Source organism: Sparus aurata, chromosome 9, assembly GCF_900880675.1.
Source record: "Sparus aurata chromosome 9, fSpaAur1.1, whole genome shotgun sequence".
In the NCBI taxonomy this organism is placed as follows: domain Eukaryota; kingdom Metazoa; phylum Chordata; class Actinopteri; order Spariformes; family Sparidae; genus Sparus; species Sparus aurata.
In genome coordinates, this window is record NC_044195.1 from 18526783 (window position 1) to 18598871 (window position 72089).

General features: G+C 39.5%; 2 long non-coding RNA genes across 3 annotated transcripts in view; one reads left to right on the top strand and one right to left on the bottom strand.

Moving 5' to 3' along the window:
* Positions 1-1159: 1159 nt before the first annotated feature.
* LOC115588210 (uncharacterized) lies at positions 1160-27736 on the top strand. Of its 2 annotated transcripts, XR_003985289.1 has the most exons (5): positions 1160-1486; positions 1567-1667; positions 25495-25562; positions 25993-26121; positions 26611-27736. It is a non-coding gene; the product is annotated as an uncharacterized LOC115588210 (long non-coding RNA). The 2 variants fall into 2 exon arrangements; XR_003985288.1 differs by lacking the exon at positions 25993-26121.
* Positions 27737-65229: 37493 nt separating this feature from the next.
* Positions 65230-72089, bottom strand: part of LOC115588211 (uncharacterized) — a 9297-nt gene continuing 2437 nt past the window's right edge. Inside the window, exons 2-3 of the long non-coding RNA XR_003985290.1 lie at positions 67250-67333; positions 65230-66712 (exon numbers count right to left, since the gene is read on the bottom strand). This is a non-coding gene — a long non-coding RNA (uncharacterized LOC115588211). The remainder of the gene's footprint in view (positions 66713-67249; positions 67334-72089) is intronic.

Here is a 72089-nt window from a genome sequence, read left to right on the forward strand (position 1 = left end):
TTTTCCTCCTTCAAACAAAAATGATCAAATCTAATACTGGCAAGATTAGAGAGATAAAGAGAGAAAGCGCTGGCAGAGCTGTTCAACACAGTCCCCTATCTAAACAATATGCTCTAAACTCAATAAAAACAGGGCTTTTTGCTGGTGACACCATTATCCATCTGTTTGGACAAAATTGCTGTATCATGGTATAAATCTGCGATACAAGTGACATATCCTCTAAAATAAAAGGGAACATTAACTGCTCTATCTTCTAGAGGCCATGGGACTAGCTGGCTATAAGCTCAGTCAAGTGTGATGGCAGTTATACTGTGTTTTACTAGACTGCAGACAATTATACTTTGCTCCTCTCCCCTAAGAAGACAAACTGCCATGGCTTCAGCTGAAATGATTTCAAATAGATTTTCCAAAATGTCTGTCGCCAGATTGCTTCCATACATTATTTCACTTAAATGGAGGGAAAAAAAGAGGGAGCAAATCCACAAATCAATCACAACAGCCCACTTTACCAGATGGAAAGACGAGAGCTTTCAGTGGGCGCGTGCGTGTGTGAGTGTGCGTGTGTGTTGAAGACCTGCAGAGAAGGACAGTTATAGGATGTGCTCAGTCCTGTCTCTGCTATGTGTCTCACTCATCTTGAGGGATGACATGGAGTATGTACTTTAAGCGGTGAGCTGGCAGCGCTGTAAAAGTGGAATAATGTATAATGAACTGACCCGCTGACTTCTGGCTAGTTCAACAACTACTTCATTCAACCAATCATGTGTAAATGTCCATTCAAATTAAAGGGGAAATACAATTATATACACGGGAGGCATCACACTGCTACGATAAAAAGTAGGCTGAATACTCAATCTGTATTCAGAGTCGAATACTTCCTTTTAATAATGTTTTTAACATAAGAATATGCATAAGATAGATCCAGGTAGTTACATAAAAGAAGCCTTAAAATTTGATTTTTCCTTTTTTTTTTGGTATGGCATTTAGAAACAGAAACTGCTTTAAACAGCTTTGACATCTAGTTAAACAAGCCTATTCTAAGCTACATTTATTTGTCCACAGAACCTCAGCATCTACATAAATACAAACAATGCTACATTTAGTATCAGCCAATGGGAACGCTGGATTTCAGCCAGTATTACATACAATCAGCCTGGACTTTCTCCGCAATCACGCAAATAGGCGCTAGCGCTAAAGTCTATGACTATGCTGTGGTCATATCTTAATCTTAATTTCAGTGGAGAAGCTAGCTTGCTAACGTGTCTTATATGTAATATCATATACCACAGTGGAATTAAAAAAAAACCCCGACAGCTACACTTTTGACGTGGTTGACGAGAAAATAAGGTTCTACTGGAGGAAAACAACCGTGTTTTTAAATTAGCTAGCAGCAAACTTGCTCGAAATTGTTAATGCTAGCTAGCTATATTAACAGGTAGAGAGGAGATGCTTCAGTGATTTTCACCTAATGGAAACAACTTAAATGGTAATTTGATGTGATATATGTGAAGTTTACTTAAGTTGTACTGACTGTAGGTGAACACATTCTTTATTGTGTCCCTTTAGGAGCACCCATCAATGTATTTACAGCAGCAAGCAGCTACCGCACTGTGCCAGGGACCATCTGCAGATCTGAGCAGGTGCCTCCGTCAAGGGCAGGGGCAGAAGTAAGTAAACACAGGTTTCTAAAAGCAGTAGATTGTGTGTTGCCAAAGTTATCACCATGCTATCTGTGCAAAAGTTCCCTAGCTGAGATTTCACACCAACTATAGCCTGTAGTCCTATAAGCAATGTACATGCATTGATTGTTTAGCAGAAACACGTCAAACATGTGAAAAAAAATACACAGCTCCTCATTCATTGTAAACAGGCCACTGGATTGATGCTGCAGATGTGCCACCAACAACTATTTTGATAATCGCATCATTTTTTGCACAAAACTATTAAACATTTGTGTCCTAAATGTAAGGACTTCACTGTGGGGTCTGGGAAGTTGTGATGAGCATTTTTCACATTTTCTTTTACATTTTATAAACCAAAGGATTAATTGTTTATTGCAACATGAAAAAAATAAGTTGGTTGCAGTGTTACAACACAAGGCGTCATCCAGCAACAATGCCTTTAATCTCCTTTTCCGTACCTAACGCAACACAACAGGACAATTAGCATTTTTTCTTGCAGTGCTGAGATTGGTGTGAATGCTTGCTAAAACTTGCGGGCCAAAAGAGAAGAGGATGTCCCTGATAGGTTCAGTTAGCCTACTTGGTCCAACTCTTCCTGAGAACTGCAACTGTGTATTAAGCGAGTACCCTCAATATAAAAAATGCTCGGTGTTTGCGTCGCTGACTGTGTCTGTATATCGCACTATTTCAGTTGTGTACAAGAGATGAATATAATCATGCATGCTCATTTAATTGTAGCTGCTAATTTTACCAGTCTTAGCAAATAAGAAACTAAAATGCAGACCAGATAAAGTAGATCTGGTTTGTTTATTTCAGATGTTTTGTTTGTGCACTTGTGCGTTCCATTCAGTTCACAATTCAATTCAGATACTTTGTCTGTCCCCTGGGTGGCAATTTGAGGCAAGCTGGGTTGCAAACAAAAGACAGACAAAATAATTCATGCACACAACTAAAAACAATTCAAACCCCCCCCAAAATATAATCATGTAATGATAGAAGTATAATAAAAGTTCAAAGACAAAATAATCAAAACCAGTGGCTGATCCACAGCAGAGTGAGAGTTTTCAATACTACAGACACATGTCAAAAAATCTTAAGTGCATCAATCAATATAGTAAATTGACTTTCCCTTTTACCTTGGCAGTTCACAAGTCTTATGACATATGCATTAAAACCAAATTAACATGTATATTTTTACTTGCAGGCAAGATATGTGTACATATATATAATAATCGAAGCTTTGCAAATGGCCTACAATGTCTGAAAGATTATTGTTAAATGGACATTAGGCCTAATTGTCAATGACTGCAAATTGTGTGTGGAAATCCTGATGCCCTGAGGTCTGCAAGTATTCCACCTTCTTTGCTGTTATCTGCAGAGCCCCAAGATATGAAAAAGTCATTATGAGTAGCTACAACAGAATCTATAGGTACTATAGGCAATGCACTATATATATATTAATATATATATGTATGTATGTATGTATACACGTATATATATGTGTGTGTGTCTGTGTATATATATATGTATATATACATATATATATATACACGTATATATATATATATATATATATATATATATATATATATATATATATATATATATATATATATATATTTTTTTTTTTTTTTCCTGGATTAATATGATAACTTCTTTAAGATGACACCATTTTGTTGGCATCTGTTGTTGAATACATACAGTAATTTTACATGTAAGGAAAAAAATTGCATTTAATATATGATCTTTATAGTTCGTACTTTTTAGAAAAAATTACCTGACCAAAGCATCATGGCATCAACTCCATCAACCTGTGACCTGATCAAAAAAGGGTTGTGTAAGGAAAATTAATGAAACAATTACAAACATTCCCAAAGGACATGTAGCCATTTCAGTTTTTGTGTATGGCTGCCCTCAACAAATCTAAACGAGAAGAAATTATAGATTTTAAATAAACCAGTGTGCACACAGAGGCATGGCAGAATTGCACACACTGAATTGTCTTAAGCCTGACTAGAAACTGTTCAAATTGACATACATCTCAATCTCAATGACATGTAATCTGACACAGGCCGTATCACACATAGGGACGTGCTATGTGCTCAAAACAAGTAACGTTACACTAAATTAAAAGACCTGCACGACCCTGTTTTGTCTTTCAACCCATAAGGAAACAGTCACATACATTAAGAATCTATTGCAATTCAGCAGTATAGTCATGCACATTTATTTCATTTGCTCTGTATAGCTCAAACAGCCATGCGTGACTCAATCTATCTCTGTTTGTGCCTTTAGAGTTGTGTGTGAGATGAATATTTGCAAAAACTGCCACAAATGTGCAAAAAAATTGTGCTGAATTGGAACAACAGATTAAAGAGCTGCTTCGCTGATTTCCATTTTCTAAATGAAAGAATTACAGCCTCTCATGGTTCTTTATCATCATTTTGACTTTCTCTGCATTCCTCCCATTATGTTTCTATTTTAGTGTTATGTCTCATTGAACATGTACAGTAATCTACCTTTGTCTGAACCAATCTGTGTTTGACCTTAGTTACTGCAAAGCTTTTAAAACTGAAATGAACCTTTAAAAGAATTAGGTCAAAACAGCGCAAAGGCAGCGATGTGAAGATTTAAGCCTCAAAAACCATATATATGTAAATTTGCCAAAATTGAAATAATGGAGCAAATGTCGAATGCTTTGTTTAAGGGATATGGCTGTGAGAAATGTGATAATATGCATAAAAAATGTCACCATAATCACCATAACAGTCACCAATAAGTTGCAGGTGACAGTACACAGGGTTTATTTTCTGTGTACATAATTGTTACTCAGAAATAGTAATAAAAGAAAAGAGTGGTCATTTGCCATCATGTAACCCACTCTTTGTAAAACCCTCCTAAACAAGGTCAAGCCAGCAGAATCTGTGCTGGCTTTTGACCTGTAGTATCTCTACAGTTGTCGTCTTACGTAATTATGTCTTTCTTCCCACTGGTGTTTCTGTGCCTCATGCTAGGATCTGATTTTCTTTTGTGACCCTGACACAAATTCAACAGTTAACACAGAAATAAAAGTCCCTAAAGTTAAGAATTAATGATTCAAATTCTCAGCCTAAGATTTCAAAGCTCCAATTTTTTTTGAAAATTGAATATCACTGGTAAGATGTAAAGACTCTATGCCCTGTTCTTTATTCTAAATGCAAAATATATAACTTTCTTCTCTGTTCATATACTGATTAATATTTAGATTCAGTCCAGTGAACAGTGTCACTAAGGATTGGAAAAAGCAAAGCAAAAACATTAGCATAGGCAAACAATTAGCAGTTAAACTCCAACAATTGCCACTTATTAATGATAAGTTAAAAAAGTATGATAACAGGGTGGGGCTTGCTTGTAATCAGCAATAAAATCTGCAGGTGGAATAAATGGAAATTGTCTAAAAACAAGTGTATCATGTATCTCACAATCCAGGTGTTTGTTTCTTGCATTTTCATGTAATGTAATGTAATGATATATTTTGACTTAGAAAATTAAACAAATATACTTGCTAAGATTTTGAGTTTTTGCAGGATATAACAGAATCAAACACATGCAAACACATATATTTCAAGTTTGGTTGTCTACCAGTCATTATTGTTGATTCTTTACTTTAAATAATTTGTTTAGATTTAGTTATCCATGTTCTTAGCCATTGACTTCACTGTGTAGGTCATGTAAATAAAAGATTCCTAGATAAAAGGATGGATCCATGATTTTTTCTTTAAAATCGCGAGAGGTGAGGGTGTTTTATCAACATTTATGTTAATTTCTCAGGGAAAAAGGCATGGTTGATGAAAAATAATCATGGATATTTAGGTAGCTGGTATCTATGAGCGAGTACAATTTGGTGCAGATCCTAGATCTGGTGGTCTTAGATTGTGGTTACGCAGTTATGGGTGGTTTACAATTACAGGGCTTTCAAATCTGATATTGGATTAGACTTGATTGAGTTAAAGGGAACTGTTGGGCCGTGGCGGAGGTATGCACTCTATTGAGTGCTGTTCTAGTTCAGGTTTAGATTGTAGCTGTACGATAGGACTGCCACTCTGAACATATACAGTAGCAGTCAATCCACTCTTTGCAGGTTTTTAGTCTTTAAGTAGAAATTTCTTTAGAAACCACAGAAATGCCAACAGTGATTGTTCCCTTGGTGTTTTAACTTGTGAATGTTCGCCATAAGAAAGTCTTAAGCGTCTGTCCATTATAGAGTGATTATAGAGCATATTTCCTAAAAAATCTCTCTGGGCCCTCTTTGAGTCAGAGGAAAAAACAAAACAAAAACAAAACATCTGTGAGGATCGAGGGTGGCAGAACAGAGCATGAAGATGGCAGTTCAAAACAGCTTTTAACAAAATTTAAATACAGTTTTGCAGTGTTTATTACATCACCAACATTATGACAGCCCCCAGACAACATTCATGAAAGTAATTATCTCAATAAAGCCAAGGTACAAAAACAATCCATGACTCTTCTTTGTGGACATTAGCCTGTTGGCACCGCTGTGCCGTGACTGTGCGCCAGATAGTCTTTTACAGGGATATTCCCTGTTGCCAACCATAATTAATTGCTTTACAGTCTTCGAGGCCATAATGCTCATCAGTTATTAATTAGAAATTCATTTCACTGAATAAATAATGTTCATGATTGATGATGAAACTTGTAATTAGGTTCTTGGAGTAATGCACAGGGGAGAAAGCCTTTACACTTGGAACCAGGCTATTAAATACTGCTCATTTAAGGGACCGCTATACCTCTTGTCATAAACCTTGGCTGGCACATCTGGACTTGGGGAGCGGTAACACAAGTTGTTATACACATAGGTTATGTTAGACTACCTGCTTCAACAACAACTCTTGATCCTTTATGCTGCAGAGCTCTTTTGTTCTTGAAAACGAAAGCATTCATTCCCAAAGCGCCAGGTTGGAGCAGCAATAACCTGCTTAGTTTAAAACAACAAAACAGATTAGGCTATTACTAATCTGTGTCCTTTCAAACATATAGCATGGTTGCTACATTACAAAAATCTCATGGGTCCTTCCAAGCATCATATAGCCTACAGTCTTTTTAAGTGACGAGAGAGAACTGTGAAAACTCAAGCCATCTATGGCTCACTATTGATTTTACACAGAAGACCCAACCATTGTTGATAGCCTTTTTGATATATTTTCTTGCAACCGCCAGTCCCTTTGGAGTTCTGTGGAAAATAAACCAGTCAATATACACCTATTAGGATTTCTTGATCTGAGCCCATAAACCTATGGTGCACAGTGTTTCCGATGCTCATCGCATCATAATAGCACAGAGACCAAAAGCTATTACTTTTGGAGGGTGAACGATTAACAATTTAATGGCCTTCTTTGATATTCTGCTTTGAGGCCAATTAACATGATTGACCAGCAGTAGAGAGGAAGGTGCACCATGATACCCCTCAACATAAAGAAAAAAAAACAGCTGCTGATGATGGTGTAGCCTCATCAAGAAAGAGTACTACTGGTCCCTTTCACCTGTCATCACAGATGGGAGTGAGCAATGGTTACCCCCTCCATTCCTTCTCCCTTTGGCTAACCAGTATCTGCCCTATTAGCAATTTATAATGGAGATCAAGAAGTAGTCAGTGGAGAATGAAGACAACTGTCTGCACCCATTCCTAATTGGCTTTATGTTCTCTTTCTGATAAATGGCTTGCAGCTACTATAGAGTCCCGTGGATTTTATTGCCCTAATAGGACTCCGTAACTGGATTTACTAACAGATAGTGGGTCAAAAAGGACATCGAGAGCAAAAATGTTAATTAATATCAATAATGGCCAATTATTAGTTTGACAGAGGGATCCAAGCTAGCTGTGTGCTCTAATGACTCTGAGCTAACTTGAAGGGAAACACTGGCGAATTAGCATAACTGTGTATGCGCACTCCATGGAGGTGCCCAGCAAACATCTGTTATGTTAGAAATTCAAATAGAATTCCTATTAGTAACCCTCGCTGTGGTTGCATAATCAGTCATTCTTCTCCGGCCATTTTTGAGGCACTAACAATGCCCCTGTGACTGGTGGAACTCCTCCCTTTGGGCTTTCCAATCAAATATGGCCCCATGTGGACGAGGTCCTAACAACAGACGAGGCAGTGTGGACTTGTGAGGGGAGCTTTGTGCTCTGACAGGAGCTCAATCTATCCACCCATGACACATGACTGAAGAAAGGAAAACTATTATTTATTTGAATACAGAAGATACCAGTTAAGGAATTAATGTAGAAATGTAGCTTTTGGACTTGCTGGGGTGCAGCTACTTATTCCCTGGCGCCTTTTGTGTTTTTGACTCACATGCAAAGTGTATTTGGAGGCACTAAATTGTTTGCAAGTTGTATTTATGCCATGGATTCTTGTTCAATTCTGAATGAATATAGCACCAAAGAAGATTTATTAATTTATACTGAGGTCATATGAAGATAGCAGCTTCTTTTGGATATTGAAAACAGAAAATATTCTGCCGTGGAATTGATTTTCTATTTGGAGCCAGTAATGTTATTTCTCTATGCCTTGTGGGAATTACTGCGCACTACTGTATGGATTCTAGCGGGCATCTCACATTTGTTGTTGAACTATCTTAATAATCAATGGCTGCTGTTATGCAGAATAAATGCACTCAAAGTCAAAAATCATCAACATCCAAGATCCATCCTTGATATTTGTATACAGTGACATAAAATCAAAATGAAATCCAGGCGGCTTGGCTGATCTTAACATTCTATACTGACACCGTTAGGCAGGAAAAGATGGGATAACGAGGGCTGGACATTTTTACTGGCCTTTTCTTCAGTTCGAGACCTAAACAATACAATTTAATAGCATTGTTAGGTTTTTGAACATTATTAACACATCTAACTAGCTACATTTTGAATGTTATATTCTAGGAAATCTTACAATGTGCACACTCTTCACTGTATGGTCACTATTCACTGTAATCACACATGAATTACTCAGTTACCCTTCCACTCAATACATATTAATGAACCAAAAACACCTAAAATATTTTGACACTGAGATTTTTTTTCCTAGTGATTTTAGCACAAGACAATTCTTGGTTTACCTACTGTCATTTCTAATTTGTTTACTTCTCATTTATATGCTGTAGCTCAACATATAGTATGTGTCTGACCTTTATTGTCCTTGTCATCTATCCATTTCATGTAAAAATTTAAGCTGCAACAATAAGCTGATTAATCAGTTACGTTTAAACTATTGAATTAATTGCCAGCAATTTTCATAATTGGTTTGAGTATTATTATTATTATTTTTTTTTTAAATCCCAAATTCTGTAATTGTAAATATTTTCTGGTGTCTTTACTCCTCTTGGGGAGGGTGAACATCTTTTGGCATCACCTTGGGCTTTGGGAAACATTCATTGACATTTCTCACTATTTCCACACATTTTCTAGATAGATAATTGACAGATTAATGGCCAATGAAAATAATCATTATTTGCAGCCCTAGTAAAGATACTTTCCGTATACTCTAGGGATATTTCCATCCAACCTTAAATTCCCAGCCTGCCCGATGAGGGTCGGAAACTTGTATCGTGCTCCGTTTAATGTCACCGCATTAATTCTTAAAGTAATATTAGCCCTCACTATCTGCAGAGTAGTGCGAGACTGCTGTCATGACTTACAACTCGGCGTGACCTTCTCTGTTATAATCTGAGCATGTAATTCCCTCTAGTGTAATGTCATGTTTGATCAGAGGAGCTACCAGTGTCCTGATCTCTGCAGTGCACAGCGGGAGGTGTGGCGAGTCAAATGGACAACCAGAGGTTCCCCTTAAGGGCAAAATTGATGCTGTTTGCATATTCTCATCTCAGTGAGGTAATGTTATGAATTTTGGAGCCGTCAGTAGTTTGTTATTTTAAGGTAAATAAGTACCATAATAATGACTGATTCTTTAATTTACACTGACAAGTAGGGGGCCTCCTGAAATCTAAATTTAAGTTAGTGTTTGGAGGAAAAAAATAGCAACTGCCTAGAATCAGCTGCTTTATTTTTCCGCGCAGATTACTTATTAATTCATATGGCTGTAGACTTCTTTGCTTTAACTGTTTTGCCTTCATTGATTTAACTGTTTGAATTAATATCTGCGTCCTGAATTATTATCAGTTTGCTGATAAAAAAAACAACATATGTTTGGTGCACAGTGCTGCATCCAACAGATTTGGGTGCAGTATACATGACTGGGCGACTCCATGGTTGTATATATGAAATAGCTTCAGCTTTACGCTCCTCTCCATTCCAGGGCCTCCGGTGTATAAATTTAGTTGATGGTTTTCGTTTCTCTTTCTTAATTCATTGCAGTTGGATTCCTCTTTGATGCAGTTCTGTTGTCCCCCAAACAATTGAAGTGGAGACAATGGAGGCATAATGATAGATCCGTGTACCCACCATCTGTAAGAGCAGCTGCTCCCTTGCATCTGTACAATATGCTGGAGCGGGGAGCCTCAGTAATCTGCATAATAAGGAGAGGGCTTATCTCAGTCTAGTTAATAATCACAAGCAATCGATGCACTTCATTCCCTCACTCTTGACTGTTGAAAAAAAGCATCATATTTTGGTATGTTCACCGTATCCTCGAGATAGGCAGGGGTCACGGCGTAATGCCAAGCTGTTGATTTTGCCTGGAGCTACAGATTTAGTCTGCACTCTATTTCATCTTTTCATGAATACCATAATTACAGCAGGACGCTCTGAGTTATCATACTGCCTCTCCCCTCCTCTCTCCCTTATAGGGTTTACAGCCTCTGTACCGACACTGGAGCTCATATCAGAATTGGGCGTATGACTCAAAGTCTGTGATAAACACATAGCTTGTGGAGTGTTGATAAGAGTTGCACCTTATGAGCAATACTCTCAGACTGCTGAGAAGATTGGCCCTGTAAAACACTAAAGAAATTCATTGGAAATGTAACCTCCTGTCTGAAATGCCTTCTTAGACACTTCTGCTTCTGTGCAAGGGGCCATAACACTGCTGTAGTAAGTCGTTTTCTACTGGGCATCATATCATAGCTCAAGGCAACATTTATCTGTGAATCCAGGATTGTTTTCGCTAGCCGCAATCTTACTTGTTTTAACTTTAAACTTAATTATCAATCAGTTATCATTTAAATTTCCAGCCATTTGCTGTGTATAGGAAGTGTAGAAATGTTTCACTTACTTTCATCTATATATAAGGACAGTACACATTAATCAACATTTCTTTGTCAATATTAGCCAGCTGGCTCATATTCAAAAGTGGTCCTTTGGTGAAATGCATGCAGAAACAGCTAAACATCAGTAAAATATTACAGTATCATTTGACACCACTTCAACACAAACAGCTGTGCAAGGACAACACACAGCGAAGCAATGCAGACCAAAACCATCTTTTAACACATGCAGACATGCAACTCAGCAGTAAACTGTAGACAAAAATAAAACCATTGATCACTTTGTTGATCTTGATAAAATGTTAAAAGATGCAGTTCCAGGATAGTAAAAAGGTACATAACACATAAGACATGCAACACAGCAATGTAGGCTATAGAATAACATACTGGATTTTTGATAAAATACTAATAAATATTCCACCCATACCCAAGCAGTGGACCAAGGATTTTTTAAAACTTGGAATAATCAATATATGAAGAACTGATTTGGCTTTAAACATTTATGATACTTGATCATACTTTTGCAGAAATTATATTCCTACGGAGGATTTTAAGTCAGTGTCTGGCTTAAATACTTGTTGACAGTCTGGGAGGACACAATCTATCCATTGAATGGCCTTTTTGTGTTTTGGCCCTATATGACATCGAACATTTCGTCATGCAATTTAATAAATGCCTTGGGGGTTTGTGAATCAGTATATTATTATTTTCTTAAACAAACCCTGTATTTATTACACTTGGTAATAGCCGCTACAGGAGACACTAAATTGATTGGATAGAAAGTATACAATAATATTGATCAACAGAGTCTCCCCTTGGTGTTCTCTTGTTAAATATGCTCATTAAATCAAGTCTATTTAATACTCTGCAGTGTGAAAGTAGACTGAGCTTTAATTGTTCATGTTCTTTGTTTAATATACTGTGAGAATAATTCCCATCTTACAATAGACTCAGTGCTGTTTGAGAAAAGCATAATACATATTGTATATTCTAACAGCGGCATTTTAATTTATGGTGAAAGAGATCATTTATAATTCTCTTTTTAATAAATCCTTTTTTAAGAAATTAAATCATACTGTTTTTACTTGCTGATGCTATACAAATGAATGGATTGTCATACAACCAGGAATATATACTGTGTATTAAAAATTGCCAACCACTTCCCATGGTTCCTGAACCTCCTAATTAAGCATGCATGATGTTTCTCTCCCAGCTGCTAGGCTTCTGAAATGCACTTGGCAGGTGTATTGAGCCCCCCAGTGAGGCCCGAGAATGAGAGCGGTATACGTAGAAGTGCAGGTGTGACATGTTAGGAGGAGTCCAGGTGCTTATTGAGTTATCAGAGGCAGCCACTGCACGTTTGATTTATCATCTGGGGTTTCGCATTGCCATATCTGTGCGGCAATATATCAGACAACAAAATAAAATGTTCAGAAAATTACCCGCCGGAGCGCTGTAGTCGTGATAACTTACGTGTAGCACACTGTCGGATGTAGTGCGGCAGCCGCTGACACTTCATGTGAAAAATTGACAATGCTTATTGAATCTGTGTAGTGACAACACATACTAAATCATGAATGCAAAGCCTTTAGCCAAGCCAAAGATTCACCTTGAATTCACCCTTTAAGTGTTATGATTTGTCACTGATTTGTGGTTTATGGTTTGTATGTCTGCACTAGAATCAAACGGTTAAGTTACGGCCATGCTGGTCTCACTGAGAGGGCATTACCAGATAGACCAATTAGAATATCTCATAAACCACATCCATTAGAACTAGTCTTCAGGTACTCATCGTACAATGTGCGCTCTTTGACATCAATGCCATGCTTACCTCTGCATTCCTCAGTGCCTTAAACTCAGAAGCCAGCCAGTCTCCATGAACACATAAAAGGTACCCAGATTTATGGGGAGGTTTTTATCCTAGACTCAGGCACCATCTGATAAACAAGCACTCTTTGCTTGAGGCTAAATAATACTCTTTGAGGTCCTGATTTACAATGCTGTGAAGGACCCATTTGTGGTTCAGCTCTGAGGCACGCACCTCTGTGATTGGTCATCCGTAAGCTCAAAATTTGGGCTCAGATCTACAGCTCACGAGCTTGAGGATTTCTAAATGGACAAATGCATAAGTGATGGTAGGTTTTTATTCAGAGTTAATAGATGAAGAGAAATGAACTTTTCAGACATGTGAAAGGCTCTTAGATTTAACAAAATCCTCCACAATTCCCTCTGATTGAAGCTAAAACTGAGGCAGCGTGCAGCCAATCTAATATTCCCGGCTTTTTAAAAGAGAACTCATTGGGGTATTGGTCCACTACATGGACTCCTAAGAGATCTGATTAAAGGGAAATCCCTCAATGTTTTACCCTCACCTTCTCCATAATAAATCAGATGCACATTGCAAATGCCTAAATTCATTTCACACTGCCTTCGTTGACATAGGAGAAAAGAAGTTTCCAGTGAAAGGGATAAATGCTCAAAAATACTAATGGTGCTTTGCCCTTATCTCACATGCAACATTTGTTTTTGTTTAACTGGAAATATAGTAGATAACAACTGCAATTTGTTAAGGTATTTTCTGATACCATCTGCAGTCCTCAGTCTGAATATATGTCTTCTTGACACGTGAAAGGGCACTTTGTTTAAAGATGGGAACCATTTTAGCAACAGTTTTTTGGTATTTACATTGTGTTGGAATATTTGGAAAAGTTAGTTAGTTCTGGACTGGGAAAACTCCATAAAAGTTCTAACAACTTGGAAAGTCAAAAAGTACAACCATGTGCTGATTTTTACGTCATACGTTTACGCACTGACATGGCGGATGGAAGTGAATACTTGGTTAATGGTAAGAAATTATTATTTCAAATTATTTCACTCATTGCATATCATTTGTTTGCTCTGAATATTGTTTTGGCTTGTAATGATTAGTTGCTGTCTACAAAGAGTGATCTAGATTAGTTCAGAACTTTGTTGAAGATTTTGTTACATAATCTGCTGTCTTTGTTGTCATATATGCAGAAACATGACGAATGAAAGTAAATAATTGATGATGATGGTATTACATGGAACTGTTGGTAAATTCTTTATTGAATCATGTATTGCACAATTTTTTGTTCACATGTAATTTGTGCTATGGTAACAGGTTGCCATGATTGTCAGAAAATTTGGCATCCAAGAAATTGTTTCTACATTATGTGTGTCCAAAGAACGAGTTCTCATAATTCACATTCATATGATGTTTCAAGTGGAGCATATTTGAAGTGTTTATTAGGGATGCAGGCAATGGTTTGCTAACGATAACCGATGATTACCCACTGACACATAAGAAACCCCAATATTTCAAAATGTTTTATTTTTAGAAGAAGTTTCTAACCAGTAGATTCTGCACACCTTCGGGTAAGAAAAAGGCTAATATGTAGTGAGCAGTCCTTTTCCCTCCTCTCTGAATCGCGGATTGTGTTCTGCTTTAATGTGCATACCACCACCTACTTTAGTGTGTAGTGTGTAGATGCTGTTTTTCTTAAGTGCATTAAAGCTATTTGGTTTAATTCTCATTTTTCATTCATCTTTCTGATAAATAGCTGATAATATACATAATGTTACATATTATATATATTGTAAATCTCGAGTATTTGTTAAGGTAATATATATTCTTTGCCCCATAACCTACCAGTGTTTGAAATAAGATTAAATGACTTAAATGATATAGCATAGCAGTGAGCATCTCAACTAATTATCTACTGAAGCAGATGGACCCAGGGTTACAACAGGAGCCCAGTTGCACTCTCACTTGAAAAGAAGAAGACACAGTTTCTCCATTGCTGACATGCACTGGATTGTGTGTTTACAAGTTCTTGGTGCATGACAGAAAGTTCTGAGGCTTGGATATTAACCAGTGAGTTAACTGCTAATGATAGCATCAAGTATCATTAATGAAAAGAAAATCACAGATCATTTGCCTCATGTGGATTGCTTATAAACAGACACAAATGAGGATCTGATCTCATCAGATTTAATTCATAATATTTCTCCTTATATTGTACCTACGTTAAACATATTCATATTCATGCGATGAGGCTTTGCTGGTAAATATGTTTTGTGCATTGTAAGCCGTGTAGTCCAACCTATATTTATCACAGTCTCCATCTCATGTTGCAGCCTATACATCAGACCCTCCATTTACAGACCTTAACTTTAAAACCTCACACACTCTCTGAGATATATTTATCCTCATATCAAATGTCACTAACACAGCTCCCCTCCTTTTAACCTGCCTCGTTTCTTAGTTGCAGTTGTTAAAAGAAGCTCAACACCTGAGAAAAACAACTAACTGGATGATTTTGCTTGTTTGTTTTGGTGGTTTTATAGAAATTAAAACACTGTCATTGTAGTTCAAGTACGTCTATTTTAAGCCTTGTCTTTTATGTGATGTTTATGGGGTTGTGAGAAGGCCATGACATTGTTGGGTCATATTTTGACACATTAATTGGACTAAGGGCTTTTCATCACAGCTGCTGGGAAATTAAGAGGAGATTGAAAGCCCCTGATGTCTTGTAATTACTGTTTCATGTTGTGTAGCCTCACTTACGAACAGCAGCGCTCTCTGATAAATTGGCAGTAAAAGCAATAATAGAGCAACTACCATACATTAAGAGGGAAACGTCAAAAGTTTCGATAAGAAAAGAAAAATTATACTTGCGTCATTTAGAAATTAATTCAAAGTTATATTTTCATAATCCATCCAATCCATTAAAAGTCAAGTGAGAATAGAATTACATGGTTAACTCTACTGTGATCACAATCAAGTATTAGTACACAATTAACAACACAATTTTGGCTGTGTAGCAGCGCGCTCGGCAAAGGAAATGTTCCGCCCAGTGTGTTTGTGGCCATTTTCCAGAGGGGGTGGGGGCTACATTCAAAACAAATCGCTGTCCTTGATATCAGCTGGTTAATCCTCTCCTTTTAGTGGCTTTATTGGTTCATTCAAGAGGGTCTGTTGACATTCCCCCTGCCCTGTTAAAAGGCGACTGCATCTCAAGTGAAATCTGGAGTGTTCTTTACACAGGCGGGGAGCCCCATGTGGCTCCTGCCTCCCAGTGGGCCTGTGATTTTCCTGCTTTAAGTGTCTACTGTCAACACTAATTTGTCCCACTCCTCCTCCGCCCCCTCCGGAGGGGGACGCTCTCCTAAAGTTTTAATAAAAGATCAGCTATAACTCGCTGTTTTCTGTGGGTGAGACAAGAGCTTTAAAAGCCACAGAGGCAATAAGATGCCAGGTAATGATTACAAGGCTTGACCAGAAGCAGTTACCAATACCACATGCTGTTTTACAAAGCACACTATTAAGTGTGTGCTTAAGCTAAAGGCTGTCTCCCTTACAGGAGTCATGAACAAATCTGAGATGTAGTCACAACATGAAATGATTGGAAATGAAAAGTAAAGTTGTAGTTTTTTTACACTGTGTTGACAACAGAAAGTGGTTTAAAGATATAATATAGATGTAACATTTTTGCATTAAAATGTCTTAAAGGACTTGAACTTTGAAATATATTTTGGTGAGTTTTGTGCTTATACCAAATGTTTTCAACAATGTTAAAACCCAGAGAAATATTTAATTTTATTTGGGTAACAGTCTGTTTAATTTGGTCGCTTGTCACTATAGATTGCGCAGAAACATCAGATGATATCAGGGAGAGTGAGGAAGGAAGTTGACGATTGAGACTAATCCTAACTTAAATAGAACTTTATACAGTACCTCATTTTTTGAACATTTCTGCCAGTCAGTGCGTTTACATGACACTCAAGAAAACCAAATTACTGTGTTAGTCCGACTATGATCGGATCTTTAAGATGCATGTATACACCTTAGTCTGACTAAAATCGGACCGGTTCGGATTTTTCATAGTCGAATTAAAGCACCCAGATTATTCAATTGATAGTCGCATTACTCCTGCATGTATACGTTCCATCAGATCTGATTGGATTTAGCGTTCTGCGCAGGCGCAAGATTTTTCCCCCGGGGCCATGAGCCGGAAGTAGACGGACGGCGGCGGCGGCGGCGGCGGCGGCGTCTTTCCTCCGAAATCACCGTAAGGAAGAGCGCCATTGTGCATCTAGTTTGTGTGATTATCATGTACACCATATACGAAAAGTACAAAGATGTAGCTTCGTCTCGCTCTTCGTACGTCATCTTTCTTGAATACTGAGGCCGCTGGTGACGTAATGAGGTCAGCCGGAGGTGGCTCTGTTACCACTAGTTGAAATGGGAACAGCGCCACCTAGTGTACCGGGTATGACAAGCTCCGGCCCAATAATCCGATTTTCTCACCCGCATGTATACTCGGATAATTGCAGTTGTCTGGTTGAGTAGCATAATCGAACTATGGCTGTAGTCCGACTAAACTGTGCATGTCAACGCATGTGAGTGTTTTTTCTTCCTCGCCAAAAATCTGCAGTGTCAATCTCCTTCTTGTAAAATAGAAGAATCATTCTGTACCACAGTGTGCTCAAATACATATTGGTAACAACTTATTTCTTGAAGCATTTAAAATAATGAGTTGAACCCAATTCTCAAATGATGTTTGTGAAAAACATTGTTTAAAAGTAAGACTTTAATTCTTCATTTTATTTACAATTTATAACTGCGTATGTCTCTGGCCACCATTGTGTCCTAATACAAACTGAAAATGTGCCGCAGCCCAGTAAATCCCTTTGTGCACCTTCATTTATCCATTTTTCCTCTGGATTAATAAGAGCAACATGATTGCAAATAATAGTTTCTGACATGTTTTGCTTGAATACCATCTCAGAGCTCGACAAAGTAAATTGCTCCATTTCATTTGTCTGCCTTTGGTGTCTAAAGGAAAATCAATGAGAAAAGTAATTTCTCTCCTGCCATTTAACCAAATTCCCATCCACCTGAATGATAGGTCCCTGGGAAAGCAGTCAGGAGACTTTTCTTTTCAATTATCCCTGACTTGTTTACATAGTGTTTTGTTCACTGGACTCAATGTTAACATACAAATCTCATATGGGTTCGGTTGTTATTGAGGAAGCTTAATACAATTTCACTTCTAAGGTGGGCAAGAACCATGTAGGAAATTGTTCAATATCTCAGTCGAAGCCCAATTTTCACTGCATTGTTTTGTCGCACAGTGTATTGTAGGGTTATGGTAATGTAATATGCATAATTCATACACCTTGGGCCCCCTCCTCATTTTTGATTCTGCTGTCCTGCCTGTTCATCTGAAGCTGAATTAATGCTACATTGTCCATTAGGCGGCCATAACACAGGGCAATGCTGTCACACACTGTGGTTGAACTGAAATTCCCTTGAGGCAAATGGTATTCTTCATTTTTTCCATTTTTGTATATGGGCTATACAAGAATTGCTTTGCAAAACACCACATTTCTCAATTTGGGTCAAGACTGATGTTTTAGATGCTGAGATAATAATTCTCCGAAGTGATAGGAAACGCCATTGTCACGAGGATCCGAATATGTTTTTTTAACCACTCCGCGATAGAATTTTGCTTTGTGCTAACTGTATTTTTGCTACTACTATTCTCAGGTGGATTAGTGGCTGTGAGAACACAAAGAGTGAGCGTTAGATGTAGCTTGTTATCCTCTCCAGGGTTCACTTAGAGAGCCCCAGACTGCTGCAGTTGTGACCTTCATAAGGCACTGTCTCCCTGCTGGGAACACACACACACACACTCTCACCAAGCACATCCACTCCACAGCCGGCACTCATTGGGTCATGATGGGGCTAAGCAGCCCCATTACAGCATGCTCATCTAGGCTGGGATCACGTGCACAAAGCGTAGAGATGGACTCTAGCCAAGAGGTCTCGGGCCCATGGTTTCTAGCTCCTCAGCCCGAGTGTACTGTACTTAATGCTGCAGGAGGGAGTGTTCCAGTCATAAGATACGATAGATTAATGCTCTTCTCTGTATTCTATATCTGTGTCATCTTTTCCTCAAGATACCATTCTCGTGATGTTTCAGGCTGAGCTCAGTGTATTATAAATCCATTTTTTGGACATGCCGTGGTCAGTTTAATGATCATTATGTGGCTCCGATGGAAAAACAAGGGAATAAGGTGAATCAATGATCGATTTTACAATGTGACTTGATTCATGGGCAGGGCTGTGATAAATGGCCATCTTATCGAGCTTCAGGGTAACTGTTGTGAAATAAATTTGTATGTTGTGAGAGCGAACTCATAAGAAATGCCTTTTGGCTTTGGTTTTTCATTAGTTGACAAGTCTTAATAACATATAACATCTCTACTGTTCAAGAGAACATAGTGCATTAGCTAAAGAAATACTGACATTTAAAGTTAAAACTAGGGCTGCAATTTTTTTTTGGCACATTTTTTTCTGTTCTAAATGTACCTTAATATATTTTTTTCATGTTCTTAATACTTTTAACAACATAAGAAAGGGTTAGGGTTAGGCAAATATGCTTGCTTTATTAAAATGTTTATTCAACACTTCAAATCATGCAGGAAAATAAAAGGCTCAAACAAATATCCCCTCACCCTAAATGGGATCAAAACATGGTGATGTCTGCTTTTGGCGAGTGGGGGGTGGGGGGGGTGGGGGTGCGGTGGGCTCTCTGCATCTGCCATGTGTTTGGCTTGCAAATGATATTTGTGACTCGACGTACTTCAATGGTAACTAATTTCATGTCGACAGTACGTGCAGATAACTTTTTTCCCGACTGAACCATCTGGCAGTGAAAATGAATTTGTCGTTCATAAGTCCTTTCTCCATTTCCTTTCGCTTTCGCTTTTCAGTCCACCGTGTTTTTTCCAAACCGCCAACCCTGCTTCTTCTTCTTCTGATTCCCTTTCTTATTCTTCTGCCACCCTCTGGATCAAGACTACAGGTGCCATCGACGGCCGTAAATCATACCATGCACGTTTCTTTTTTTTTTTTATGCCGAGTGTTAATCGCGCATTAAAAAAATTAACGGCGTTAACGTGTTATTAACGCGTTAACTTTGAAAGCCCTAGTTAAAACACAAACTAGTTGACTAGTCTTAAAGTACGAATCAGAAAGCAATTATATTAGATCACAATTTAATCCATCAGCTCAAGCACTGTCTGAAGAAGGACCCGTTGAAAATTATTCTTAAAAATGTAAACGGGTCTGCTTACAACAGCATTTTATTGGGTAAACACAACAGTTGGCAACAGTAAGGTGGTGTTGCTTACATAAGTAATCTTTTAAAAAAAAAAAAAAACATATGACTAGGAAAACATGACATTTTAATGGAAACTATGTCAACTTGTCCTCTAAATGTTTAGATTATTAAAACAAATAATATTAAGATTAATAAAACTTATTATTCCAAACCAATATTTTTGGTGCCAAGCAATATTTAATCGACTAGTCAGCTAATAGCGCACATCTCTGGAGTTAGCTTAAGACTACAGAATACAAATCTGCATACAGTTTAAGGGTGACAATGAGACATTTCACATATTCGTGATGGAACTGCAGCTGTGCCTTCCAAAATATTTTGAGATCCAGATTTTAATTCCCCAAGCAGCACATCACCCAATGTGTTGTTTCCTCCCATTTCTATTGAATTAGTCAAATGAGATAAAGAATTGCCTTTCTCATGAGGTGTGTAGCCTCTGTGCCAGTTCTGTAAGAACAAGGGCATGTATAATATCAAGCGGAGGATCTGTCTTTGATTCGAGCTGATGGGAGGGCGAGCTTCACCTAAAGGTACTGAAGCAAAGAAATAATGGTATACTACACTGCTTGTGAAAAGCAATAGGAGAACGGAGGGGGGTTCACATTAAAAGTGTCTCTCTAGGTAGCTGACATGACGCGACTAGTCAGACGTAAATAATGACAGACGGAAACTATCATGAGGTCTGTGAAGCATCCGCGTGCTGCCATCATTTTCTGTCTAACCTTGCATTGCCAGCAGCTCACCAGCTCCAGAGATCATTTAAAAAGCGGACTAACGATGCTGCCAGACCTAACAAGGATTTGCATGCGTTTAGATCAGCTAAATAGATTTTTATTTCAGCTAAAGGTGATGATGCCCACATAGCAACATTTTACCATCCTTTTTAATTCAAATATAATTTCCAATAATTCATGCAAAATGTATTTTTTAATCGCATAATTTTAAAGGGATTTCCTGTTGCTGTTTTTAACGAAATGTGTGTCCATGCTGCTTTTCAGTTACATGTATGTTTGCCAAACTATTGCTGATGAGGAAAATAGGGTTCATTTTTCTCTTTAAGTGGATATGTCACTTTTTGAGTGAGGCTAAAATGATGATACAAGAGGACTAAAAGTTAATATCAATTCATTGAATGACCCGGTATCTCCATGGTTTGGCTTTTTAATTATATTCTGCTCATATGACATACAGCTGCTTTACTACCTGTAAATCAAATTTAAATCAGGTACCACGAAGGGTGCAATTGAGAAAGATGGGCCTAATTCTAAAATGTTTATTTTTGCATTGCATTGCAAGAGATGAGCAAAGTCATTTAGTTTGGGCAGAAGGCTTTTCTTCACACTGATGCACCGACCCAAGACACGTCTGAAATAACATTCCAATAATTGCTTTATGGCTGTAATACCTTTATAGTGTTTTCATATTTCTGATTAGGTCATTCATTGCTTGCTTCAACCAGTAAGCACATGCACATATTTCATGCAGAAACTATGTACTATGTTGCATTTAAGTGATATGAAAAGTAATTTGAATATCCGCATAGACTCTCATTTATCGTCCCAGCTCACCCGTTCCTTACCAGAGGACAATAACAATGCAAAACAAGAGCCCATTCTGTTATATAATTAAAATCATCTTTGGGGACATGCTTTGCTCTGCACACAATATTTGAAACTTAAAAAATGGCATAGTAATGTATTTGCATAATATAACAATGAGTCCCACTCAACAAATTTATTAGTCTAGATTCTGAAAAAGCCATGGCAAAGCAACTTGCGTACTATAATTGGCATCTTGTGGTTTGCTTTCCTGAGGAGAAAGTGAATTTTATATGCTTTTATAATAAATAGCATATTTAAGCACCCAGGAAATCACTGCAAGACATCCATCCTGCATCGTTTCATTTATTCTAGTGTGTTTAATTAAAGCTCGGAAACTACATGCAATTTGTGTCTGAACAGTGTCTAATGTCTGAGACTGGTTATTAGATATTAAATTGATGCATAATTCAGGCAATTAAGAAAGTAATCACACAAAGTAATGTAATGGAAGTTAATTATTACTGCATAAGCAAACAGTTCATCAATGCTAGTTAACGCTGTGACTGCATCCCTAATATGCTCACCGAGCACGGAAATTCCTCTCCCTCAATGTTTTGATGTGCTGATTAAACATTGTAGAGGCAGATTAGTGAAGAAAAGAAGCAGGGCCCTCTCACCTCCACTGTTCCTGAGCGACAGGGTTCAGTGTGTTGTCGCAGCAGGGGGGTGGGATGATGGTGTGCGGGGGTGTGGGGGGACGTATTCTTGCCCGACTGCTCTTTAAGCGCCAAAAATGACGAGGAAGGTTGTTTTAGTGCAGCCAAGTCCATTCCACAGTCATGTCACAGGTAGCGTGACTGACTGTCATGTCCCTTTTTTTGTCCCCCCTCCCTCACTAGAAACATTTTCAAGTCTTGAAACACAATATGTTTTTCTTATATTCTCACATTCTTGTTTTGCACACTATGTACTGCATGAGTGGACAGGGTGGACAAAATAACAGGAACACCTTACAAAATGATAATATAGTATGCAATCGAACACCACCTTCTATAGGTCTGTCTGTCTGTCTGTCTGTCTATTTTCAAGGGGCACTGATTTTACATGCATTTATAGTGATGTTTTCCGCTTCAGTTTTTGGTTTATTTTTAAACTGCAAAATATCCTGCTTCCATTATCTATCTTTTGTCAGTGTTTGATTTGAGGGTTTCACTGAAAGAAGTATGTGTATATTTATATATACTAGCTGATATATTGACATCGGAATTTGTTTTTCTATCTAATATTGGTATCAACATCCATATGACTCTAAACTTGACCCAAACAAGAGACTAAATTCAGCATATTTCTGCTTCTACTCCCTAAATTGCAGGAGTAACTGTTTAATGAACACATAATCAACAGATAACTAATTGCTAACTATTTTATAATAATTTTTCAAGCAAAAATACCAATACAATAGACCAAATCACTGACGTCCATAGTTCAATGACAACAACTATAACTTCTGAGTAGACAACCGGCAGTTGATCTCCATTGCGCAGATATGTGAACATTTTAAAGAAAAAATGTTGGTTTCTCTTGTAATTTTCAGCTGTAACTGTAAGTTTAAAAGTATATAGTTAAACATGATAGGCTGACCTGCCTGATGTGTCTGCTATGCTTATTTTATGTATGTGTTGCTTTGAAAGCATCTTTAATAAACCTAATCCACCCAACAGCAACATCTCACCACCTGTCAGACTAACTGCTACTTCTGGGTTAACTGAAGTTGTAATTTTCTTAAGTCTGTGGCCCAATACGTAAATTAGGTACACTATGAAATAACATCAATGGAATTTATTTACATTTAAGCTACATTACATAGGGTTTTTAGACCCGGAAGTAATTGTAAACAAAGACTGTGATTGCTTCTGTCTTTATTATTTATTTAGTATCTTATTGTTTCGACTTTAAATAGTCGAAATAATTAGTCATTGAATTAAGAAAATGATCTATCTATCCATCTATCCGTCTATCCGTCTATCTATCTATCTATCTATCTATCTATCTATCTATCTATCTATCTATCCATCTATCTATCTATCTATCTATCTATCTATTTTTTTAGCGGTTTGGTCTTTTACTAGCGTGTACCTGTCATTTTTACTCGTGCAGAAAAAAGCTCAGTGACAACACAGCAGCTTTTCTGTGTGGGTTCAAAGACCCAAAATCACGTAAAACCAACAATTGGGCAGCCAGACACAGTCTCCCTCTCTCCCTCTCTTTTGAAGACATCCGATAAAACAAGACCTTCCAGCCTCGGGTTGTTTTCCTGAGTAAACATGCGTGTCACAGTTGACCTTTCTCGGGGTCAGGCTGCTTTTATATTGGCTGACATGTTTCCAACTTAATAGAACTGTTTAGCGGAGATCCCCTGGGCCCCTATATTTATTAAGCTGCAATGAGTTGCATCTGTCTGGTTGAATCAAGAGGACCAATCAGCTGAGGTCACACACAAAGTAACAGAAATATAGACATATAGTGACACACAAACATATGCTTAATATGGGCACCCACACACACAAACACACACACACACACACATACACACACACACACACACAAAGATGCAAACGTGCAGGTTTGCAGCATGTGCACACATGCAGACTCTAATTATATTAGTTTATTTCTCACTGAGACAAATGATTATTTAAGCTCCTTGTAGTATAAGTATATGTGTAGCATGGAGTAATATATGTAGTAGTATGCTGTTAGCAGAGCAGCATGTGGCCTAGTGTGACAGTCTTTTGTCTTGTTTTCTAAGCAGTTTTCTGAGGTGTATTGATTTATCTTTGTTCAGCCTTTGTACAACATCCCATAATGCCGGTCATTTTCTTAGACTGATTTTAAACCCCTGTCTGGTAATCAGGGATAATTGTCAATTATCACAAGGAACCATCAGATCAATTACTACAAAATCAATGCAGTGCCACTTGGCTTGTACTGCCTCTTTTCTTCCAGCAGAACTACCACCTGGAGTGGTAAACAAAGCTTGTAAATCTAAAGATGCATATAAAACTGCTAAAATATGAAGTTTTTTAGGGTTGCTTTGTGTTGCTAGAGAATCATTGCAGGGTGGCTTTTTACAGTCATGTTCTGAGATAGCGAGGTACCAGATGCACCTCTTGTTGCTGTTGTTTTATAAGCCCTAATGGAGACAAAACTATTGTTACCTCTTAAACTGAAGGCTGTGTATTATATCTTTTTCCTTTTTATGAGAGAGCTGGAGAGGAGCCTCTATTCCTGGTGGGTGAGATGACTTTTGTGATGAAAGTTAATGTCAGGGAGTCCTGATGTCCTTATTTTCCTCTCAGAGGCAAGATTCCACTTTCACCTCATGAAGGAAAGACACCATCCGCTGAATGGCTTCCTCCGTGTATGGAAACAAATGTGCTGCTGTAATGGAATAGCCCGGTCAGCAGCCTAATGTATTATCTCCTCCTCAACGTATTTATTTACACTCAACTACTCCACAAATTGTCTTGTCATCTTAATGGGTGAGGATTAATCTGTTGCCATGCAGGCTAAGGTGAATGAAAGAGATTTACTTTTTCCAAAGTTTGTTTGGCACCCCAAAGGGTGACTTAACTCTTTAAAGTTCATGCTTTGAGATGTTGTACACTCAGATTTGTTCCGTTGTATTGTGTCTGTCTGATTTAAATAGAAAGTAATCCTCACTGTGTAAATCATAAATCAGCTATTTATGTATTTAATTATAATTAACATGTAATCATAAGTCACAGGCTTGCACTATATAGACTTTACACGTTCCCTTTTTCATTACACCCGTAGAGTGTCGTGTTCAAGGACATACCTTACGTTTCACTACTGAGGAAGGACAAGCTATATCAAGACAAATGGTAAGGTCATCATTAAATCTATCGCAGTATCTGTAATGTTTAATACAGAGTATATTGTGTCTACATATTAGATATTGAATCCTTGTTTAAGACTGCTGCCAGAATCATGTTGTCCATTTCGATATATGTCAATTGTGTTATAATCATTTTCAGTGAATCTAGAAGAGATTGTCATTTACCCAGTGTCCAAACTGCTCATATTTCATCCCCACCTGAAAGAGGCTGCCATTGAATATAATCACATACACACCTACTGCATCAGACCAAGAGAAAACAGAGTGTGCACTTTGTGCACAGCTATTTATATCAATAAGTCCCGTGCTGAGAGGCACAAAATGAGCGTTTAAGCTGCAGGGCCCAGAGAGCTCAGTAGCAGGTGGGCAGGCTTCTTTGAGGTGCCTGGGCTGAGGGGGTACTCGCTCTTTTACAGGTGTTGCCCATCTCACTGTGCCTTCGCGGCTCTGGGAAGGTTTAGGTTTGGGAGGGAGCAGGACAGCTGGAGCAGCATACATTCGGGAGACAGAGAAAGAGCCTCCTCTCACTGTCGGGGCCTCCGCAGGTCAGTGCTTCTACCCAAAGGGATGGCGGAGCGAAACGCCATCAATTCACAAACAAAGGAGCCACTTCACCCGCCACAAAGGAAACATATGTGATAGAGCTGACTCCCGAGCCGCAGCTCACTTTAACATGTCAGGCTCCCCTAATTAGCTTTGTTAACTCCCTCTGCTGTCTGCCCAACTGAGGCCCAGTCACATGTGGGCTTTGTGTTTACAAGGGCAAATGCTTGGACTCGCTCCCAAAACAGACATTTTGCTTTAACTTGATACACTGGTTTGTTTAATCGTCCTAGAATGGGAACTATCCCCCAAACAATTGCCCAATTGTAGATGGATTTTATTGACACAGTATTGATGTATGATGTATATTGATTTCTGTTGTGCTAACAGCTTAAACCTTATAGCCCCCCTTTTTGTTTTCTTTTAAAAGGTTTTTGCTGCAGAGCTTCACATGGCCTTTTATCCACTGCATGTGCACGTCTGTGTTTCAGATGAAAACAGCTGCCCCTCAATCTTTATCGGGATGTTTTGGAGTCATTACTGGCCAGCCTTCAGACTGTGGTCTGCCATGCGTTACATGTTGCAGTCCACACTGAGCCTCATGTGACCCCTGCTGCTTACCCACTGGCAGTGCAATTTAACCAGGCTGATGACATGCAGCATGACATCCCTCGGAGAAGTGTCCTGCTCACAGCCTCACTGGGGGGTTTGGACAGGGGGGATGTGTGAACTGCAGGATCCCTCAGTGACCTCTCTGGAGCACAAATCAAATTGGCCTGTGATTCAGGAGGGCTGTGTTTGCTTTGTGTAATTTTCATAAAACTGAAGTCATGCGTTGCAGATTTTCTTATTTGAAGGTAGGATGGAACCAAACCAGAAACTTCCTCTCAACTTAGCGAAACGAAGGAGGCTTCCTGTATACATACAGTAGATCTCGCTGTGAATGAATCTCATTATCATAAGTCAACCTCAGTTAGAATTCAGCCATAACTAGATGTCTCGGGTCTGAACACTAGGTGGGTCTGACAACTGACACGGCTGAAATATTTATAGCCTTGATGTTTACGATTTGCTTCACTCTGTTTACTTCCCAACAGTGGCGGCAACATTTTTTTGGGAGGGGGGGGGAATTTCGATGAAAAATAGCATGCAGCGAGGCCTTGATGTATTCGTACATAGTTTCATGTACACCGCAGTACAGCGAGCGGATTCCATTGGACTTGTATTTAACTATACTATGTGAAATTCAGCCTCTGGCCCTGCTGGCTGCCAGACAGTCCAGCACTTGAGAAGCACCCGGCCCAGAGCTGTGTGACTGCTGCTGACTGAGTGTCATGATCCCAAGATCTCTGCTTTCTCTTTGACAGGAGGGTTTGAAATTCCTGGGTTAAAAGTTCTCTGAGATGATATCTCAGAAGGCTTTTGTGATGATGGTTCATGACAGGTATTGCTTTCAAGTGGATGAAGGAATTCTGCTGAATGTCTTTCCTGCGGAGAACTTCAGAGAATTGTATTATGGAAATAAAAATATGGACAATTAATATTACTCAAATAGTTTTATTTATTACATTGGATTCACTGATTGATTCAAGTTAAGGTTTATTTTTGTGTAAATGTTTCCAGACTGTACTCAATAAAATCTACATTTACATTACAGTATCAATAAATGTCAGGACATTAGAAATGAATTTCCCTTTCTCTGAAATAATGATTGTCCTTGCTCTTAAGGTATTATCCATGTACAAAAAAAGCACATCGCAGTGGCCTTATGTACCATGTCTGTTTATCTCCTGCCACTTATATCAGGTAATACATAAATATGCATTCATTAAATAATACAGTAATGGGCCATATTGCATTCATACAGAAAATTCCCATTATTTACATTTACTTTTAAATGACAGATAAGTTTCAGTGTATTTTCAGCTCCTGCAGTACACCAATATTTTAAAGCGTAAGAATATTTACCAAGCAAATGTGTATCAAAATATGGCATTATTCCCTGATAGGTGAAGCATACATACTTTGACATGCCTCAGCAACTCAATGTATTCTACACACTGACTGCCAGCCATGACAGCAGAGTCCTTTTTGTTCCTTTTCTCCTCTTTTTCCTGAACACTTAGAATAAAAATCATAAGTACTGTTGTGGAGAAATACCAAGGTAACAGTCTGGAGATGTCTGGCCAAAAGGGATTTGTCCCTCTAGGTACAAGGTAGGGAACGGTATGCCCTGCTATTTTGCATTTTCTGAATTGCTTAGCTGCCCAAGCATGCTTTATGTGGGCCAGGCTCTTGAAGTGTGTCATAGCATCATATGACCGCTGTACGGGAGGCTTGCTGTTGGACTTTACCCAACAAATATGGATTATGTTAAAATGGGCTGTGAATTGACGAGGATATGCTAATAGGTCCCAGATGGCTATGTGAGAAGCGGACGGCGGGGACATGCAGACAGTATATGGCAGAGGCAGTGTTTGGCAGGTCCATCATTCCGTCATTAAAGGCCACATTATTACTTACAACAAGGCTTGCATGACAATTGCTGGAAAAAATGCAGTCCCTCAGAGAGTAGCCTGTTGTGTCCTTCAGTTCCTCTTTGCTTTTTCCTTTTTTTTTCTTGTTGTCTTCTTCCTTGCAAATCTGTTCTCAGCTGCTGATGCCGTAGATCTCTGTGCTGTGTAAGGGGGTTTGTGCTTACCTTGTTCAAACATCAATAAGACAGGCTATTACTAGCTGAGGCCATTCATTAATATAATGAGATGTTTTTTTGCTTTAATTGATAACCGATCGGTGTTGATGAGACATTATGCACTTGTGGATACGATATTTTGTTGCATTTTTTCCGAAGTTGAACTGAAGCACCTGCATATTTGTTTAAGAGAGGCAGGACTCTGGAGCTATTATTCTGTTGTACCACTGGGCTACCAATGAGCTGTCCCCTCTGCATTATTATTGAACTAAGGTATTAGGTTTTCAGCTGCACAAGCAGAAAGATAATGGTGGCTTATGTGTAAGTGTGCATTTGGGACAGCCTCTGTCCTTTTGATATAAACAGCCATATAAATGACAGGATTAAAGACAAAAGCTAAATGATGAGAAGTGTATTTCACCTTGACTACTAAAAGTGTTGTTACTCATCTTCATAGTAAGCTGAAATGGCAGACACTATTTTAAAACTTCCATGTAGAGCTGATTATGATGATTAATCTGGTAACCAATTAGTTGATTGTAGAGCTGCAGCAATTAGCTGATTAATTGATTAGTAACCTAAAGATATCAAGTTTTTGTACAGAGGTACAATATTTGCAAATATTCACATTTAGGAAGTTGGAATCTGAAAATTAACTGATTATTAAGATAGTTGGACACTGATTGAATAGTTGGCAAGTAATTGATAAATGGATTTATCGTTGCATTGAATTATCAAGCCATTAAAAAAAAATACTAGTTCCAACTTCTCAAATGGGAATATTTGCTAGTTTTCTGCTTCTTCTACAATAGTAAATGATTAATTGAGTGAATGGAAATAGTTGTCATCGGCAGCCCCGCTTTCAACTACGTTCTATTTGAATTTATTGATAAAGTGAAGCAAAATGTCTTCTTCAAAGGACTTGTGAGTGCCACAAGCCTGTGTAAAGATGTACTTCAGCATGCTACAAATGACTACTGACACCACATCCAAGCACATCAAGGATTATCATCACAAAAATGACAGAATTAAAGATGTCAAGATTGGCTTTGAACCCCTCTCTGGAGACGTGGCTGGGTGGGTGGAGAACGAGGGGGTGGGGAGGCGGTGTTAACATTTGTTATAGATCTCTACACTCTGTATTTGCTGGGGGCATTGTTAGCACACACCGCCTCCAGCCCAGGACTTAGGCAGGGCCCCCAGCAGATGCAGACTGCCTTGTACACACACACAGACACACTCCCTTACTACCACCACCCCACCCCTGGAAGAGAAAGAATAGATGCCCTGGGGCAATTCAGCTAGTGTGGATCAGTTCAGATGAGGCACATTAAGTGGCTAGTGATAAATTTGGCATGACAATTGCAAACACCATCGCTTTTGTCTGTAATTAATTCCAGTGGTGCCTGAGGCCTTCCCCGTGTTGCTACTGGTGTGGGCCAGCAGTGCTCTCCTAACGAGGGCACATTACAGCCAGGATTATAGCCCAGATAAAGGTGCTCTTAGAGGGAGGTTAGTGAGATGTATTTCTGTGGTGTTGAGCTATAGGCGAAGATCTGAAAGTAATTTTTAGAACGCCTGATGCAGGAGCAGGCACAGTAAGACCAAACTGGAGCAAAACAGCAACTTGGAACTGGTTTTTAATTTAACTGTGTCGATTATTTACAGGCAAGTTCACACAAGAGTCTTCAGTATCTTAAAAGCAGCCTAATTACATTCACTTCCACCATGCATAACAATAAGAGGTAAACAAATACAGTAATTTAAGTCCTTGCTGAGGACAGACTCTAATATGGAATGATGTGCAGTGCAGTAATCAAAGTTTCACAATACTGGTATATCTGAAATGATGAATTGGCACAGAGCAGTGGAAATTATGAGCCCACAGATTGCACCTTTAATATTTGGTCCAATGGGTCCTACAACTCAGTTAGTCTCATTCACTGGTAATGTGGAGGCATTAATTAACGGCTTGTACTTCTGAGTAGTTTTATTACGGCTAATGTCCCTCATTAAGTGAAATATAGTTACTCAAGGACATAAAAGAATCCCTCAGCAGCACCATTAATCTTGATTTCACTTGTGAGAGTACTTGGATATCTTCTGCAACTCGCTCTCTGATGTGGTATCTCTGGCTCTGGCGCGGGGCAGTCTTGTGTGTTCACCACCTCCTCTGTTGTCTCCAGCAGGGGGAAGCTGAACACACCACCAATCTGTGTCATTACTCTGTCATTGCATCAAATCACATGATTAGCTTCATGGGGCAGTGGAGGAGGCCTGCTTTGGTGTGGCTGGCCGTTGCAGTCCCTGGGTAATGGTCCGGTGGCACTGTGATGGAGGGTTGTGTGCTGTCCTCCATGCAGGGCCAAGGATGCACCATCATTCAGCCTGCCGGAGATGGCCTTAGGGTGAATCGTGTTCTTTACTGCTCAGATGTTAGAGTGTAGCACTGCAGTTTCCTTTGAGGAAATATTGCTTATTGGAAACACTTTCTTTCTTGGACATGCTATCATAAACATGGGTAGTGAGTTGTTTGGAAATGGGCTGTACTGTGGATCATTTGCCGCACTCTTGGAGCTTGGATCTGTCACTTAAGTGTGGGTAGAAAGACAGGGGTCTTTACAGTGGATGTTAGAAAAAATTACCAAACCATTAAATGGAATAAGGACTAGCCCATGCAGCCGTACCTAACAGGGCCTCTGTAGAAGGCCAATCCGACAGTTTGTCGATGCAGCCTTTTATAATGCAAAGGCTTATAATTATCTCACACTCGCTCATTTCACACTGACATATCGCTTTCCTAAATGTCAGTAGGAACAGCCAGTGCACTTCTCTTCCCCCAGCTCAGTAGAGCCCCTGCTGCACCCTGCACACAGCTATGATGATGGCAGCGCTTTAGCCCTGAACGTGTAGCCCCCCGCCGGGGAATAGCGGTTCAGGCATCACCGATCGTTGACCTGGCTATTGTTGTTTGTGATACTTACTGGTAAACTTTTGCAATCAATACAACATCAGCCAGCAGAGCCCCTGGGAATGAAAACCTGAAACAGCGCACTTAATCTTGGAGCCGGCCCCTGCTCCCTGCTCTGCCGCTAAACTAGGTAGTTGGCCTACTTGATGCGGCATTATTGCCGCAGAGGTCAGATGTGAGCTGTCTTGCACGGTGCCTGATGAATGGCTGTTTTTGATAAAGCGCCTCTCCCATCCAACAAGAGACATTTAATAATGATGGACCATAACTGCACACAAAAAATCCTTGTAGAAGAAAGGGAAAAAAAATCCCTCTTGCCTGCCTTTCCACATTTCAGACAGTGAGCAGCTAGCCATACTCAGTGCACATGTGGTTGTTCATACAGAGAAACCATACCTCTGTGGGGTTTGCAATCACTGCTCAGTTGAAATCTTACAGCCAGGTATGCACAGGTAGGTAATTTAAAAAAATGTTTATCCTTATTTAGAGGTTTAACCCACTAAAAAAAATATTCACAAATAAACAGAAATTGTGCAAATAGTAAAACAGGTAATTATGAACTGCACTGAATAACTTGATACATTTTAATTACCCAAATATTTCCTTTTCCTCCCAATTATTCCATTTTACTCGAAACTGCAGGTTGACAGTGCCAGAGCATAGTATAAGCCTATACACCGTTTTAAATTGGAAAGTATTCACAAAGGTAACAATGTTAAATGATAGCATTATGTCCACAGTAATGCAATTTAGCATCCACTCAAACTGCAGAACCCTCCTCTCAACACCCATCTCAGGAGGCGCCCACAAGATAATTGAATGTCTTTTAAACTGCGGATGATCATTTAACTAGCTCAGTGGTCAAGGCAACAGGCAGCAATTTTGCAATCTGCCATTGTGATGAGCAATCAAATCAGCGTGTATTTAGCTTAAGCGGCCCTAAATGAAATGCACACCTTTTAAATGAGTATAGTTATGAAAGTATGCGGTGAAATTAAATGCCATTCTCCAGAAAACAAAACCCAGAGCGCAGTGACAGGTTTGACATAGACAATGGCTTTAGTGACAGGAATAACAAATTAATTGGAACCATAACACATTCTCTCTAAAGGTGAAGTAAACACACCTGACTGTATATTTTTCACCATCAGTTAAATCTCAATTGGATCTAAAAATAACCCCAAGACATTGAACAGTTTAATGGATTTTGACGTCTCTGCATTATGCTGTCACTCCAGTATAAATGAATCATAACTTTGCTCTGCACCAAGGAATTACCATGCATTTTGAGAAAATGCATTGTGCGCCAAGCTGTGAATTATGATGCGAGATCAAAATAAATGTGTAATGACTTTGGAGATGCCCAGAATAATTTATTGGGTGGAGATAGTTCCATATTGAAAAGAGAGCCTAAGTGGGATACAGAAGCTCTGTGCACTGACACTGCCCTGAATGTGTTTGAATTCTGAAATGTCAGCGTTAGATAGGCAAAGAGCCCAGCCTGTTTACTGAAGCTTGGTAAATGAGGGCTTCATTTGGGATGCAGCAGTATTCAATTATATGGTTATTTATTGATCAGAAACAATATATGTCTGTCTGCGGCATGTAAAGATGAATTCAGAGGATAAAAAGAAAGTGTCAGGGAAATTGGCCGATGAAGGATTGCATTTGATCTGGGTGGGAATTCAAGAATGGAGACAGAATACCCTTGTGTTAAAAAATGGGCCAGAAGTGTATTTGCAATTAAGGTTTTCCACAAAGAACTGTCAAGTGGGATTTCAAATGAGAAGAGAAAAAAAAAGCGTAACAATACTGAAATAAACCAGTGGGAAAAAATATGTTTCTAATAAAAGTTAGAAAAAACCCAGCCTATTTACTGTAACCCATGTTTGTCTTGTTAAGAGCAGAAGTAACAGAATAATTTATAATAATTATGATCTGACATTTTTTTTGTACTTTCTACTCCTCTGTGCTTATACCGGAGTGCATTTTTACATTTTATTTGTTACAGAGTATTTCTTCACTTTGGCATTGCAATGTTAACTTTTGTAAGAGATGTGTGTACTTCTTCCACCACCGTCTAACTAAAGTTACATATTTTCTCAAGGTGGGTAGATTTTTTTTTTTTTTTTTTTTAACACATTAATATGACATTAGTTTTGTAGCTTGTTCCTTTGAAACTCATGATAATACGATTTGTTTCTCCCGTCAATATCCTTCACAGGCACAAGTTAGCTAACATTTAACTAGAGTTTAAACAACAATAGACAGGCAATTCATCAATGCTTTTTGAAGTTGTCATCTTTGGCTTGTTCAAATTAGAAAATGTTTGACAGATTTGACAGACCAAACGATCTATCAGTTAATCAAGAAAATAATTGGCAGATTAATCAATAATGAGAATTGAATGGAAACATTCAAGGAATAATAATAATTATAATAATACAAAAATAATAAAAAAAATGTCTTCTCCCCTGTGGTGGTCATCTTTGACCGTCTTGGAGCTTTTTGAAGAATACGGTGTGAAACTTTACATCTTCTGGCCCTCTGTTAGCTCATTTACAGGGCTCAGCTGAAGTGTGCTGGGGTGTGTGATGCACCAGCGCACTCACTTTACATCCCCACTGTAAACACTGTCTATTATATTATTCACAACAGTGTCCTCTAGAGAGATGGATCCCGGTGAGGCCCCTCTGAATATGGAACACCAGCTATTGTGCTTACCTGCTGCCCCATATCAGCGTGGCCCACAGTGGCCCTTAGATGGTTCTCGTTCAGATCTCTTTAGCTGGGCTGGAGGGTAATCCCTGGGCAGCCGGGGCTTCTCTGTTGTCTCCTGGTTGTTTTCTGTGTAGTTCATAAATTATAGATGGGCCATGTCGAGGGCCATCATGCTGCCTGATCCCTGTCTGTGCTGACAGCTGTATGATGCGCACTGAGTGCAGCAGATTGGGAGCTCAGAGTTTCATCAATAAATATCACTCTGACCCTCACACTTGGCCTCGTGTCAGCGGTCAAGGTAATGGCTTTTTATTATCGTGAAGGGCAGCCCAGCGTGGGGTAGTCTTAAGGTTGCTCGTCCATCTCAGGTCCGGAGACACAAAGACAGACAGAGAGGGAGAGAAAGAGAGAGAGAGAGCGAGAGGAGAAGAGTAGCTCTCCTAAAGTTTAAATGGACTGGGATGTTATTATGTGAAGCCCGAGGATGAGTGTGGATCTGTTGTGTGTTTGACAGTGAACAGCAGGGAGCTTTTGTGTGCTGCTCCAGAGGAAGTAGTGATTTTCATGGACACATTATTGGATTAAATTAACCTTATTAACCAGCTGTGATGAATTCTATTGAGCTCACTGCTTCACACACATCTCCAAAGAAACTGTGTGAGTGTGTGAAAGCGTGCCGGCTGTTTCTATTTTTGTGCATTTCTGTTTGATTGTGGAGCTTATCTGTCTGTCTCTGTCTGTGAGTGTGTGTGTGTGTGTGTGTGTGTGTGTGTGTGTGTGTGTTGCCTGATGGTTAGCTCTAACTGCCTTGGCTCACAGATGACAGGGCTTGAAATGCCATGATTGTGTACTGAAAGCTCAGGCAGCTGTACATGCTGCATGATGTCTTCAGAATACAGGTTTTTAGACAAAACAATATAGAACAGAACAGCATTTTGTCTAAAGTTCATTCATCAAAAAGCTGCATATTTTGAAAAGGGTAAAAGCCCCACACAACCCTGTCAGGGAAGCGCAAAGGCTAGATACTATAGATTACTTTAATCCCCTGCCAGATATAAAAAGGATAATTACATATTTGTGGTGGAGGCTGTGTGGTGAAAAAATCAATACAGCCTTTTTTTGTATGACACTTCATTAGTGTGAAAAAATCTTGGAGCTGAGAAGAACTGCACTGCAATTAAATGGTTCTGCTACCTTAGACTTTGTAATGGCTCTATATTATTATCCAGTTTATTTGAAATAGTGGTTGCACTTGTGGAGTAATTGGAAACCATTGATTATGTACTTTTATGTCTACACTCTTGCACATCATTATGGAGAGAAGCAATAGTTAGTTAGCCTCTCTAATGAAGCACTAATTGCACTAAGTAGGTTAAGATGTTAGTCAAACTGCACTCAACTGAGATGACAGCACAAAGACTTTCAATTAATCTGCATGCACTGACTAGCAGATGTTGTTTTGGACTGTATATCTCGCAGATTTTATTTGCTTTGTGTCTGATCCTGTTGCGTAAATGGAATTTGTGTTTGTATCAGTGCATTGGCAGCAGATGAAATTGATTGGAAAGAGGGGAAATAAGAGGCGGCGGGGGGGAAAAAAAATCTAAGGTGATGGAATATAAAGTGGCCACTTTGCTGCTGTTTTCAAAAGGAGGACCATTTGTAACGTAGGTTCCCCTCCTGATAATGTCAGCGGTGTAACACTGGCTGGTAATTGTGCAGGGGTGTCTGTTAACTCATACCACTATGTTAACATTTATTTAAGGGTGTGAAGACCTTGCACTTAGTTTAGCCTCTGACATGACTCCAATGTGTCCAGTTGTAATGAATGTAACACAGTAAGGACACTGGAGATAATGTTATTCGTGTCATTTCATCAGTGTAGCAGAATATCACAGGATAGTGAGGTAAGACAGAGAGAAAGCAGGAACGACACGCAACATGAGCCGAAAGCCAGACCTGAAACCACAACATCACAAAGCACATGGTGTGTCCCCTAATAGTCCACTGAGGCGTGCAAATGTTTGCTTAAATAATTTCACTATTAACATCCTCAACCTCCAGTATTTCTAGTGTCTTTTGTGGTGACCAGTGTGGTTCCTTTAGAAATGTAATAGGTAGGTCTGTCCCAGTAACTGTTTTTTTTGGTCAAGAAAAAAGTAATAAAACTCTGATCTTCATCTTCTTAAAATGAATATTTTAGTTTCTTCACTCCTCTATGGCACTGAATCAAATATTATTTGGTTGTAGACAAAACAAGACATTTGTCATGTGCTTTTTGGAGACATTTGATCAGCATTTATCATTTTGTAGACCAAACAACTAATAGATTAATCATGACAGTAAAACTTATTGAATTAATCGACAATGACAAAAAGTTCGAGCCCAACTTGGACAGTATATCTTGACAGGCCTAGTAATAAGTTACAAATTATTAAAAACCCTGTTTGTCATATAGATAATGTAATCATTTGAAATACTTTGTAATGTAATTTCTAACATTGTATGAGTTTTAAGTTTTAAATACTGGACAATAAAGCTAGAAAGTTCTGGAGAGCCAAATGTAAATGTAAAGATTTTTAGCGTATACTGCCCAATGAATATATCTTGACTAGACCTAGAGACATCTCGGTTTACGCCATCCTACCATTGATAATGTCGCACTCACATTTGTTTCAACTGCTTTTCTTACCTGCGGTGTCCGTAAATATGGAATACGGAAAGTAGGTATTCTTGCACAGCGAAGAGATACAAAGCAACAGAATGTAGCTGAAAAGAATATATTCACACATAATCCCATTTCAACTCCCAATATTTAGTTAGTTACTCTAATTTAGTTAAAAAAAATCTTAGTAACTGTAACAGATCACAGTTACATTTCTTTTGTATAATGTAACAGCGTTACATTGTAAGTAAAAACTATGACTACATAATGTAGTCTGTAGCTGTTACATTTACTAATTATTCAAATACAATTTACCGCTTGCTCTTTTGATGAATTATATGTTAGTTCACGGACAAATGAATCTTCCATTTATGATGATTAATATTAGATTTTGCACCTACCTTCAGATGAAGCTATTAAAAAACTGCATCAACATGGCCTCTTGCTAAATATCACTTATAGAAATTAGGGTGCATTGCTATTGATTTCTTTTTGAAAATACCCAATTATTTTTCAGGAATGTGTTGAAAACAAACCATTCAGCTCGGTGCAGAATTCATTGTCTGCAAAAATGTGATGGATTGTCCATTTGTGCAAATGAATTACCCTGTCCAGATATTAGTGTAGCACATTACCCACTGAGGTCATTATGTGAGATGCAGGCTGCCTCCTCCACCTCTGCAGAGTGGAGGATATGGTGTGTGTTGTGGGGGTGGGGGTCCACGTGGACTGGCTGAACACTGTCCCCCATCATGGTTCTCTGTGGAGAGAGTGATGCTGACAGTACACTCCTGGCAATCAGTCAGCTCGCCACCCACCACTATGCGCTATCCGAGATGTGGAGAGCAGGGTCTGCGCTGGTTACAGCTTAAACCCAGCAGCAGCAGGAGGACTTGCCGCCTTTGATCTTTTTTCCTTCAAAGGGCTCAAATGCTCACGCTTTTGTACGCTTGAGAGACACTTCAGCCTTCACTACCCAGGAAAAAAAAAATATTTGAAAAGTGCTGTCCGCTTGTTACAGATACGGAACAATTTAAATTAAAAGTAAAATATCTAAATAACACAATATTGTTGATCGATGTAATGAGAGCCATCTGTTGAGCAGGCTAAGTTGGTGTAAACTAGAGTATTAAATGCAGGGTGGAGACCTCTATCAGGACCTCTTATTAACAGAAGCATGTTCTTGGTGGGATCTTAAGAAATCTCCTGGCTTTTATATGGCTGTCTGGGGAGAGGGTCAGACCCTGTAAGCTGTCATTGCACATGAAAGGATTAATGTCATCTTATAAGAAGGGGGGAAAAGCCGTCTTATAGTTATTTATTCTGTTTCATTCACATTCTACTGGCTCTGTAAAAGAAAAAAGGCTAATGTCTGGTCTAATTTGTAGCCCTTTAAATTCCAGACAGAGATTCTTTACATATCTCTGGAGCTCATGGCTCCTCTCGGCGCAGCCCCTCTCCTCCTCTCCTTCTGGGATTCCTCTTAAACCCGACCAATTTACTATCTGAAGCAAAGTGAAGATTTACATGAGTTTGTACTTGAATGGCTCCAACTCTAGCTTCATGCACTAAACACTCCCACTGTAATTACCATTCGTGGATCCTGCTCTCTGATACCTCTCTCTCTCTCCTCTGTACCTAGGCCAATTGAAGGGGAGAGAAAAGGAAAATACTTATTCCCCAATGCTGATTCTTAGTGCTCCTTGTTCAGGATCTGTAATTGGATCTGTGTTTTCGACTCCCTGCTAATAAGCAGCTTACTTTGGCTCCCTCTAGACTTGACCCACCACATTTTTGTTTTATGAATTTTACAAGGCGATTTTAATAGATGCTTTAGGCTATGCAAAACATAGGCTGAAGGGGAGGCATAATGTGGGAGCCTTGACTCAGAGTACGCCTGAGTGGCTGCTTATCATTGCGGACAGGTCTCATAACTTTCATTAAGATTGATGTAGGACAAAAGGGAATGCACGAGAAGAGGGACATGAGAGAATATTAACCTGTGCTCCTGTAACTAACTATAATTGTTTTGCATTCGGTCTCTCCTCAGGCAGCCGCCCTCATTATCTTTACCCGTACATGACGGTGCAGCTGATTTTTAGTAGCCGGGCTTGTTAGAGGAGATTGGAGGTCAGGGCAAACTGTAATCTGCCTTTGGTTATTTTTATGGTAGAATCCGACGGCCAGGGGCTGAAGTGGTGTATCAGTGTATTTTACAAACATAACACCTCATTTCCTTTCATTTTACATCCATGTAATTGTTTCTGAAGTTGGCTGCTCAGGGCGGTAGGAATTTGGATCAGGTAAAGAATCTATTATTTTAATATCAAGATTCTTTTCTATACGTTTCTGTACATTTTGGTCAAATTAAATCCTATTTAATATGAAACTGAATCTGCCTTTTATGCCTTCTTTTAGCTGGAAAGCTGAGCAAACAATGGGATGGGGATTTCCATGTCAGTTGGCTCTCATGTAGAGTCTCCAGTTAGTCCAGCGCTCATTTAAAGATGGCAGAATGCCGGTGTCATCCTTACGGGGTCACTGAAATGAGAGAGATGAGAAATGTAAAGACAAGTGCTGACCCGTAACCTGCCCACAGCTTCCTCAATCATTAAAATACTTCCAGAAACCATGGACAATTCCATAATTCATTATAGGTTCTAGTGTCTAAGTGATTTTTCTTATCATGCCTGTCTACATCTCCACATTAGGGTGGTTCATTTGTCTTAAAAGAAAGAGAAATTAAGGAACATTTCCAACATTTCTCCAAATGAATGAGACAGGTGCAGTCATAGAGGTGAATATTCAGTGAAGATGGAGCTTTGCTCAAAGGTACTAACTAAGACACTCTGTTGGGTATAGGAACACTAATGACCAACACAATCACCTATCTTGACATGAATACCAAAGATAACAAGGAGAGGTGGGAATAGGTGTAATGCTCTCTCTTTCATCCTCTCTCTCTGCTTCCTTCTCTCTCTATGGGAATCTACCGAGCACGCTTTACTTCATCACAAAGCTAACGTGGCATAGAACTTTTAAAACCCGCCTCGGCTTTTGTATCTTCCTCACCCCCTCTCCCTCCATCCCTCTCCTCTCCTCTCTCTCTTCTGGTTGGTAATTCTCCCATCTGGAGGATGTTTGAGAGAAACAAAGAAACAATAAGAGGAAGTTGGGAGAGGGGGTGTCAGGCTGTCAGTAATCTGACAGCTATGGTAACTACCCTCTAATCCAGACGGCTCCAGCCACGCTCCGGCCTGACACCCGCGCCTCTGACTGACAGCTGAAGACCGGGCACATTCCACAGGCAGAAGTGACATCCAGTCTATTAAGGCAGACAAGCACAAAGCAGAGATTTGCCCTGACTGCCTGGTACTGAAGCCTACTATGGAGGGGGTGATTGGAGAGGTCCTGGAGAAGGTGTCAGACTCAAGCTCAGATGATAACCATATTGTAATGATGCTGCTGGACAATGAAGTGCCATGATTGCCCATGCTGACAGCGGAAGTTTATGTCTGGATATCCCCCCATCCCCTCCCCCGTCTGCATTCGCAGGCAGCTCACAACACACACACAGTCTCCAGGTCCCAACTGCCAGTCAAAAGCCTGGCCGCAAACGGGTGCACTTCTTATTCCAGCACAAGAGTGCACCAAACAGTGATCTCTAATGGACTGACCCGAGGCATGCTGTGCTGACAGGGAGAGCAGTATAATTGTTGTTTATCTTCTTCCTCTTTAGATATCTCTCTGAGCATAAAGAGACTTCTCAGTGTTCATTTGTTGCTACAGAATAGCCCAGAATCCTCCACTTAGTTTCTTTATCAGCAAAACATACTGGAGAAAGCTATACATGATTGCTTTTGGAGGCGTTTCACGATGGCAGAAAAGTATGTAATTGGTTTCACTTAAGGTTAATTATTTGCACTGGCAGGTCGCATTGTTGTAAGCCGTTCATTAGAATACACATCCAACACACGGAGCAAATGAGATGAGCTGGCTGTGCAATATTTTAGGGGTCGCTTTAAAAGAGCTCCCCCAAACTGAGCCAGACCTTAATGATACTCTCAGCAGCCTATATAATGGAACAAGTTTACATAAATTAGACCACAGATCTGCAGTGGCATCAGACAGGCTTGACTGTTTGTATTTGACTGCTTTGGCTAATTAGAAGTTCAAAAAAAGTGGACTCGAAATATATATACTCTGCTTTGAATTCAGTCCTAAATCTGTACTGCATACATAAAACATTTTCCCCTCGCTTTCCTGTATCAAATGCGTTTGGATTCAACTTTATTTTTGTATGAAGCCTGATGGTTTAAGACATAGATGATTTGATTTCCTCCACTTGTGGTGTAGTTTGCGATGCCAATGCATGGCAGGAGATTTAAAAAGGGAAAAGATGAGCTAGAATAGGGATTTTCCTGTGAATGCTTCAAGTGCGAAGTAAATCCCTCAAACAGCACAAACCCTAACATTCCTACAATAGAAATTATATTAAGTGTGTAAAAGACACACGCTCTGTATCCTCTCACCCTTAGCACAACATTCAAATAAGTCGGAGAGATTTTGGTTCCAGGCGAGTTCACCAAAGGTGGCATTTCCCGTCTTCTTTCCAGCCAAAGCCTGCTCGTCTTCCATCTTACTTAGCTCGTCTTGATGGAGACTCAGGGTGCATGCCTTGCTAAGTGACAGGGAGTTAAGTATACATTCACACCATCTTGGGCTGCTAGTTAAGTTGACAGAGAGGTTCTGCAACCAGTCGGTCAACATGAAGCTCATTCGCACTCCAATCAGACCAATGATAGAGAAGAGGGCTGTTTCAGGATCTCGTTTAGAATTTTGTATTAAAGTGTTTGATTCTTTAACAATGATTTTGGTTGCCTTTATGTTTTCTCACACATCAAAGTGATCAGCCTCATGATACATGTCCTTTGCTACACATTTATGCATCTTGCCATGACTTTGATAATAACAATTAGCCGTTGATTTCTATCAACTTCAGGCTAAATGTCGGGATGTTCTATATAGATTTCTTTCAGCAGATACCTATAACCAATAATTATGTGCTTCTCATGACTGATACCAATAAGATAACTGATTATTTCACATTTTTGTAAGTTGTAAAGATGTTCATAACCTGAAGTTTAAGCTCACCAGACAGTATGAGGCTAAATAATGAGCAAAGGTGGATGATTTAATATTCCACAGCTCTAAAAGGATTTGTTGTTGAAATTTGTAGACTTTTACCCCCTTTAGGAACTCTTACGGAACATGATTTGCAAATAGAAGTCGGGCCGTCTATCTCTCAGACTGTGAAAACATCCACACCGTTGACGACGTGAGCACGAAAATTTTGTGCTGTATCTGTTTTTCTTCTTCATCTGTTAATGGGCAGATTGCGTACCAACATGAAAGGTTCATACTGCCACCTGCGGTATTGTAAGTATAGGAGTGTAGATTTTGCACTTGTTAAACCAGTGAAAGTGATTTGGCTTCATATTACTGGTTCTGTTTATTGGCTATAATTTAATTGTTCATCACCATCTATTGAACTACCTGAATGAGGTCCTACGGCTAGCTACATCAATTTCTTTTTTTATCTGGTGATTACTTTTTATGTTTATTTTATTCTTGTTTGAGCAACAATATTCTTTATTCCGGACATTGCACTTCAGTCATGAAGTGTTTTTTTTTATGTACTTATTGTTTCTACCTTTTATTTTTAGTGTTTCTATGGTTTCATCCGTTCCTTTTTAATGCATCATTCCAGCCTGTTTATCTTTACATTACTATATTATGTTGTCTTGATTTTTGTGCTGTAGCAAAGCACATTGCAACACTGTTTTTGATTAGGGCTATTCAAACAAACTAATAATAATAAATGATTATGATAATTATTTATTGTTCCAATACAGTTTATATTGTGCATCCCAACTTAAATGTAACTATGAAACGTCAACATGTAAAAAAAAATAATAATAAAATCAATAGAAACTTGTTTTTGTTTCTCATCTTCTCTCTGCTCTTTGTACATGCAGGCCAACATAGCCATAATGAGATAGATAATTGAGGATATTTTTATTCAATGGCTAGTTAATTGGTTGCCACCAGTGTCCCAGGAAAGGTTAAATTTATGGTTGCGTGTCACCAATTACAATCCCAGCTGGCTTTGTTCATCTGGAAATATTTATGGCAAAAAGTCAATGTTTTGGGCGACAAATGACAGGTCGGACGTGAACACATTGCACAACCTCGAGCCGATTGTTGCATTCTCTCACAGCAGCTCACAGTCTGGGCTGTGCATAATCTTTCATTTTTGAGCACAGAATCAATGTGTGCATAATCAAATTCCTATTGACAGCACTCATATCCTTCTCCCTGTGGCAGAAAAGAAGATCTTGAAGTGGGGAAGGATGAATGCATTAACATCCTTTCAGTCAGTCTAGCAGATAACAAAGCTCCCTGCCTCAGTGTTAACACTGCAGATTAGGTCAAGTTTTTACCCCTCTGAGTTTCTCTCCTGTAAATGACGAGTTTTGATGTGAAACAAGCAACATGTCAAGGCGAGTTGAAAGATGTAGGCATTTTCTGCCATGTCACAATGACAGGCCGCTGAATATTTGGGCCATTAGGGGCTTATTAGTGAATAAATGACCAGATGGTTCAGTGATGCACAGAGATGGACAGAACTGGATGCTACTAATCAGCAGTGTCTGTAGCTCGGTGTCAAATCACACGACATGGTAACCCATGGCAACGGAATAAAAGTTAACATTAGCAAGTCAATTTGAGATCTGGGGTGGTGTAAACAGGGCTTCGAATAACCCTGCGTTTCTCGCTTGAAAACAGAGAATGTCTGTGTTTCCAGGGAGTAAATTCAATTTGAAACAGCTCAGATGTTTTCTTTTTGCACTTTTAAATCACACGTTTCTACATGTTTATATTTAATCCCTTATAATTAGATCTTTGATAGTCTTTGGATAGAACTGACCTTAAATTACAGTTCTTGTTATTATCATATCCGGAAGGAATACTCCAATAATCCAACAGAAAGCCCCCTCAGTGTTGAATTTTTAAATGCTTCAAAAAGCATACCAATTTTTTTAAGCCTAATTTACCCACATTTACAAACACAAAGACAGTAGGATGTCTCACAACACCTCACACTTGTTTATTTCAACAGCACCTCACTTTTGCGATTGTCAATACATTCATTCAGATTCTACTTTTGAGGTGCTTTGATTAGTTTGATTCCGAGATGCCCCACCATCCTCTTTACAGGAGGTAACCAACAAATTTGAAAAACGGCCGTGTTTGTGCTTCAGTATAATTGGTGATGGGTTGTTTTGTGACAGATGTGAAAAATAAAAAAAAAAACATAGTGTGGGTTGCATTACACCAAACACAATACAAGATGCTCAATGGTGGAGCTGCATATGAATGTGTGTGCGTAAACATGCGGGGTCTCTTTAATTGTATGGTTTTCTTCCAGACCCACAGCTGACACAAACAGGCAGCCTGTTTAATGGATGAGAAGAGCCGTTTGAAGACGGTCTGTCACTTCTGATTGCTTTGCCTCTCTTCTAAGCATATCACTTGTCTACTAATACCCTTCCATTTAATTCGAGTTCTCGTTGTCATTAACTTTAATAGATTTATTTATAAATTAGGGATATAGCTAAGATCTGAAGCGGGCTAAAGAAGCCTCATTATTAGCCCATTTAGATAATAAGGTGGATATATAGATTTCTCTGCATACCGTTGGACTCAGAGGCTACAATGTAATAGTGGTAGGTCACAGTGCTTTCATATGTTTTTCACATAAAAAAATAAATTATAAAAAGCTCTAGCTCGCAGAAATATGTAAAAACTACCTCCGGCATCATTGAGCATGATTAAACTGCAGTCAGGCTTTCTGCATATTAAGCACCTTGACTTATTGATGTATTGTAATTGTGATATTTCTCGATAAACATATTAATTTGAATAATTTATGTACACGTGCAACATCCCACTCCATTATACCTTTGAACAACTGAGTGGGCAATAAAACATAGATAATGTTGGCTTTATGTAGGGTTGAAACAGTGGGATTCCATGTTATTATCCTACCCCCCATTACATGGAATGGGAGTGCATTGTTATTATTTGTCATCATATGCTAATTACACATCATTAATGTTAGACCTTAATGGCCCCAAGAGTGGGTAATAGGCTGTAAGGCTGAGCTGACTGCTTGCAGGGAATCTTAGTCTGGGGGGAGAGAACACATGCTAATGAAGCTGAGACCTTTTATCTTCGCAGATTAAAAGGGAAAAGATCACAACCCTCAAAATAAGCGTTTTGACATCTGTAATTGGAAGAGACAACAAGCTTTTGTTCTATTATAGGGAGCAGGAGACATCAGGCTGGGTGTATAAATCTCTCCAGCGAGCTTTACTCCCTCAGTGCATTCAGTCAGTTAGCCAAATGAAATCTCACTGCTGCTTTCATGCTTTTAGCTGCAGTTAGACAGAAGATGGAGTGCTGCTGCTTCCAAAGCAGCGCCAAGTCTGTGATCTGGGTGCGTACATGTGTGAGCATGGTAGCTTAGCCTTTTCAAATTAATGGATGCCCTTGTATGCTGAATGGGAACACAGAACAGTGACCCTGCCAATTATTGGGGGAATCAAAGGAACTGTTTGCACACTTTCTGTGCTGTTGTGCAAAGTTGGATTTTTTTCTTTTTTTTTTCTTACTGTTTCCCACTTTACCGCAATGATCTCGGCAAAATAATGCCAAAGCACTGAGGTCAGATGGTGAGACCCATGTTGCTGTAAGCTGTGGAAGAGTGACTGAGTGTGCGCATCTGGTCCTCTCCAGCGGGCCTGGCTCAGAGCTGGGGTGAACAGCAAAGCGACAGCTGGTCCAGCATGGCTCCATGTTTGACCCTCAGCACCATGTGTAGTCCTGGGCGGCCAGCGGCACTCCATACCCTGAAGACATGTATGCCATCCCGAACACCTGGTGGGAGGGAGCCCACCTCAGAGCCTAGGGTCTAGTTGTGCTTACACCGGGTGAAGAATAGTGTTTGAGGTGTGTGTGGCTAGATTTCAGGGTCCATGACCCTCTCAGCCCCTGACACCTCAGCGACCCCAAAGGCTCAGAAAGCAGGGGGCCCGCTGACTGCCCATTTGCTCTGTCTCTGAGGTCCAAGCCCAGAGGTCCTGTCATCACAGAGCAGCTCAGCTGGAGGCCATAGGTGTAATGTCCTACATCTATCCATATATAACAATATGTACGTTATCATCAGGCTGTTTATCTGGCCTGACCTCTACCAAATGTACTCGTATTTCCTCTCAACTGAACACTCTGTTCTCGTGAATATCCAAAAGATTGTCTCAGATAAACTTTGCAAGCTGCTGTGTGACAACACAGCTGGAGGGATGGTGTTGAGAAATCGTCTTGCTGCAGTTTATTAAATCCTGACTTTGATAGTCTCCATGACTTCCCTCCTTGTATCTGTTTATGATGAATGTTTTATGCATGAAAGCAGAAAATGTTGATCAGGGAAATTGTATGGAATTTGTCTCCATTATGCATGCTTATCATAATCACGGCAAGATTATGCAGTAACAAAGCAGCGCTGGTAATACAATAAGTCTCCTTCATAACGCAAAACAACTAAGAGAGGAAATGATGGTATACTTAGGCAGTATGTGATAGGCACATAGCCTCTAGGTTTTTCATAATTCAAAGCCTTCCCTCTAAAATGAACTCAGTCACAAAAATACTCCTCTCATCATTCTGTTCTGCAATGCCGAAGATGAGAAATAATAGGGAAAATGGTGGTGCAAAAATGTCAGTTTGTTTAATTATTGCTAGTTATGACAATTACCTTCTCTTTGACTTTAGCATGTATGTAATAAGAATGTTCCTTAGTGCCTCAGAGAAATGTGAAAGGTCAGATGTCAGTTTTAATATGACTAGAGCACCTCTAATGAAACACTGTTGCAATATGTGTTGAATACGAATGCATTAATTTCTTAAATGTCTTTCATATTTGCAGGCGCCTCAGCCTTTTTAACTGGGATAATTTGACAGCAGCCCCCTGCCTTCCTCTGACAGCTCTGAGGAGCTGGGGCTCAGCACCTGCGTCCACCCAAGCATTAAACCTCAGATCCTGAACTCTCCTCACAAATGAACTGTCAGATCATTACTGCGCGTGATGCAATATAATCTGTCTCAGAATTAACATTTGGCCAAGTCCACACAGGGTTTTTTCTCCCATCTCTCTCTTCCGTACATCTAGCCCCCTCAGAAGGCGCTGGTTTGAATATGCATCTCTTCACATTTCCATGAGGGACCCACCGGGAGTACAGGCAGAGAGCAGCTTTCAGCATTAGCATGTCAGGAGGGAAGGGTCTTTTTCGTTCAGGGTCCCACTGCAGATGCTATGCCTCACTTGTTCATTACAATTGCATTTCATCAGCTTGATGATGTCCACATGTCAAATGAGTGTGAGGATTTTGCACACAACGGAGCCTCTGGGAAAAGGACTTCGCTGGCTAATCAGCTGATTATCATACCTCAAATGGGGCTGTAGTGCTCTGTTACAAAAGCCAGCCAGAGAGAACGAGTTGCAGGAGACAGGCATACGACGAGCGAGTCCAGATAGGAAGGCAGCAAGCAAAGCTGATTAACAAAGCTCTCTTATGAACACACATAGAGGAATGCAAAGTAAGCAAACAAAACGCAACCCAAGCAGGAGAGAGAGGAGAGCATTAGAATATTTATGGTTATCATAGGTTTTTATTTATTTATTTATTTTTTACCTATATAGCTTTAAAGCCCACAGTTTAAATCTGGTTGTTATTATGTTATCCTCACATTCATTCTGAAGATGGACAAATTAGGCATCTGGCACAAAAATGTTCTTGCTTGTGTATTTTCTTAGGCTTAGTCAATTCAAAAAGCGCCTTATTGACCTACAGGAGAGAGGAGGTGCATAAATCAAAACTGGATGATTATCTCACTCTAGCTCTCGAGCACTGTGTCCTACGCACCTGAAGAGGTTGCCACATGGGGACCCTGTAACTCTGCTGGGGGACCTCAGTTCTTACGTGGATAACAATGGAGAGACCTAGAGGGGTGTCATTGGGAGGATTGGCCTGGAAGGAGTCAGCACATTCAAATGACCCTCTGGCCAAGGCACACCAAACCGATATCAATCAATCAATCAATCAGTCAGCGATGAAGGCCAAGTGTTTCATTGCTTAACATTGCTTGTGTTGCTTGAACACAACACAAAGACTACAGGGGACAGCCATACTCATTCCAAAGGGGAAATGGAAGATTCAGGTCTACAGATATACAAACTCTTCATTTACATAATTTTCACACCACTAATGCTAATGCAGCCACTTTTAATGTCTAAGTTGCAAATGGAACTGGCAAAGAGGCGGACACAAAAAATAAGGAGAAACTCCCTTTAATGGTTGAAATCATGGATACTTCAGTGACATGCTTTTGGGGCTTTCTTTTTTGTTCGTTTTTCTTCATGGGCACTGATTCGCTGAACTGAAAAGCAAATCAGAGTGATTTCTCTTACCAATGGAATCCATCACCAATTCAACATGCTCAGTCTTCCAATGGGATGACTAGTGCCATGGGTTCAGGACACACCACAAAAACTAAGGCCACAGGTGCCCACGAAATGACTGACCGACCATCACCCTGGTGTGTCAGGGCCTTAACCCACCTTTGCACAGGCAGCTGCTTTAAGTTGTGGGCTGACGTTTGTCAGTGCCTGTCATGGTGGCACCCCAAGAGCAAACAGCCCTCAAGCTGAAGATCAAGCGAGATGTGGTAAGCAAGAGTTGGAGAAGTTAGGGGAAGCCATGGCAAAGGACTTTTCATCGGTCCTGGCAAACCATCAAACAAGCTGTGAAAGAGAAGCAGGGCTTTGCTCAAGCAGTTCTCAGCTGCTAAACTCAACTGGGAATATTGTTGGGTTGTCGAAGAACCACTTTGAGGATCTCCTCAGCTCAACCAAAAATCTGCAGTGGAAGAGCACCAAGATGCTCAATGACATTGGGCCTCATTCAAGAACCGTTCTTACGAACAAATTTGTTCTTAAGTCCCACTTACGAAGATTTTACAAAGATTGTGGCATTCATGAATTTTTTCTTATCTAGGATTTTTTCTGAGGCAAGAACAAATCCTACGAACACTCGGGAGTACTCTTACGCACATTTCAGTGCCGAAATGTTGGCATGGTTGTATTTTCTTCTCTTGTGTAGTTCAATAAAATGCAATATTACAGTGATAATTCTGTCATATTTATTCATGTATTTATTTATTTCATATTTTTGGTAATTTACAAATAATTTAAATTCTAAAATAAATTAAATGTGCCAATGATTTAAGATAAATCAAGTAAATTGGAAACATGCCATCAATTAGTAACCCCCCCACCCTATTTATATGTGGCATTTCTCCATCCAAGGCCCGCAAAACAATGGCATATATATTGCTCCTGCGGCTTTTATCAATGTAAGAACACAGCTGCGAACAATTCTGAGGCTTACAAAAGAGTTGGTGAATCTGATGTAGGGTTTTCTTAAGGAACCTCTTAAGAACAACTTAAGAAAGAATCTAAGAAGATTCTTAAGAAGATATTGGTGAATGAGGCCCATTGTCAGGATATCTTGGTTGACAAGCCTCTGTTGTAACATACGGATGTCAGGGACAGTACTTGTGGACCAGCAGATTCCACAACATGGTATGGTTGATATGATATGGTAACTCAGAGGCTGAGCTTCTGTCTGCGTATTCCATTGCTTAACTTTCCACAGGAAAGATTATGCTACCCTAAAAGAGGCTCTGACTGACCACCAAACTTTAGATTTAGCAGCAATGTGCACTATTGTGAATCACTGGGGCAGCTGTTTACTCTTTAGTGACTTATATAGGACCATTTCCTTCTCTGCGTTTTGGGGGAATGTTGTGATGATACAGTGTTTCAGGGTCAATGCAGAGTCAAGCTGTTTCCTTGAATAAATGGAATGAAAACTGTGAATTCTTCCAACTAGTCAGGCATTTGCCACCGTTGTGGGTGTGAGGCTTGGCCAAGTACAACTGTCCAGTTTAGTGACCCCAGGATTAGATCTCAGCTTTTTGCAGATGATTCTTCATCACAACCATGACCTTCAATGTTCAACTGCTTCACACTGTAAGCTACTAACTCCAAGTCTCATTTGAGTTGGGAGTCTGTTGCTACCCAAAATGAGGGTGTTCAAGTACCATGCAGTCCTGTTCATGAGAAAGGGTAAAATGGAGGGTGAAACTGTCAGGTGGGGCTGTGTTGGCAGTGACTCAATGATGATATACTCTTCGTAGAGACAGGAAGTTGCTGGAGCTGGAGGACATACTGTAGCTGAAGAAGAAAATCAGGGCTTAGTATCTGATGTTCTTGGGTCAACTAAAGCATTTTGGAAACCTAAAGTTTAGGGTTAGTTGGATCAGTTTACTTGCCCGTCTTGCTCAAGTACAGTTCCAACACTGTCAGCTCAGTTAAGGGCAGAAAGTGTTTGAAGAGTTACTCTTTGATATACGATACAGGTTTGCAAAATTATCTTCATTATTGATGAATGTGTGATTGAAAAAATAGTTGCAGATGATCTGATTAGCATCAATTGATTGCTCTCTTTTTTTCATTGCAGCTGTATTCCAATGTCCTCAGTGTCCACTGGTTGCGGCTAACATGCAGCTTTTTATTCGCTGCTGTCTTTGCATGATGTATCTATCTTCCATTTCGCCGGACCAGCTTACGTCTCTGAAGTGTAAATCTTAAATGTGAATGCACATAAATTCCCGTATTTATTGATAGTTACTAGGGGTGGGAATCTCTTGGCACCTCACGTTTCGATTCGATTCCGATTCAGAGGTCAACGATTCGATTCTAAATCGATTCTCTATGCATCTCGATGCAGCAAGTTTTTTATGTATATTTCCATGCACGATTTAAAAAAAATAGATAAATAAAATCTGAGTTTGCTAATCACTTCCTACTTTTTTCTCACTGTGTGACTACTTGGTACTTTCAAAGCAAAGTATTTGTAATGATCCATACTTGATTTACTTCCAATATATTTAATTAATAAAACAAATGAAAGATATGTGGCAAGTCAACTGGAAGGTTACATTTGCTTGCAAAGAACCAAAAGGAATAGAAAAGTGTTCCTGTAGCAGCATACATGTGGTACATTAATACAGCTGCAGCTGGTCGACGGTCAATACAGGTGTTTGTATCACAGGTTGATCTGGACGTCTCACACTTTGCCACAGCTGACTGACCTCACGCTGAGTTCGGGCTGGATTTCAACGTACTGTGCGGGCTGTTTGACAGTGTACAGTTTTCACATCGACTTGGATTCAGCTTAATAACGATGTATGCGGCTGGGTACGATGGCTTTAAGTAACCATTTGAACGCATGGCGGAATGACAGAAATACCCGATAGCACTCAACGCCACAGCTAACAGCTATCAGCCAACAGCTAACAGCCAACAGCTAACAGCCAACAGCGGTCTCCACGCTGCTCTCGAGCCGCTCGGCGTGAACAAATGCCTCAGACGTTCCACCCATGAGTTGTTTGTGAGTACAAACATTCATGACACATCCCATGTTTTTTGTTGTGTGCACGCCGTCAACTGTCCGGGCGCTGCACTTCCACACTTCTGAGTTCCGCCTCTTGCATTCCGTCAACATAACGTTGTCAATTAGGATGTAGAAAATTGATTTTTGACATTTGTGAATCGATTCAGAATCATCCATATCCGAATCGCGATTCATCTAAGAATCGATTATTTTTGCCACCCCTAATAGTTACTGAAATGACCTTAAGTGAATTGAAATTTGTTTTTTCTGTTGTTTTAAACTTCACGTCAGAATTTTTTAGAATTATAGGTATTGTTCATAAAATGAGACAGACACCATTTCTGCTTAAAACAGCAGGTGTTATTTTGGGAGCAATTTATTGCTTGTAGTATATACATTTCAAACTGAAGTGAGAAAAAGGAGGATGGAGAGAAAAACTAAAGACCAAGGGAAAGGGAAGAATAACAGAAAAATTTGCTAAAGAATTCAAGATTCAAGACTTCTATAATGCCTTTGCCTGAACAGAGACATGCTGTCTTTAATTGATAAGGGCATTGATATTCTGTACTTCTGTTACTGTCAGTAAATCTCATAGAAAGACCAAAACTAACAGTGTGTCAATCTGTCTCTCAATATGTTCGTACCTACTTGAGATGTAACCATCCTTGACAGGTCACAAAAATTAATACATTTTAAAAAAGGTTTAACAATTTGAATAAAATAGGAATATATAGGCTATTTGTCAATAGTGAAAGAGTAGTTAACACTAACACTAACACTAAATTGTTGCTGTAGCCAAATAAGTCTTCCTATTAGTATTATTGTTGTTAAACGTAAAATGCATTTAATAGCATTTGTTTATAGGTTTCATTGGGAATATTACTGACATGTAATAGTCATAAGAGATGCATTATTTTGAAATCCATTGTGCTAAATAAAATCAAACAATACTGCGTTGTTTATTTTTTGTCAGAATGTCTGTTCAAATCTTAAGCTTTATTATCTCCATCTATAGAATAGTTATGTAGTCCTACAATTTATGTTGCTTAAATTATTTTCATTTATCCTAGTCTCTTTGGTGCAATTCATAATAATGAACATTGTCGAGCTCAGCGGGAATGTCTTTTTGTTATTGGCTTCTTTTGTTTGAATGGAGATCACCAGCCACACATGGTGGAAGTGAAGTCACAAGTGACCTGAAAGCCCAATTATAAAGTCTGCAATCTGCATTGTTCTTGGAGCGAAAAAGAATCAATGTGCTGAAGGCATATCCCCATCAGAAGACCTAATGATGTCTTTCTGGACCACAGCCTTGCACACTGCATAGTAATCTTCTGCTAATTAGGTTTATAATGCCTAGGCAGGCCTCTGCATCAGCACAATTCCAGGGAGGACAGTGAAGTTATTTATTTATCTCACTGTGGCTCGTTGTTATCGCAGTTATAATTAAAGCAAAATTATTTAGATTATTTAGGAGAAGGGTTTATTGGAATTAGTGTTGCACAGTGCAAGTGCATACACTTGAGCTGTGTTTTCAATCATTAGCTCACATTAATTCAAATAGTTGTTTCTATTAGGAGAGGAAATGAACAGAAAGACATCCTCTTACTATAGCTGCTCTCTCAAACTCTGCTTAAATTTTCAGATATGTGGAGTGTAATCTGGAGATCGCTCATCCTGCAGGATAAATAACACCTGCCGTATTCTATATAGAAAGCCTTTGAGGTCTATCCATTCCTGTGGCCATATTAAAATAGCTCTTAAAGTCAGATTTCTTTCTTTATCCCTTTGTCATATGCAAATTTGAAGTATGGATGTGAATCAGATTATTTCCATTATCAAAGTATATATTCATTATGCTGTCTTTAAAAATGGCACACAAGAACTACTAGCCATAGCAGCAAGACCAGTTCAAGTGACACATTAGCATTATTAATTTAATCTGAATAATTCATCAAAAGACAAAATTAGTCAATTAGTGACATGACGATAAGGAAAGCAAACAATGGGCATATGTTTTCTAGTGATAAATCTTGAACAATTGATTATAGTAATAGATAGAGTTGATTGGAAGTACTGGGAGAGAGAGAGTTGAGTTACCTGAGAAGAATTAGTGATCATACTTCTACGTTTACAGATGAGGTCACCTTTGTATCTATTGGGACTCCTTTAGCTGGATGTTAAAGATGCTGAAAAAAAACATTCAACCTGTGCACTCTAAATAAAAAGTGCTGTTTAGCACCTTCAAAGGCTGTTGAGCTCATCTCTTAAGAACCTGTAAAATGCAGGTGCAATGTAGAACTTTTTTAGTTTTACCCTCTCCTGGATGATAACTATTGAGCAAAATTACACTGTAAATGGTCAAATGTTTTGGATAGCTATAATATAAACAGAAGAGAGGAGTTTTCATTCACATTTATTACTCATTTATTACTTTTTTTAAGACAATTTGTTTTCCCTCTGTCATAGTTCAGCATGTATTCAGTCGCAAATTGTATAGATACATAACTAGAAAGATTTCAACTTATGAAAACAAAGATTTTCTAGAAATAAACATGGTATGATATAATATTAATTTTGAATACACCAGTATAACAAAAGTCCATTACACATGTTTTAGCCTGCCCTGCTCTTAGCTAATATACATCATCTATTCAGCGGTTCGTTGCGTTTGAGCCTTGTGAACAACAAATCTTTAGAAACCAGGGTTCATTTATTTCATGAAATATTTCTGCTGAGATTTGTGTTTTCATTTTCATCCAGAATTTTGCACTTTATTTCACATTTAACTGTCAACCAAACCCTGTTTAAAGGGTAACTTACCACAAGGCTGAGCAGCAGTCTTTGAACCTACCAGCGTCATTTACAGATGAGGTTTGGTGTGGCCTGAAATGTAGTCTTTTGTATGTGTAAGCACACAGAGTAGAGAAGTCACAGGATCCTGTAGTACACCTGTACATCAGTACAGCAGGATGAGAAGCTAAACTTGAAATCGACTTTTCAATGAGGGATAAAAAGTAGATGTAATGGGAAGAATTTTTATCAAGGTAATTGTTGAAAAAAAATGTAAGACACGAATATTTATTCACCCCCAGCCCTAACCCTTATATATATCTATATATCTATATCTATATATATATATCTATATCTATATATAGATATACATATATAGATAGATATAGATATATAAATATAGATGTATAGATATATAGATACATAACTAGAAAGATTTATATATATATATATATATATATATATATATATATATATATATATATATACATACATACATACATATATATATATAAATATATATATATTTAAGATATATATATATCTTAAACAATGTATAAGAGTTCTTTAAAGGTTCAGTTTCTAAAAATTACACTTAAAAATCAACTTCTTACACCTTCTAGACCTTCAAAATGACCTTGCAAAAAGAGCCTGCAAATCCTAAACTTACTTCACATTTGTCAAAAAAATGTTGTTAAAGCTGCAAAGTTCTTATTCAGTCGATCATGAACAATTGCCTAATTCAACATCCAACAGAGCATGAGTAGCATGGCCATCCTGTTCTTTCTTGCTGCCTTTCAAGTGCCACTCATGTATTCTCTGGATTGATCTACCAAAAAATCTTTGTCTCCTCCCTTTGATGTACAACGAACTTCCTTGACCGGCAGTTAGTATGATTTTGCTCTTCATGCTGGGTTTGGAGTATAAAGTTGGCTAAATCTAATCTAATCCAGCAAACCAAAACAATGAGCTGAGAGTATCTTGAGGCTCTACAGATATTAATTTGCAGTGTACTGGAAATACTTTTTTAATGGTAAATGGTCTGCATTTTTATAGCGCTTTTCCAGTCTAACGACGACTGTACAATACATGCCACATTCACCCATTCACACACTGATGATGGAGGCTGCCATGAAAGGCCAACTGCTCATCAGGAGCAATTTGGGGTTCGAACTGGTGACCTTCCGATCACTAGACGACCCGCTCTACCCACTGAGCCACAGCCAGCTGTATAACTTGTTATACTAGAAAACATTTCACTTTAGTAGTATTTATACCATGGTCTGGGGGAATTCTCGATTCTGATTGGCTGCAGGGTGTCCATTAACCCCTGATATATGGACACCTACTAAGTAGTTCCAGTCAAATTGACTGTTAACCGCTGTAAATCAATGCGCTGGCTGGCGTATCAAATCTGAATATGTTATTTCCAGTACCGAGTGCAGTCCATCAGTCCTTCAGTGTCTTATCCTCTGAACACCACAGGGTGGCGACTGTAACACACAAGCTGCAGAAAGTACACTTCCCCTCTAAATTTACTGATACGCGAATACTCTCACATCCGTTCGCTGTTCAACTCTCTCTCTTCAGGCTGCGGCCACAGTAACGTTAAACATGGCCGGTCATTTGTTCGTGAAAATCTTGCTATTGATTTGGGGACAATGACATGACTGGTTAGTTAGCTAATCGTGTTAGCTAGCATACTGTCAAATTATGTTTACTGTTTGTCAACCGTATGCAATGTTATTGACTTTGAATCTTGCTAGCATAGCGTTAGCTTTCTGGCTCATCGCTGAGCGGACTAGAATATCTCCCGTTGCCAAGTCGTATCTATGGTCCGTCCTATTTACTGGAGGAGTGAACAACGCTTCCATTGCATAAGAACTTACGGGAGGGAAATGATTGTTCCAGGCATTAGTCAAACCCTCAGGCGTTACCAGGGAAACTAAGTTATGACTTGTGAAAAACTTTATATTTTGATTGTAAAACGCATGAAAATGTAAATTAATGGTCCGAATTTCTTTTCTTTGGCAAGTGACCATGGTATAAGCGGGATAATGCCCTTCGAGGTGTCCATAAACAGGAGTTAATGGACTTCGCGGAGGCAACCATCCGACGTGCCTCCGCGTCGTCCATTAACTCCTGTTTATGGACACCTCGTCGGGCATTATCCCTTACTTATTTTAATCATTTGAAAAAGAGGAGATTCATATATTTAACTGAAGAGCTTGAGTTATCCTTTGAATGGAAAACTTGCTTTTTGTTTGTTTCTCATTCAACCATTATTTATTTTTATTTAAAATACAGGCCTCCTTTCAGTCGGTGTTTCTGTTTATTAGTCGTCTTGGTGGTGAAAGAAGTTTCTAGGCTTTTTATTTAAATTTTGTTGGTTGGGCAACATGTGTGTTTGCATGTGGATTGTTGACTTTGCTTGTAGCTTGTATGTAAAAAAATACTTTTACTCATCAGATAATTTCTGTGTGTAATACTCATGTTAGTTCAAATGGTAAGCCTACATGATTTGTACATACTCTGCTTTGTAGTGTTGACCATTTCACCAATCATTATTTTAAGTATGCTCAACATAATTGGATGTTGGCTGTTTGAACTAAACCACCCTTGCCTAGTGTTGTTTTCTTTTCAAATTATTTGTAATTCACACCATGTTAATGTTTGGTGAATCATTATAAATTAATTAAGTAGTTAGCAAACACAAAGAGCCCGTTGAAAATGAAAATGAAACATTTGTATGCTTAAATGTCTTCACAGACCCCTGATAGTGCTGGCTTGTGACTGTGTAAACATGCAGACAGACAGTTTTTGAAAAGTAAACTTCTTGTAGATGACAGATGCAACTTCATTTAATGAAGACATAAGTAGCATCTGATAAATCCATCTTATGACATAAACATTCTTAAAAAAATGTTGAAAATAATGTTTTCCGAACACTAATCAGAAATCAATAAATGCAAATGGCAATAATATATTAAAGTATCACAAGTACTAGTAGAAGTAAATGACAGATGTATTTACATGTACGGTATGTATACTGTGCAGCATGGGGCACCCGATGATCAGCCTTGCCAATTATTTGATCTGATAGTCAGCATTTTTCTAATTATAAAATTTAAAGTTTAAATTGGTGATGAACCAAATTCATTTAAATCTTTAAATGTAAAAAGTGGAATGATGATATTTACCTCCAAAATATAATGGAGTGGGTTCAGAAAGTCGCAGAAAATAGAAATACTCTAAAGTGAAAGTACCTCATTCCTTCACTGAGGATTGAGCAGTTCTGGTTCTCCAATCAGTTAATATAAGAAAATACATTATAAGTAATCAAATAAATAATCAATAGACAATGGAAATGATTGTTAGTCGCATCCTACTCTCATTGCATTCTAAAACACATTGCATTTGGAAGTGACTAACCTTTATCTGTGTGTCAATAGCAGAGATTGCACTTGAAGAACTCTAAACTTTTCTTTTCTTGCCTTGGAACTTACTGTAGGTCTTTGTTTTTTCTCCAAGAGGTTAGTAGCTGTCCACCTCTTTCTGGCAGACTGTTAACTGACAAGCTTCGAGCATTTGGCAAGATGTTATCCAGCAGCAGAGCTCATCTACAGCTCTGACAGCCCGCAGCACCTGCCAAAGGATCTTCTTACCTTCACTATCTGCTGTGAGCGAGCAATGCTCAACGCTGAGGGAACTGTTTCAGTCTCCCTCATGCTGGAATTTCTCAGCTTGTTCCCGTGTTTCCTTTCTCTTTGATTAGACAGAGGAAGTCGAGGAGATACTTTCATGGATAATGAGACACTGGACAGAGGTTTTATTTGTTTCCCAAGCTAAGGTCTCCATTGGTCTGTTGGCAGATGTGCTGTGAGTTCAGAACGGCAAACACCCTGTCATTATCCTACTTTTCTAATCATTAAGTGCAGAATGCTACAGTAGAAAACAGCTTTCTATTGTGGAGAATGAGAAGAACATGAAGACTTACCTCTGCACTGCTAGATGCTAGTATTATCCTCAAGCGTACAAGTTTTTTTTTTCTTTTTGACTGATGCAATCTGGACACAGCTGAGGAGGTAGATGAGAAGAATTTAATTTGCTCTCCTTTCTACTTCAGTGCCCGCAAACTTAAGGTCTTATGTCTAATGCAGTCGTGACCATGATAGATAAGCCCGATAAGTCTACAAAGCCAGCTTCAGTGCATCTGAGATTAGCACATCTTCCCGATCTGGGACCGCGGGGACGACCCCGGCCTTGGTGACAGGACAGCTGGACATAAAAGTCTTGGAGAACCTGGGCAGTTCCTCACAAGAGCATGTGCCATAATTAGAGCCATAATGGCATCTGAATGCAGCGCAGGTTAATGAAACTCTGTCTCCGCGAGGGAACCGGGGGCTTTTGGGTAAAGAAAACAGCAGGGTTCTGCCAGGAGCCCGATGATAGCAATTTGCAGAGTGAGTTATGTTCTATAACCTCGAAGGAGCGAGTACTTTGAGCATGTTTTGTTCTTAAATGGGGTATAGTTTTCCATTTCCCATCCATTAATATGCATAGAACAGCTAATGAGGCTGAACCAACTAAGATAATAAGATTCTGAGGCTACAGCACCGCTGACTGCATTAATGGTGTATGACTTTGTGGTGAGGCATTTGTCTCTGGATGCCATTGGACATAAGCACAAAATGGAAACCTAAAGAAACTGTGCTCAGTGGCACATGGATACAGTGAGGCTTTGATCTGCATTTTGCAGTTATTGCCTTGTTGAAATGCTCCAGAAGAGAGGGCCTTTATCCATTGAGATTATGTTTTAACGAGTATTAAAGGACTCATTTAATTGCCTCATTTTTTACATTTTAATTTGCACATTGCTCATGATCTGTAAATTAAAGCTGTTCCCATATAGAGCATATTGAGAAGCAAGAAATCTGAAATCCTGTAAGCATATTTTTTTTTGCATTTTGCTTCAAAAATGTTTTGAATTCCAACTTTTAATCAACAATATGATTATAAAAATGATGTCCCTTTTGTTCTAGACAATTTTATTACAACACTTATCTCTCTTTAGGTCTCTTTCAGCACTAATAACACACACTGACCCTATCAGTGTCAGTATGAGTACAAAAGTAGAAATAAAACATTGATTTCTGTCTCCTTAGTTTACCACCATGTAGTTGAACCTGCAGAGAGAGGAACTGTGGAGGTCGTCTGGAGTTGTATTGGCAGATTGTGGAATTATATTAAACATGAATATAAATATAAAGAAGCGTAACGTCCTCCAGGAGGTAAAAAACCTCTGATTTTTGCCCTCTTCCCGTCAGCAGTTTTCTGCAGCGGCGTATTAGCTGTTGTCTCCTCTCAGTAAATAACGTGTCCTCATTCAGTCACAGTGAAGAGAAAGAGCATATGACTACAATGGGCTATTATTGGCTATAATAGGGATGAAGCAGACTCTCAGGAGAGACTGGGAGACTTGTGAACTGGAAATGTCTGCTGTTCATCACAGCATTTTACAGCCAACATTTTCTGTGCAAGAGCAGCATCACTGCCCCAGGATAACTTACACTGATGCCTCACTTCATTTACACAGTGCAGTTTTTGCCTCCGCTCGAACAGAAACTGCTGTTAGGTGTTAGGAAAAGGTAGACAACTAGACCACTAGACCAGCCCCCCCGTATAGGTCCATATACACCACTGAACACCCTGCAAATATCAGGGATCCTCATCACTCTCCCTCACCGGCTGGACCTTCCTCTTTTTGAACGACTTAACCCAGGAAACGTCTTCCTCATTCCTCATCTCCCTTTTTCGTCTCAAGTATGCCACCCAGTCAGTCAGCATCACTCCCTTTATCCACCCTCTTTCTCTTCTTACATCCTTATTTCGTCATGGAGGCCTCCCTACATTTTCTTTACTCGACTTAATACAGCAGCGATCACAGCACAACTCGCCATCGCGCCCTCTTTAGCCATCTCTCATCCCTCCCTGTTTGAAGGACCCCCCTCCCTCTGTTCCAGAACCCTCTCCTTTCCTCCACCCCCCGCCCCCCCATACTGACCCTCCTCTCTCCACCCCCCTGGCTGGACCCCTCTCTCTGGTGCGGGGCCTGGCTGTCAGGCCCTCTCCTGTGAGTGCGGCTGCTGTGATTTCCTCTGGGCCATCAGGTGGGCTGCTGCTAACTAGCCAAGCCTGAGACAGGGTGACCTCAAGCCTCAACATGATGGGTCTGAATCAACAATGTGTTCGCCTAAACAGGGAGGGAGAGACCAAACAACTTAGAGGGCTGTCTGCCAGCAAGTAAACCAACAACGCTTGCATCTCAAAGTTATCTACCTGCAGAAATTTTATTGTGCGAGTAAGCATTTAATTCCTTTCCCTAAAAGTGCCTATTGGCTCTAACTTAGAGCTTTTTAGTCTATACTAAACTGTTTTTTCGCTTGGGTGTGTTTGCTGCAGTGTTTGTCGCAGTGGTGCCTCGCAGTAGGTGTATTGTAAATCAACTGGGTGCAGCGTGAACTGTCATTATAGTGATCATTAACACTCGTGATATCATCAGCGCATGGCAGACACTTAATTATCGGATCCCTTCTTCTGTTTCAGAGGCCCTGGTGTATTTTTCTTTTTCAGAACAATTTCTGATGTCTGCAAAATCCATAAAAGCCTGTCTGATTAGAACAAGCTCAGTTTAATGAGTTTCTCCTGCGCCGCTGTTTCAGGTGGATCTCATTAAGGGTAATCATACTGTAGTATGAGTTCTAAGGAGGACTTTATACACAAGCCAAGGCTATCTAAATTGATTTTCCCTCTCAATATTGAGTATTTAACAGGTGAGATTCCGAAAAAAAATGTCATCCTGCTAATCAGATATAAAGACTGATCAAGTAAACGTTTCTGTCTACTGTCCACTGTGCTGTGACTGTGCAGAGCATTTAGGTAATAATCAAATTTAATGATGGCATTACTGAATAGCTGAGGCTTGCTGCAGTCGTCCTTCCTCTGCTCCTCAAAATGTTTCAAACTTTTTCTCTTCCACAATTCCCTTGAGCTAGCCTCCCATCATATCTGAAATGCGCTTACAGCAGTGGCCGTCTTTTGCTTGAGAGCTCTTTGCCTTATGCTTCCATCAGAGGAGACTGAGTCTCACAGATGCACTGCTTAACAATGCCATCCCCTGCTCCCATCAGAGGGGGGAAGGTTGCGGAGCTGCGCCCCGCAGAATAAGGGGGGCAGGTCCCCTGTGATTGGCGAGAGCTGAACATCGATGCCAGCTTCCATCTGTCATGATAGCCTATCTCTGAACCTTCAATCTGTCAAAAGCTTGCTGCCTAGCTGAAGGCTCCAGGAGATTTGGCGTGCTAAACAGATTTGACAACAGGCATTATCACTGCGAGGGGCCCGGCGAAAAACGCCATCAACGTGTTAATTGTGGCTGGAGATGTAAACTGTCACTTCTCATCTCATTTAACACTTGCTTTGCCAGTTTTTTATCACCTCATATTCCTCTTTAGAAAACATATGGAAATGTTTTGGCTGACGCTCTAATACTTGAATAACAGTATCTGCTTTATGACTTTAGGTTGTGGTTTATTTCCTCAAGGCGATAAGGCCTAAAGAATTAGCACTGTTTTGTCCTTGGGTTCACTGAGAAGTCAAGACAGACACCTCGACTGTTTATATACTGTCTGAATACAGCTGTTTTGAGTAATTTAATGTGAAAAAAATGCAACAGTACAACTGATCAGGGTTCACATTGCATATTTAACATCCAAAGGTTCGCCACTGAAGTTTCAGTTGGGCAAACATGTGAGCTCAAGCTGTCTTTATTTTGCACCTTATCAACAACTAATACATCATCATTAACAGTTGAACCGCTGTTTGTAAAGATCAGAGCATGTGTTTTACAGATCATGACACTGACAAAAATTACATTTTAAAAACATGTCCACAGCCCAAATATCACAATCCGTCAATTTCAAAATGTCATATAAAAATTAAAGGAAACCAAGCTCTTCTTTTTTAAATGATATTTTCTGTGATTTCATAGTGCTCACCTAAAAATAGTTTAAAGTCAAAATTTCTCTCAAATGTTTTGTTTTTGCCTTTATGTCACTATGTTTTCCCTTTCAGAGGCATCTCCAGAGTGTCAAGCCTCCTCCTATTATCACTAATTGATTATCCTCTATCAAAGCACCTTATTATTTGTGAGTTGTAGCGATCAGCCCTATTATTTGTGGGCTTTCCCCTGACAGGCCTTTAATGGTGATGGTTGGTTTAACCCCCGGGCCTTGCTAATAGGATTTAGCAGCAGGTGACTGGTAACACAGACACACACACCCCTCTAACCCCTTCACCCCCAGGAATATCAGATCCTCCCACTGCCTGCTCCCTGAAAAAAAGAAAAAAGGCATCCAAACAGTGCACTGATACAGCCTCGTCATCCCCCCTGAGTAGATTGTATCTGTATGTGCCGTGGTGAGGCAGAGCTGTGGTGTCACTCCCGGCTCTTGGCTTTTGTTTTGAATCTGTGGAGTCAGGATGCATGCCGCAATGTATGCAAAAGCCAATGCAAATAAACCCGAGGCAGACGCAGCGCCATCTTGGAGATGACAGACGCCGACCAGACGAAAAGGCCACGGCCCCTATACTCTGGTCGTCTCATGACAGCGATGTCATTACAAGCCACAAGGTTTGCAGTGTCTTCTGATGTACATTTTAATGTTTACTATCCTTCAGCTTTGGAAAGTGTAAGTTATACATTAGACGCAAATGTATGCTACTTTTAGAGAATTTAATTGATGGAATATGTAATCGAGAAATGAACATATTTTACCTGTAATTGTGAGAGACCATCAGTAGTAGTGGGCTTGTCTTAAGGGTTTCCCCTGTGTATGTGGCTAACAGGGCTGTCAGAACTGCTAGCTTACCCAGGTGAGGCCTCCGTGTCATTATAGCGCCCCTGTCCATCAAGATCAGAGCTGCTAACCGAGGCAGGGCCATTCTCTCAGCTTTTATCACTTTATTTGGTGTCCATCCTTCCACTGTCTGCAGACAGCAGAGGCCATCCATTTCTACCCCGACACTGATGGGAAGGGGGGGAAGCACAAGGAAGCCTGGGTGGTTGCGGCGTTGGCTGATGGGGGGGGGGGGGGGATAACATGAGGAGAACGGCACCATGAGGAGTCGGGAGGGGATGGGTTTGTTATCCTGGTAATTAAGGACAGAGTGGCTTCCATGCCGGGTGCGCGGACAGGATGTGGCAAATTACTGGAGTCTTTGTGAGGAAAAGCTGCTCCCTCTCTGCTCTGTCCGTTCTCAGGGGACCTCATCATCTTCTCTAACAGTCAGGATGGGATTTTGTACCCTCTATTCCCTCACCTTCTCCTTCCCTCTTTCTGTCTCTCCTCTCATTTCCTTTCACCTCCCTCTGTCACCTTGCTTCTGAAATGCATCTCAAAGTCTAAGGTAACATTGCAGCTTCTGAATTGTAGATGAGTATGCTGATGATGGACTTGTGGAGCGAAATGCAAAACTTTCAAGAGCTATTTTTGTCGATTTTATTTCCCCCTGAAACATGTTGTCTTGATAAAACATTGGTTTCATATTTACAAATTGAAAAAGATTTCAATTAATAAATTTTTTGAACATCATTAGATGGATTTTGACAATTAACTGTGTGTGTGTTTCACATAGTGATTCCTTTGATATGCAAAGAATGATAGAGAAACAGCATCGTAAGTGGGATTCATATGACTATTTCACTCCTATGAGACGTCACAAGGTGTCACCAAACGCAGAGACCACAAGAGAAGTGTTTTGGTGCTTTGGCATTGCTGTGTAAATTCTGAAAAGGGGACATTATCCCTTTTTTTTCTCTTGACGTTTTGTTCTGGGTTCCTCCGGCGGTGGTGCTCAGGTGGGGCTTGAGAAAACGGTGGCCCTCACAGCGACATGCGGCAGCAGCAGCAGCAGCCGCAAAGCAAGACAGCAAGAGAACACTCTGGGGTTTAAAAGTACCCAAAGCATCCTGGGTAATTAGCCATTACGGCGCTGTCACAGAGGGTTCTGCAGTCAATACAGAGATAATTTGGGCAATGGTGAATGACAGTGCTGTCCAGGCTTTTGGGATGATCAAGGACAGATCCAGCTGCACCAGGCATCTGTCAGGCCCATGAATCACTCCTCCAGCCAGCAGCTGGGTGAGTGGAGCAGAGAGAATCGCTGGAGAGGCATGTGCAGACACACAAATAAACATGTTCCCCCTCTCTCTCCTCGCCACACCGGGAAATGGCTATTAAAGGTCTGCCGTTACAGAGCACCGAGTGGAAAAGGCTTGTTACCTTCAGTGGCAAATGAATGACATTGGGAATACGGTGAGGAATAAAAGTCAGACCAAGGGGACATTTCTCACAGTTATTTCGGCCGTGTAGCTAAAACTGAGGAATGCAGTTGGCATGCAAAATTGGATCATCCAGTTCTCAAAGAAAAGTATAATGAGTTTTACACAAAAACAACAACAGAGCTTCCTGTTGTGGTGCAAAAATCTGGAAACCTCTGTTTACTCACTTAATGACAGTTGAAAAACAATCACAGTGTTGAGATTACATCAGGTTTAGAAGATTTAAGTAAATTGGCATCATCAAACACTTTATTTGGATTTTAGAAAGACAAGGTACAAAGCAGCTTACTTGTTGTATACAAAACGCTCCTCTTCTTCATACTTTATGCAAGTGGTGGAGCCTCGTCAGCCCAATATTTCACCTAGTGTGTGTGAGTATTTTTTCTGATTTAATGATAACAAAATATGGTTTTGCAAATACAAATACGTAACAAAAAAAAAAAAAATCACATTCTGTACACGATACTGTACATAAAAGTTAATATTGTGACTTGAGTGAGGGTCATAAACCTCTGTTGATGATTCACTGTCCACAATTATACCACATTTATGAATGTTGGCTTTTTCAGACCACCGTGAACATATGTAATTTACAAAAATGTGGGGTAATATTGAATCACTTTCAGAGGAAAAAATCTGAGTAATTTACTGCTTGTCCCAACGGTGCTTCATCGCCTCGAAGTGTAAAATAATATTACATTGACCGTATCGTGTGTTATCAGAGCTGCCACTTTAGTAGGATCCCCATAGATTTTTTACAGCCTACATGAACCTTCAGAAAACCTTGTTCCTGTTTATTAATTTATTTGTTGAAAACTTTCTTCTAAGATTTTACTGATCAGAACACATGAGGTTATTTTGAGCACATAAATAACAGTTTTGTAATTAAAATCATAAAAGCTCAGCATCTGTACATGTACACAAACCTGAAGATTAGATAAATTAAAGGTGCTGTTCTTAACAATTTTGTGGCATGTGACACTTTAACTTAGCTGATGGGAATAATTAGTTACATCAACTAATATTTGGAGAGTTGAATATATTTTGATTGTATTTTTAATTTCCTGTGATTCTTTTTCTAAACAAATTTAAACGTGACATCTTTCTGTTGGTGAAGTTATTGGTCTACGTGTGTGTACTGGTTCATTTCAAGTCACTTCATTTGCATCCACAACAATATCATTGTGCAGGTTAGCTGCACTTTAGTCATATAATTATTTTGTCACATCATATTCACTATTGTACATTCTACATTCTTACCTACTCTTTTTTATCTTTTAGTATTGGTATTTGTTAGATGCTTTAATTCATTATTTAAAGTGGCATCTTGAAAAAGACATTAAAGTTGTAGTGGTGTCATCCGAAAATGGGGCCGAGCAGTTATCCTCAATTATTCTGAGTGCATTAACTATATCTGCTTTGATATCAAATGAGCAGTTATCAGGATTTTGGAGCTCTTTTCCTTTTTTGATTCTGTATAAGTGGTGAAGATAATTTGCTGTATATACCATAGATGCACACACACCTCTGTCTGAGATATAGGTCCTACCTCTGTGCAGCGTATTTAATCATAGCTGTAAAGGCTCTGCTGTGGGACTGGGGCTTCTTCTTATCATACTTTAATCAATACCTCGCTCACTATGTTAACACAAAGCAGTCCTCTCAACACTGTAGAGATGCAGTGTCCTTGCGCTGTGGATGATGAGTCTCCTGAAATACATGCAGAAGTGAAATATAGTTTAAAACTGTATTTTTTTGTGTGTATACATTTTTCAGATGAACATGATCTAGTTTTAAGTATGCATTTAAACAATCAGCCTTTCTGTATTTGTCTTGTTGATGTGCAGGATAGCTTTAATTTGACTTCTGGTGATTTCCACAGTTTATGGTGTGATTGCATAAAAAAAAAAGGCAGCAACCTATTACAGGAAAGGGAAGCGGATTTAGAGTAAGTCACCTTCCTTCAGCATAATCACTACCATTCATCTGAGAATGCTATTAACTTCATGATAGGCAGTGAAAGTACCTATCCATCTCATATACAATGAATTCAAAGATGCACAACACTGACAGTCAATTAAAAATGAAAGATAATCCGCTCCTTGCTTTTTATTGAAACGCTTATATTCAATTTCATATATGTGCTATAAATACCTGCCATGATATTACATCAGTTTTTCTATTTATCTGCCTTTTTTTTTTTTTTTTTTTCCCTAAAGTGGAAAACTATAACATCTGAATATTTACCTGCCTTTTAGCAGGGCGGGTAGCATCTTGGTGTTGTATGGCCATGTTTTAGTATTCCTCTGGGATCCATTCCTGTATATGTGTCTATAAAGGGAATTTGCAGAGAGCAAAGTGAACATGTTATGTCGGTCATTTGCTGTGCAAGGATATTTTCCTCCAAACTGCGTTTTAAATGCTGTGTTTCTCCCCATTACTCTGCGCCGAGAAACATTTAAATGCCCTTTAATTAGAGTGTCCTTCCTCTCTATCGATAGGCCACTGGTAATCACTCAGAGGACTAATGACTCCTAATTGAATTGCTTTAAAGTGAAACACAATAGGTCCCGTCGTCAGTACCCCAAACAGCAACGTTTGGGAGTGAATCCAAAACAAGGGTCATTTTCTTCAGCGTTTCGTTAATCGACAATACATATTTTCACAGGAGCAGAGAGGAACCTGACGTTACTGTGGTGATGTCAGATGATGCTCTCTCAATAGAGCCTTGGGGAGGGGCGGGGGGACTGGATGGGGGTGGCTTGTGGATCATCAAAATCTCAGTAGATATTGATTTGATCTTTTCATATTGTCAAGGAGAAATCTAATCATAATAGAGCAGCATAGCATGATATCTCCCTCAAACGCCTTTTAACAGCTATTGCGCCTCATTATCCAGTTTGCCTCAGATACAGTGTGAAATCCTCCTGAGCACTAACAGACCTGTGAGGGTGTCCTTTTCAAACACATGTGCTGGCCTAACAATCAAACACTTTCATCCGCGGTTCCTGCGCTTTCAAAACGAGACTCTTGAAATCCGCAGAATAGCTACATGTGGGCAATCGTGCGACAGGACAAGCAGTGTTCGTGTATTTCTCCGGCAGGTCACGGCAGTAATTATGCAAAATATACTTCACAGGTAGTTATAGAGATAGTTAAAGTGGCTGCGTTCTGACACATCTCTAAAACAGAGGTAAGGGCTGCACCTCCAGTTAAACACAGCTCGGTTGTAACGGAATGAAAAGTTGTAATGAAAAGGATGAAGAGGACGAGCAGTTTTGTATAGATATGCTGTACATAGAGAGATTTTATATAGAACTTAATGATCCTATTTCCTGTGAGTGTCATTGGCATCACAGAAACTTTTCTGTCCTAATTATCCATTTCAGCCTGTCTGTTTCACATCTCTGCAGTCCCTCATTATCCCTGCAGCCACCTCACAGTCTGCTCAGTGTTACATTAGTAAAATAGAGCCTCTGATTTGTCCTCAAGCACAGACGTTTGAAAAACAGAGCAGGGAATGAGAGCGAGGGAGTGAAACAAAGAAAAGGGAAGAGAAGAGAAGAGAGGGGAGAAAAAGTCTTACGTATTAGCCTGGACGTGGCCTCGTGTGTTGAATATATTGACCGTGTCACCCTCCAGTTTTTGGGGAGAAACTAAATTCAAGGCCGCGCCGGGGATTTGACGCATCACAGACATAATAGGGGATATTTTGGTTTGCTCTCTGAAGTATGAGACCCCCCCCTCCCTGATGTAGGGAGTGTGAACTGCTGCCGGAGGGCATTTGTAAAACAAAATACTTTACTGGACTGTGGAAACAATGAGCGCCCACACCCCCGCGGTTGTAATGATGCAGTGAAAACCAATTCAACTGTTCTTAAAACAAAAGTGGCCCTGATTCAGAGAGCCTCACTCTCGCCTTGTTTGAATACAATGTTCTACATGTTAACCTGAAACTAGAAATGTCTCTGGGCTACATCTACAATAGCTGCCTCGGCCTTGCTCGCTGTGACATTATGTCGGTCTTATTAAAGCTCTCCGCGTATCTCACTGGCCATATTTCAGCACAGAAATGACAGCAATAAGAACCTGATCATGTTGGGTCACTCTGTTTGAAAGCAGCTCCCGCCTCGGCTTCCCTTAATTAAACCCACACAGCGCTCTTTCATCTTTGCATATTCCACGGCTGGGACATTGATACTCATTATTTCTTAAGTCTAAACACCAAGACTGTGTCAAGAATGCATCCATCACCGGCAAGCTTCTCAGAGTCAGCAGAATTTTTTTTCCACTCTGTCAGCAAATTTGCCAATTTGCAATTTTCTTTCTGGGGGTTCTGACATGTTTTTATCTCCTAAGATGACTTTCAAATGCAGAGATCATGAGGACGGTGGCTTGTTAGTCCTCTCTCCCAACTCCCCCCTCCTGACTCTAATGACAGTAATTAACAAGGCCACATTAGAGAGCCACCTCAGGAAGCGTCTGACTGTTCATTTGCATGGCGTTAATACAGGAGGGTGCCGTGCAATGAAAGACTTCGCCACGAGTGCAGCAGTGCAGCTCTGCCTGTTTGGCAAGCCTTCGTGTTCTTCACAGCGCCAGGGCCTATTCTCCCATTCATTATGTGCCTAAAGCTTGAGTTATCCTCTCCTTGGTGCGGGGATGAATGTTATTAAAGGCATGGCTGTCTGACACAACTCTAATGAAAAATAGGATGTTTCTGAAGGTTATGTTGCCAGCTATCTCAGAAATGCCTGCTTCATTTTTTCCCACCCCAGCATAGGGCAGTGTAATTCCCACCTCTTGATAGATCTTTTTTCTTAAGTTTTTCGTGGCTGTGTGCGCAGGAGCCTCATCATAAAGAGACCTTTATTATCCGTGTTTCTTGCTCTGTAGATGCTCAACAAAGGGCGAGACTGGACTTTTTGGCAGATCATACAATTGTGAAAAACTACATCCATGTGTCTTCAAGCGGTGGTTCTCTGCTCGGTGGGTTTAATTGAGTGGCATTGCTGCATTTTTCATGCAGACTTGTTTTATTTTGCTGCATTTATTAAGATTTTGTACCTTAATTTTCATAGCTATTTTAGATTTTGTGTAAACTCATATAAACATTATTGAGATTACAAATTTCATGTTGCGGTCCTCATTCGGATGACGCAGGCTCGTGAGCGAGAGGGACGACTGTTCAGCATTTAGGGTCAGATGCACTTTTCAGAGCTCTGTCAGAGGTGGCAGGTCACGCAGAAGATGACCCAACCCGCCCACACTGACGGATCCCAGCCCTGCCCTTAAGTCTAAAGCCTCCCTTCCCCCCCAATGTGGCTCCCTGCCCCGGTTTGGCCTCGCCAGTCCCTAACAGCCCCATCAGAGCCACATGGGAGGCCTGTGACAGACACGCAAGATACAAGGCTGCTCCAATTTAGCCTCGTATTCAAATAAAAGACTTCTCTGCAAAGTCACCATGTCATCATCTTTTTATAACTTCATAACCGTTGCCAAAAACAAAAACAACACTGATGTTAGAAAACTTACTGTAAATTACACACGATTAACAATTAATGATGAGGAGATATCAGTGGAACCAATACTCCGGATTTTTTTAATGTCTGCGCAATAACATAGAAACATAAAGCCTGAAATGTATCTGAATCATTCATTTAATCTTGTTCAGATAATCTTACATGCGTGAAATTAAAAACAAGACACGTGAAAATTAAAATAAAGCTCCTAATCAGTTATAATCTGATTAAAACATAACAGCAATGATAGTTGTTTGAAATTATCCTGATTTACACTCATCATTTCTTTATTCAGTGAATATAAATACATTGGCCAGGTTTCCTTTCACTTAGGACATAAACCTAATAATAATGATAATAATAATAATAATAATGATAATAATAATAATAATAATAATAGTAAAGACTACAAGTTGCACTGTGCATAGAAGACAGGTGACATGCAGAACAGAGGTGCAATCATCAGATCATCATCTGAGAAATAATGAATTATTTTATTATTATTTAAGGAAAATAAATAAATGAGAATATTCTTCTGAATCTGATGTTGGGTGATAAGGATGACAGTAACATCCTGTCTAAGTTAAAAATTGGAAAGTGGGTTAATGGGGAAAAATATAACTCAAATACAAAAAGAAATCTCAGTCAACACTGCCAAATACAGTCTGAACTAAAAACAGTATCATGTGTTTTCACAATCGGAGAAAGATTTCAGTGAGCTAATATTTCGACCATTATAAGACTGATTTTGATGATAAATAATTGAGTTTCACAAACTCTGAAACCCTCAAATTGAGAAAATGAATTTTTATAAGTAATAAAATGCTGCCAGGCTTCAATCAGTGACATTTCTTTTCTTCTCTTTATTGATCACTTAACATTTTTCAAATCCACATGTAACCAACAATGTTTAAATGTTACATAAAATGTCTGTTCATTCGGCTCATTTTCTCTCAAAAGAGTTAACATGGAAGTTTACCTTCAGGCATAAAGATCAGTTATTACTGATTGTCCTTTAACAAATAATTTTCGTTCAACATCAGACAGCAGACTGCAACTCTCAAAAGTCTTTTTAGAGTCTTTTGCATATTTTCTAGTATTAATGGTATTAATTAATCACACCATTTTATGTTGCTGCCATTCAAAGTCAAATATCTTTCAGACCACACCGCTGCCAGGGTTGTATTGTCCTCTTAGCTGCCTTGTCTGCTGTGTAATCAGCAACAGACCCTAAACACAGATGTTTCGGGGTCAGCCAGCAAGACCTCTGACAATTGGTTACCACCTCTTACTGCGTGTAAATCACAGCCAACGTCAGCGTCCCCTAGATCCATGGGTATGTGGGTGTTCCCCCTTGCCAAAAAGACAAGTTACAATCTGATAGTTGTGCCACTTAAATGCTTAATTGTTTGAGCCTGAAACCAGGTTTGTTTTTTTTTAATGTTTTCTTTTTAAATTCTACATCCACTGGGGTGTCAACTGAAATCTCATAGATATACAGTTCATTAGCACATTTTGTGTATCACCAAAGGAAAGACACGCTCATGTTAAAAACCTGACTAATT